Consider the following 70,661-nt stretch of genomic DNA (forward strand, 5'->3'; position numbering starts at 1 on the left):
GACACCTTGAGTATAGAATTTCTTTCGGGCAAAGGCCCTTTGGGTACACTGTGGGAGAAAAGATGCTTGTGTTCCTCCTGCAACTAAAGCAGAGTTCTTCGGGTAAAACTGCGTGTTTCGGGAGAGGAAATGCTTAGAGTCGTTACTAGAGCCTGCCTTGGTTGAGGCAGTTCGCTCCACGCGGGACACCCTGCATACAGAACAAGTACATTCGGGGAAGTGCCCATTGTGTGCACTGATGGAGAAATGCTGCTTGTGTTACAACAGGAATTCAAGCAGATTTCTTTGGGTAAAACTGCCGTGTTTTGGGAGGGGAAATGCTTAGAGGCCTCACTAGAGCCTGGCTTGGTTTAGGCATTTCACTCCACGCGGGATACCTTGAGTATAGAACTTCTTCTGGGAAAGGGCATTGTGTACACTGTGGGAGAAATGCTGCTTGTGTTCCACCTGCAACTAAAGCAGAGTTCTTCCGTTAAACTGCATATTTTGGGAGAGGAAATGCTTACAGTACTCAGTACAGCCTGCCTTAGTTGAGGCAGTTTGGTCCACGAGGAAACACTGCATATAGAAGTTCATTCGTGGAAGAGCCCAAAGAGTACACAGTGGCAGAAATGCTGCTTGTGTTCCACCTGCAACTAAAGCAGATTTCTTTGGGTAAAACTGCCGTGTTTTGGGAGAGGAAATGTTTAGAGGCCTCACTAGAGCCTGCCTTGGTTTAGCCATTTCACTCCATGCGGGTCACCTTGAGCATAGTAGTTCTTTCGGGCAAAGGCCCTTTGGGTACACTGTGGGAGAAAAGCTGCTTGTGTTCCACTGGCAACTAAAGTATACTTCTTCGGGTAAAACTGCGTGTTTTGGGAGATGAAATGCTTACAGTGCTTACTAGAGCCTGCCTTGCTTGAGGCAGTTCGCTGCACGTGGGTCACCCTGCATATAGAAGTTCATTCAGGGAAGGGCCCTTTGTGTACAGTGTGGGAGAAATGCAGCTTGTGTTCCACCTGCAATTAAGGCAGAGTTCTTTGGGTAAAAGTGCCGCGTTTTCAGAGAGGAAAGCCTTAGGGACCACAGTAGAGCCTGCCATTGTTGAGGCTGTTCGCTGCACGCGGGACACCCTGCGTATACAACAAGTTCATTCGGGAAATGCCCATTGTGTGCACTGATTGAGAAATGCTGCTTGTGATACACCTGGTACTAAAGCAGAGTTCTTTGGGTAAAACTGCCGTGTTTTGGGAGAGGAAATGCTTACAGGCCTCACTAGAGCCTGCCTTGGTTCAGGCATTTCACTCCACGCGGGACACCTTGAGCATAGAAGTTCTTACGGGCAAAGGCCCTTTGGGTACACTGTGGGAGAAAAGCTGCTTGTGTTCCACCGGCAACTAAAGCAGAGTTCTTCGGGTAAAACTGCGTGTTTTGGGAGAGGAAATGCTTACAGTCCTTACTAGAGCCTGCCTTGCTTGAGGCAGTTCGCTGCACGCTGGACACCCTGCATATAGAATTTCATTCGGGGAAAGGCCCTTTGTGTACAGTGTGGGAGAAATGCAGCTTGTGTTCCACCTGCATTTAAGGAAGATTTCTTTGGGTAAAAGTGCCGCGTTTTCAGAGAGGAAAGCTTTAGAAACCACAGTAGAGCCTGCCATGTTTGAGGCTGTTCGCGCCACATGGGACACCCTGCATATAGAACAAGTTCATTCGGGGAAGTGCCCATTGTGTGCACTGATGGAGAAATGCTGCTTGTCGTACACCTGGAACTAAAGCAGAGTTCTTCGGGTAAAACTGACAGGTTTTCGGGGAGGATATGCTTAAAGACTGCAGTAGGGCCTGCCATGGTTGACGCTGTTCGCTCCACGCGGGACACCCTGCGTATAGAACAAGTTCATTCGGGGAAGTGCCCATTGTGTGCACTGATGGAGAAATGCTGCTTGTGTTACACCTGGAACTAAAGCAGATTTCTTCGGGTAAATCTGCCGTGTTTTCGGGGAGGAAATGCTTAGAGGCCTCACTAGAGCCTGCCTTGGTTTAGGCATTTCACTCCACGTGAGACACCTTGAGTATAGAATTTCTTTCGGGCAAAGGCCCTTTGGGTACACTGTGGGAGAAAAGATGCTTGTGTTCCTCCTGCAACTAAAGCAGAGTTCTTCGGGTAAAACTGCGTGTTTTGGGAGAGGAAACGCTTAGAGGCATAAGTAGAGCCTGCCTTGGTTGAGGTAGTTCACTCCATGCGGGACAACCTGCGTATGGAAATTCATTCGGGTTAAGGCCCATTGTGTACACTCTGGGAGAAAAACTGCTTGTGTTCCACCTGCAACTAAAGCAGAGTTCTTCCGTTAAAACTGCGTGTTTCGGGAGAGGAAATGCTTAGAGTCCTTACTAGAGCCTGCCTTGGTTGAGGCAGTTCGCTCCACGCGGGACACCCTGCATACAGAACAAGTACATTCGGGGAAGTGCCCATTGTGTGCACTGATGGAGAAATGCTGCTTGTGTTACAACAGGAATTAAAGCAGATTTCTTTGGGTAAAACTGCCGTGTTTTGGGAGGGCAAATGCTTAGAGGCCTCACTAGAGCCTGGCTTGGTTTAGGCATTTCACTCCACGCGGGATACCTTGAGTATAGAACTTCTTCTGGGAAAGGGCATTGTGTACACTGTGGGAGAAATGCTGCTTGTGTTCCACCTGCAACTAAAGCAGAGTTCTTCCGTTCAAACTGCATATTTTGGGAGAGGAAATGCTTACAGTACTCAGTACAGCCTGCCTTGGTTGAGGCAGTTCGCTCCACGAGGGAAACCCTGCATATAGAAGTTCATTCGTGGAAGAGCCCAAAGAGTACACAGTGGCAGAAATGCTGCTTGTGTTCCACCTGGAACTAAAGCAGAGTTCTTTGGGTAAAACTGCCGTGTTTTGGGAGAGGAAATGCTTAGAGCCCTCTCTAGAGCCTGCCTTGGTTTAGGCATTTCACTGCATGCAGGCCACCTTGAGCATAGAAGTTCTTTCGGGCAAAGGCCCTTTGGGTACACTGTGAGAGAAAAGCTGCTTGTGTTCCACCGGCAACTAAAGCAGAGTTCTTCGGGCAAAACTGCGTGTTTTGGGAGAGGAAACTCTTAGAGGCATAAGCAGAGCCTGCCTTGATTGAGGTAGTTCACTCCACGCGGGACACCCTGCATATAGAGTTTCATTTGGGGAAAGGAGCATTGTGTACACCCTGGGATAAAAGGTGCTTGTGTTCCAACTGCAACTAAAGCAGAGTTCTTCCGTTAAAACTGCGTGTTTTGGGAGAGGAAATGCTTACAGTCCTCACTACAGCCTGCCTTGGTTGAGGCAGTTCTCTCCACGTGGGAAACCCTGCATATAGAAGTTCATTCGTGGAAGAGCCCAAAGAGTACACAGTGGCAGAAATGCTGCTTGTGTTCCACCTGCAACTAAAGCAGAGTTCTTTGGGTAAAACTGCCGTGTTTTGGGAGAGGAAATGTTTAGAGGCCTCACTAGAGCCTGCCTTTGTTTAGGCATTTCACTCCATGCGGGTCACCTTGAGCATTGTAGTTCTTTCGGGCAAAGGCCCTTTGGGTACACTGTGGGAGAAAAGCTGCTTGTGTTCCACCGGCAACTAAAGCAGACTTCTTCGGGTAAAACTGCGTGTTTTGGGAGAGGAAATGCTTACAGTGCTTACTAGAGCCTGCCTTGCTTGAGGCAGTTCGCTGCACGTGGGACACCCTGCATATAGAAGTACATTCAGGGAAGGGCCCTTTGTGTACAGTGTGGGAGAAATGCAGCTTGTGTTCCACCTGCAATTAAGGCAGAGTTCTTTGGGTAAAAGTGCCGTGTTTTCAGAGAGGAAAGCCTTAGGGACCACAGTAGAGCCTGCCATGGTTGAGGCTGTTCGCTGCACGCGGGACACCCTGCGTATACAACAAGATCATTCGGGAAATGCCCATTGTGTGCACTGATTGAGAAATGCTGCTTGTGATACACCTGGTACTAAAGCAGAGTTCTTTGGGTAAAACTGCCGTGTTTTGGGAGAGGAAATGCTTACAGGCCTCACTAGAGCCTGCCTTGGTTCAGGCATTTCACTCCACGCGGGACACCTTGAGCATAGAAGTTCTTACGGGCAAAGGCCCTTTGGGTACACTGTGGGAGAAAAGCTGCTTGTGTTCCACCGGCAACTAAAGCAGAGTTCTTCGGGTAAAACTGCGTGTTTTGGGAGAGGAAATGCTTACAGTCCTTACTAGAGCCTGCCTTGCTTGAGGCAGTTCGCTGCACGCTGGACACCCTGCATATAGAAGTTCATTCGGGGAAAGGCCCTTTGTGTACAGTGTGGGAGAAATGCAGCTTGTGTTCCACCTGCATTTAAGGCAGATTTCTTTGGGTAAAAGTGCCGCGTTTTCAGAGAGGAAAGCTTTAGAAACCACAGTAGAGCCTGCCATGTTTGAGGCTGTTCGCGCCACACGGGACACCCTGCATATAGAACAAGTTCATTCGGGGAAGTGCCCATTGTGTGCACTGATGGAGAAATGCTGCTTGCCGTACACCTGGAACTAAAGCAGAGTTCTTCGGGTAAAACTGACAGGTTTTCGGGGAGGATATGCTTAAAGACTGCAGTAGGGCCTGCCATGGTTGACGCTGTTCGCTCCACGCGGGACACCCTGCATATAGAACAAGTTCATTCGGGGAAGTGCCCATTGTGTGCACTGATGGAGAAATGCTGCTTGTGTTACACCTGGAACTAAAGCAGAGTTCTTCGGGTAAATCTGCCGTGTTTTCGGGGAGGAAATGCTTAGAGGCCTCACTAGAGCCTGCCTTGGTTTAGGCATTTCACTCCACGTGAGACACCTTGAGTATAGAATTTCTTTCGGGCAAAGGCCCTTTGGGTACACTGTGGGAGAAAAGATGCTTGTGTTCCTCCTGCAACTAAAGCAGAGTTCTTCGGGTAAAACTGCGTGTTTTGGGAGAGGAAACGCTTAGAGGCATAAGTAGAGCCTGCCTTGGTTGAGGTAGTTCACTCCATGCGGGACAACCTGCGTATGGAAATTCATTCGGGTTAAGGCCCATTGTGTACACTCTGGGAGAAAAACTGCTTGTGTTCCACCTGCAACTAAAGCAGAGTTCTTCCGTTAAAACTGCGTGTTTCGGGAGAGGAAATGCTTAGAGTCCTTACTAGAGCCTGCCTTGGTTGAGGCAGTTCGCTCCACGCGGGACACCCTGCATACAGAACAAGTACATTCGGGGAAGTGCCCATTGTGTGCACTGATGGAGAAATGCTGCTTGTGTTACAACAGGAATTAAAGCAGATTTCTTTGGGTAAAACTGCCGTGTTTTGGGAGGGCAAATGCTTAGAGGCCTCACTAGAGCCTGGCTTGGTTTAGGCATTTAACTCCACGCGGGATACCTTGAGTATAGAACTTCTTCTGGGAAAGGGCATTGTGTACACTGTGGGAGAAATGCTGCTTGTGTTCCACCTGCAACTAAAGCAGAGTTCTTCCGTTAAAACTGCATATTTTGGGAGAGGAAATGCTTACAGTACTCAGTACAGCCTGCCTTGGTTGAGGCAGTTCGCTCCACGAGGGAAACCCTGCATATAGAAGTTCATTCGTGGAAGAGCCCAAAGAGTACACAGTGGCAGAAATGCTGCTTGTGTTCCACCTGGAACTAAAGCAGAGTTCTTTGGGTAAAACTGCCGTGTTTTGGGAGAGGAAATGCTTAGAGCCCTCTCTAGAGCCTGCCTTGGTTTAGGCATTTCACTGCATGCGGGCCACCTTGAGCATAGAAGTTCTTTCGGGCAAAGGACCTTTGGGTACACTGTGAGAGAAAAGCTGCTTGTGTTCCACCGGCAACTAAAGCAGAGTTCTTCGGGCAAAACTGCGTGTTTTGGGAGAGGAAACTCTTAGAGGCATAAGCAGAGCCTGCCTTGATTGAGGTAGTTCACTCCACGCGGGACACCCTGCGTATAGAGTTTCATTTGGGGAAAGGAGCATTGTGTACACCCTGGGATAAAAGGTGCTTATGTTCCAACTGCAACTAAAGCAGAGTTCTTCCGTTAAAACTGCGTGTTTTGGGAGAGGAAATGCTTACAGTCCTCACTACAGCCTGCCTTGGTTGAGGCAGTTCTCTCCACGTGGGAAACCCTGCATATAGATGTTCATTCGTGGAAGAGCCCAAAGAGTACACAGTGGCAGAAATGCAGCTTGTGTTCCACCTGGAACTAAAGCAGAGTTCTTTGGGTAAAACTGCCGTGTTTTGGGAGAGGAAATGTTTAGAGGCCTCACTAGAGCCTGCCTTGGTTTAGCCATTTCACTCCATGCGGGTCACCTTGAGCATAGTAGTTCTTTCGGGCAAAGGCCCTTTGGGTACACTGTGGGAGAAAAGCTGCTTGTGTTCCACCGGCAACTAAAGTATACTTCTTCGGGTAAAACTGCGTGTTTTGGGAGATGAAATGCTTACAGTGCTTACTAGAGCCTGCCTTGCTTGAGGCAGTTCGCTGCACGTGGGACACCCTGCATATAGAAGTACATTCAGGGAAGGGCCCTTTGTGTACAGTGTGGGAGAAATGCAGCTTGTGTTCCACCTGCAATTAAGGCAGAGTTCTTTGGGTAAAAGTGCCGTGTTTTCAGAGAGGAAAGCCTTAGGGACCACAGTAGAGCCTGCCATGGTTGAGGCTGTTCGCTGCACGCGGGACACCCTGCGTATACAACAAGATCATTCGGGAAATGCCCATTGTGTGCACTGATTGAGAAATGCTGCTTGTGATACACCTGGTACTAAAGCAGAGTTCTTTGGGTAAAACTGCCGTGTTTTGGGAGAGGAAATGCTTACAGGCCTCACTAGAGCCTGCCTTGGTTCAGGCATTTCACTCCACGCGGGACACCTTGAGCATAGAAGTTCTTACGGGCAAAGGCCCTTTGGGTACACTGTGGGAGAAAAGCTGCTTGTGTTCCACCGGCAACTAAAGCAGAGTTCTTCGGGTAAAACTGCGTGTTTTGGGAGAGGAAATGCTTACAGTCCTTACTAGAGCCTGCCTTGCTTGAGGCAGTTCGCTGCACGCTGGACACCCTGCATATAGAAGTTCATTCGGGGAAAGGCCCTTTGTGTACAGTGTGGGAGAAATGCAGCTTGTGTTCCACCTGCATTTAAGGCAGATTTCTTTGGGTAAAAGTGCCACGTTTTCAGAGAGGAAAGCTTTAGAAACCACAGTAGAGCCTGCCATGTTTGAGGCTGTTCGCGCCACACGGGACACCCTGCATATAGAACAAGTTCATTCGGGGAAGTGCCCATTGTGTGCACTGATGGAGAAATGCTGCTTGTCGTACACCTGGAACTAAAGCAGAGTTCTTCGGGTAAAACTGACAGGTTTTCGGGGAGGATATGCTTAAAGACTGCAGTAGGGCCTGCCATGGTTGACGCTGTTCGCTCCACGCGGGACACCCTGCGTATAGAACAGGTTCATTCGGGGAAGTGCCCATTGTGTGCACTGATGGAGAAATGCTGCTTGTGTTACACCTGGAACTAAAGCAGAGTTCTTCGGGTAAATCTGCCGTGTTTTCGGGGAGGAAATGCTTAGAGGCCTCACTAGAGCCTGCCTTGGTTTAGGCATTTCACTCCACGTGAGACACCTTGAGTATAGAATTTCTTTCGGGCAAAGGCCCTTTGGGTACACTGTGGGAGAAAAGATGCTTGTGTTCCTCCTGCAACTAAAGCAGAGTTCTTCGGGTAAAACTGCGTGTTTTGGGAGAGGAAACGCTTAGAGGCATAAGTAGAGCCTGCCTTGGTTGAGGTAGTTCACTCCATGCGGGACAACCTGCGTATGGAAATTCATTCGGGTTAAGGCCCATTGTGTACACTCTGGGAGAAAAACTGCTTGTGTTCCACCTGCAACTAAAGCAGAGTTCTTCCGTTAAAACTGCGTGTTTCGGGAGAGGAAATGCTTAGAGTCCTTACTAGAGCCTGCCTTGGTTGAGGCAGTTCGCTCCACGCGGGACACCCTGCATACAGAACAAGTACATTCGGGGAAGTGCCCATTGTGTGCACTGATGGAGAAATGCTGCTTGTGTTACAACAGGAATTAAAGCAGATTTCTTTGGGTAAAACTGCCGTGTTTTGGGAGGGGAAATGCTTAGAGGCCTCACTAGAGCCTGGCTTGGTTTAGGCATTTAACTCCACGCGGGATACCTTGAGTATAGAACTTCTTCTGGGAAAGGGCATTGTGTACACTGTGGGAGAAATGCTGCTTGTGTTCCACCTGCAACTAAAGCAGAGTTCTTCCGTTAAAACTGCATATTTTGGGAGAGGAAATGCTTACAGTACTCAGTACAGCCTGCCTTGGTTGAGGCAGTTCGCTCCACGAGGGAAACCCTGCATATAGAAATTCATTCGTGGAAGAGCCCAAAGAGTACACAGTGGCAGAAATGCTGCTTGTGTTCCACCTGGAACTAAAGCAGAGTTCTTTGGGTAAAACTGCCGTGTTTTGGGAGAGGAAATGCTTAGAGCCCTCTCTAGAGCCTGCCTTGGTTTAGGCATTTCACTGCATGCGGGCCACCTTGAGCATAGAAGTTCTTTCGGGCAAAGGACCTTTGGGTACACTGTGAGAGAAAAGCTGCTTGTGTTCCACCGGCAACTAAAGCAGAGTTCTTCGGGCAAAACTGCGTGTTTTGGGAGAGGAAACTCTTAGAGGCATAAGCAGAGCCTGCCTTGATTGAGGTAGTTCACTCCACGCGGGACACCCTGCGTATAGAGTTTCATTTGGGGAAAGGAGCATTGTGTACACCCTGGGATAAAAGGTGCTTATGTTCCAACTGCAACTAAAGCAGAGTTCTTCCGTTAAAACTGCGTGTTTTGGGAGAGGAAATGCTTACAGTCCTCACTACAGCCTGCCTTGGTTGAGGCAGTTCTCTCCACGTGGGAAACCCTGCATATAGATGTTCATTCGTGGAAGAGCCCAAAGAGTACACAGTGGCAGAAATGCAGCTTGTGTTCCACCTGGAACTAAAGCAGAGTTCTTTGGGTAAAACTGCCGTGTTTTGGGAGAGGAAATGTTTAGAGGCCTCACTAGAGCCTGCCTTGGTTTAGCCATTTCACTCCATGCGGGTCACCTTGAGCATAGTAGTTCTTTCGGGCAAAGGCCCTTTGGGTACACTGTGGGAGAAAAGCTGCTTGTGTTCCACCGGCAACTAAAGTATACTTCTTCGGGTAAAACTGCGTGTTTTGGGAGATGAAATGCTTACAGTGCTTACTAGAGCCTGCCTTGCTTGAGGCAGTTCGCTGCACGTGGGACACCCTGCATATAGAAGTACATTCAGGGAAGGGCCCTTTGTGTACAGTGTGGGAGAAATGCAGCTTGTGTTCCACCTGCAATTAAGGCAGAGTTCTTTGGGTAAAAGTGCCGTGTTTTCAGAGAGGAAAGCCTTAGGGACCACAGTAGAGCCTGCCATGGTTGAGGCTGTTCGCTGCACGCGGGACACACTGCGTATACAACAAGATCATTCGGGAAATGCCCATTGTGTGCACTGATTGAGAAATGCTGCTTGTGATACACCTGGTACTAAAGCAGAGTTCTTTGGGTAAAACTGCCGTGTTTTGGGAGAGGAAATGCTTACAGGCCTCACTAGAGCCTGCCTTGGTTCAGGCATTTCACTCCACGCGGGACACCTTGAGCATAGAAGTTCTTACGGGCAAAGGCCCTTTGGGTACACTGTGGGAGAAAAGCTGCTTGTGTTCCACCGGCAACTAAAGCAGAGTTCTTCGGGTAAAACTGCGTGTTTTGGGAGAGGAAATGCTTACAGTCCTTACTAGAGCCTGCCTTGCTTGAGGCAGTTCGCTGCACGCTGGACACCCTGCATATAGAAGTTCATTCGGGGAAAGGCCCTTTGTGTACAGTGTGGGAGAAATGCAGCTTGTGTTCCACCTGCATTTAAGGCAGATTTCTTTGGGTAAAAGTGCCACGTTTTCAGAGAGGAAAGCTTTAGAAACCACAGTAGAGCCTGCCATGTTTGAGGCTGTTCGCGCCACACGGGACACCCTGCATATAGAACAAGTTCATTCGGGGAAGTGCCCATTGTGTGCACTGATGGAGAAATGCTGCTTGTCGTACACCTGGAACTAAAGCAGAGTTCTTCGGGTAAAACTGACAGGTTTTCGGGGAGGATATGCTTAAAGACTGCAGTAGGGCCTGCCATGGTTGACGCTGTTCGCTCCACGCGGGACACCCTGCGTATAGAACAGGTTCATTCGGGGAAGTGCCCATTGTGTGCACTGATGGAGAAATGCTGCTTGTGTTACACCTGGAACTAAAGCAGAGTTCTTCGGGTAAATCTGCCGTGTTTTCAGGGAGGAAATGCTTAGAGGCCTCACTAGAGCCTGCCTTGGTTTAGGCATTTCACTCCACGTGAGACACCTTGAGTATAGAATTTCTTTCGGGCAAAGGCCCTTTGGGTACACTGTGGGAGAAAAGATGCTTGTGTTCCTCCTGCAACTAAAGCAGAGTTCTTCGGGTAAAACTGCGTGTTTTGGGAGAGGAAACGCTTAGAGGCATAAGTAGAGCCTGCCTTGGTTGAGGTAGTTCACTCCATGCGGGACAACCTGCGTATGGAAATTCATTCGGGTTAAGGCCCATTGTGTACACTCTGGGAGAAAAACTGCTTGTGTTCCACCTGCAACTAAAGCAGAGTTCTTCCGTTAAAACTGCGTGTTTCGGGAGAGGAAATGCTTAGAGTCCTTACTAGAGCCTGCCTTGGTTGAGGCAGTTCGCTCCACGCGGGACACCCTGTATACAGAACAAGTACATTCGGGGAAGTGCCCATTGTGTGCACTGATGGAGAAATGCTGCTTGTGTTACAACAGGAATTAAAGCAGATTTCTTTGGGTAAAACTGCCGTGTTTTGGGAGGGGAAATGCTTAGAGGCCTCACTAGAGCCTGGCTTGGTTTAGGCATTTAACTCCACGCGGGATACCTTGAGTATAGAACTTCTTCTGGGAAAGGGCATTGTGTACACTGTGGGAGAAATGCTGCTTGTGTTCCACCTGCAACTAAAGCAGAGTTCTTCCGTTAAAACTGCATATTTTGGGAGAGGAAATGCTTACAGTACTCAGTACAGCCTGCCTTGGTTGAGGCAGTTCGCTCCACGAGGGAAACCCTGCATATAGAAGTTCATTCGTGGAAGAGCCCAAAGAGTACACAGTGGCAGAAATGCTGCTTGTGTTCCACCTGGAACTAAAGCAGAGTTCTTTGGGTAAAACTGCCGTGTTTTGGGAGAGGAAATGCTTAGAGCCCTCTCTAGAGCCTGCCTTGGTTTAGGCATTTCACTGCATGCGGGCCACCTTGAGCATAGAAGTTCTTTCGGGCAAAGGACCTTTGGGTACACTGTGAGAGAAAAGCTGCTTGTGTTCCACCGGCAACTAAAGCAGAGTTCTTCGGGCAAAACTGCGTGTTTTGGGAGAGGAAACTCTTAGAGGCATAAGCAGAGCCTGCCTTGATTGAGGTAGTTCACTCCACGCGGGACACCCTGCGTATAGAGTTTCATTTGGGGAAAGGAGCATTGTGTACACCCTGGGATAAAAGGTGCTTATGTTCCAACTGCAACTAAAGCAGAGTTCTTCCGTTAAAACTGCGTGTTTTGGGAGAGGAAATGCTTACAGTCCTCACTACAGCCTGCCTTGGTTGAGGCAGTTCTCTCCACGTGGGAAACCCTGCATATAGATGTTCATTCGTGGAAGAGCCCAAAGAGTACACAGTGGCAGAAATGCAGCTTGTGTTCCACCTGGAACTAAAGCAGAGTTCTTTGGGTAAAACTGCCGTGTTTTGGGAGAGGAAATGTTTAGAGGCCTCACTAGAGCCTGCCTTGGTTTAGCCATTTCACTCCATGCGGGTCACCTTGAGCATAGTAGTTCTTTCGGGCAAAGGCCCTTTGGGTACACTGTGGGAGAAAAGCTGCTTGTGTTCCACCAGCAACTAAAGTATACTTCTTCGGGTAAAACTGCGTGTTTTGGGAGATGAAATGCTTACAGTGCTTACTAGAGCCTGCCTTGCTTGAGGCAGTTCGCTGCACGTGGGTCACCCTGCATATAGAAGTTCATTCAGGGAAGGGCCCTTTGTGTACAGTGTGGGAGAAATGCAGCTTGTGTTCCACCTGCAATTAAGGCAGAGTTCTTTGGGTAAAAGTGCCGCGTTTTCAGAGAGGAAAGCCTTAGGGACCACAGTAGAGCCTGCCATTGTTGAGGCTGTTCGCTGCACGCGGGACACCCTGCGTATACAACAAGTTCATTCGGGAAATGCCCATTGTGTGCACTGATTGAGAAATGCTGCTTGTGATACACCTGGTACTAAAGCAGAGTTCTTTGGGTAAAACTGCCGTGTTTTGGGAGAGGAAATGCTTACAGGCCTCACTAGAGCCTGCCTTGGTTCAGGCATTTCACTCCACGCGGGACACCTTGAGCATAGAAGTTCTTACGGGCAAAGGCCCTTTGGGTACACTGTGGGAGAAAAGCTGCTTGTGTTCCACCGGCAACTAAAGCAGAGTTCTTCGGGTAAAACTGCGTGTTTTGGGAGAGGAAATGCTTACAGTCCTTACTAGAGCCTGCCTGGCTTGAGGCAGTTCGCTGCACGCTGGACACCCTGCATATAGAAGTTCATTCGGGGAAAGGCCCTTTGTGTACAGTGTGGGAGAAATGCAGCTTGTGTTCCAACTGCATTTAAGGCAGAGTTCTTTGGGTAAAAGTGCCACGTTTTCAGAAAGGAAAGCCTTAGAAACCACAGTAGAGCCTGCCATGTTTGAGGCTGTTCGCGCCACACGGGACAACCTGCATATAGAACAAGTTCATTCGGGGAAGTGCCCATTGTGTGCACTGATGGAGAAATGCTGCTTGTGTTACACCTGGAACTAAAGCAGAGTTCTTCGGGTAAATCTGCCGTGTTTTCGGGGAGGAAATGCTTAGAGGCCTCACTAGAGCCTGCCTTGGTTTAGGCATTTCACTCCACGTGAGACACCTTGAGTATAGAATTTCTTTCGGGCAAAGGCCCTTTGGGTACACTGTGGGAGAAAAGATGCTTGTGTTCCTCCTGCAACTAAAGCAGAGTTCTTCGGGTAAAACTGCGTGTTTTGGGAGAGGAAACGCTTAGAGGCATAAGTAGAGCCTGCCTTGGTTGAGGTAGTTCACTCCATGCGGGACAACCTGCGTATGGAAATTCATTCGGGTTAAGGCCCATTGTGTACACTCTGGGAGAAAAACTGCTTGTGTTCCACCTGCAACTAAAGCAGAGTTCTTCCGTTAAAACTGCGTGTTTCGGGAGAGGAAATGCTTAGAGTCCTTACTAGAGCCTGCCTTGGTTGAGGCAGTTCGCTCCACGCGGGACACCCTGCATACAGAACAAGTACATTCGGGGAAGTGCCCATTGTGTGCACTGATGGAGAAATGCTGCTTGTGTTACAACAGGAATTAAAGCAGATTTCTTTGGGTAAAACTGCCGTGTTTTGGGAGGGCAAATGCTTAGAGGCCTCACTAGAGCCTGGCTTGGTTTAGGCATTTAACTCCACGCGGGATACCTTGAGTATAGAACTTCTTCTGGGAAAGGGCATTGTGTACACTGTGGGAGAAATGCTGCTTGTGTTCCACCTGCAACTAAAGCAGAGTTCTTCCGTTAAAACTGCATATTTTGGGAGAGGAAATGCTTACAGTACTCAGTACAGCCTGCCTTGGTTGAGGCAGTTCGCTCCACGAGGGAAACCCTGCATATAGAAGTTCATTCGTGGAAGAGCCCAAAGAGTACACAGTGGCAGAAATGCTGCTTGTGTTCCACCTGGAACTAAAGCAGAGTTCTTTGGGTAAAACTGCCGTGTTTTGGGAGAGGAAATGCTTAGAGCCCTCTCTAGAGCCTGCCTTGGTTTAGGCATTTCACTGCATGCGGGCCACCTTGAGCATAGAAGTTCTTTCGGGCAAAGGACCTTTGGGTACACTGTGAGAGAAAAGCTGCTTGTGTTCCACCGGCAACTAAAGCAGAGTTCTTCGGGCAAAACTGCGTGTTTTGGGAGAGGAAACTCTTAGAGGCATAAGCAGAGCCTGCCTTGATTGAGGTAGTTCACTCCACGCGGGACACCCTGCGTATAGAGTTTCATTTGGGGAAAGGAGCATTGTGTACACCCTGGGATAAAAGGTGCTTATGTTCCAACTGCAACTAAAGCAGAGTTCTTCCATTAAAACTGCGTGTTTTGGGAGAGGAAATGCTTACAGTCCTCACTACAGCCTGCCTTGGTTGAGGCAGTTCTCTCCACGTGGGAAACCCTGCATATAGATGTTCATTCGTGGAAGAGCCCAAAGAGTACACAGTGGCAGAAATGCAGCTTGTGTTCCACCTGGAACTAAAGCAGAGTTCTTTGGGTAAAACTGCCGTGTTTTGGGAGAGGAAATGTTTAGAGGCCTCACTAGAGCCTGCCTTGGTTTAGCCATTTCACTCCATGCGGGTCACCTTGAGCATAGTAGTTCTTTCGGGCAAAGGCCCTTTGGGTACACTGTGGGAGAAAAGCTGCTTGTGTTCCACCGGCAACTAAAGTATACTTCTTCGGGTAAAACTGCGTGTTTTGGGAGATGAAATGCTTACAGTGCTTACTAGAGCCTGCCTTGCTTGAGGCAGTTCGCTGCACGTGGGACACCCTGCATATAGAAGTACATTCAGGGAAGGGCCCTTTGTGTACAGTGTGGGAGAAATGCAGCTTGTGTTCCACCTGCAATTAAGGCAGAGTTCTTTGGGTAAAAGTGCCGTGTTTTCAGAGAGGAAAGCCTTAGGGACCACAGTAGAGCCTGCCATGGTTGAGGCTGTTCGCTGCACGCGGGACACCCTGCGTATACAACAAGATCATTCGGGAAATGCCCATTGTGTGCACTGATTGAGAAATGCTGCTTGTGATACACCTGGTACTAAAGCAGAGTTCTTTGGGTAAAACTGCCGTGTTTTGGGAGAGGAAATGCTTACAGGCCTCACTAGAGCCTGCCTTGGTTCAGGCATTTCACTCCACGCGGGACACCTTGAGCATAGAAGTTCTTACGGGCAAAGGCCCTTTGGGTACACTGTGGGAGAAAAGCTGCTTGTGTTCCACCGGCAACTAAAGCAGAGTTCTTCGGGTAAAACTGCGTGTTTTGGGAGAGGAAATGCTTACAGTCCTTACTAGAGCCTGCCTTGCTTGAGGCAGTTCGCTGCACGCTGGACACCCTGCATATAGAAGTTCATTCGGGGAAAGGCCCTTTGTGTACAGTGTGGGAGAAATGCAGCTTGTGTTCCACCTGCATTTAAGGCAGATTTCTTTGGGTAAAAGTGCCACGTTTTCAGAGAGGAAAGCTTTAGAAACCACAGTAGAGCCTGCCATGTTTGAGGCTGTTCGCGCCACACGGGACACCCTGCATATAGAACAAGTTCATTCGGGGAAGTGCCCATTGTGTGCACTGATGGAGAAATGCTGCTTGTCGTACACCTGGAACTAAAGCAGAGTTCTTCGGGTAAAACTGACAGGTTTTCGGGGAGGATATGCTTAAAGACTGCAGTAGGGCCTGCCATGGTTGACGCTGTTCGCTCCACGCGGGACACCCTGCGTATAGAACAGGTTCATTCGGGGAAGTGCCCATTGTGTGCACTGATGGAGAAATGCTGCTTGTGTTACACCTGGAACTAAAGCAGAGTTCTTCGGGTAAATCTGCCGTGTTTTCAGGGAGGAAATGCTTAGAGGCCTCACTAGAGCCTGCCTTGGTTTAGGCATTTCACTCCACGTGAGACACCTTGAGTATAGAATTTTTTTCGGGCAAAGGCCCTTTGGGTACACTGTGGGAGAAAAGATGCTTGTGTTCCTCCTGCAACTAAAGCAGAGTTCTTCGGGTAAAACTGCGTGTTTTGGGAGAGGAAACGCTTAGAGGCATAAGTAGAGCCTGCCTTGGTTGAGGTAGTTCACTGCATGCGGGACAACCTGCGTATGGAAATTCATTCGGGTTAAGGCCCATTGTGTACACTCTGGGAGAAAAACTGCTTGTGTTCCACCTGCAACTAAAGCAGAGTTCTTCCGTTAAAACTGCGTGTTTCGGGAGAGGAAATGCTTAGAGTCCTTACTAGAGCCTGCCTTGGTTGAGGCAGTTCGCTCCACGCGGGACACCCTGTATACAGAACAAGTACATTCGGGGAAGTGCCCATTGTGTGCACTGATGGAGAAATGCTGCTTGTGTTACAACAGGAATTAAAGCAGATTTCTTTGGGTAAAACTGCCGTGTTTTGGGAGGGGAAATGCTTAGAGGCCTCACTAGAGCCTGGCTTGGTTTAGGCATTTAACTCCACGCGGGATACCTTGAGTATAGAACTTCTTCTGGGAAAGGGCATTGTGTACACTGTGGGAGAAATGCTGCTTGTGTTCCACCTGCAACTAAAGCAGAGTTCTTCCGTTAAAACTGCATATTTTGGGAGAGGAAATGCTTACAGTACTCAGTACAGCCTGCCTTGGTTGAGGCAGTTCGCTCCACGAGGGAAACCCTGCATATAGAAGTTCATTCGTGGAAGAGCCCAAAGAGTACACAGTGGCAGAAATGCTGCTTGTGTTCCACCTGGAACTAAAGCAGAGTTCTTTGGGTAAAACTGCCGTGTTTTGGGAGAGGAAATGCTTAGAGCCCTCTCTAGAGCCTGCCTTGGTTTAGGCATTTCACTGCATGCGGGCCACCTTGAGCATAGAAGTTCTTTCGGGCAAAGGACCTTTGGGTACACTGTGAGAGAAAAGCTGCTTGTGTTCCACCGGCAACTAAAGCAGAGTTCTTCGGGCAAAACTGCGTGTTTTGGGAGAGGAAACTCTTAGAGGCATAAGCAGAGCCTGCCTTGATTGAGGTAGTTCACTCCACGCGGGACACCCTGCGTATAGAGTTTCATTTGGGGAAAGGAGCATTGTGTACACCCTGGGATAAAAGGTGCTTATGTTCCAACTGCAACTAAAGCAGAGTTCTTCCGTTAAAACTGCGTGTTTTGGGAGAGGAAATGCTTACAGTCCTCACTACAGCCTGCCTTGGTTGAGGCAGTTCTCTCCACGTGGGAAACCCTGCATATAGATGTTCATTCGTGGAAGAGCCCAAAGAGTACACAGTGGCAGAAATGCAGCTTGTGTTCCACCTGGAACTAAAGCAGAGTTCTTTGGGTAAAACTGCCGTGTTTTGGGAGAGGAAATGTTTAGAGGCCTCACTAGAGCCTGCCTTGGTTTAGCCATTTCACTCCATGCGGGTCACCTTGAGCATAGTAGTTCTTTCGGGCAAAGGACCTTTGGGTACACTGTGGGAGAAAAGCTGCTTGTGTTCCACCAGCAACTAAAGTATACTTCTTCGGGTAAAACTGCGTGTTTTGGGAGATGAAATGCTTACAGTGCTTACTAGAGCCTGCCTTGCTTGAGGCAGTTCGCTGCACGTGGGTCACCCTGCATATAGAAGTTCATTCAGGGAAGGGCCCTTTGTGTACAGTGTGGGAGAAATGCAGCTTGTGTTCCACCTGCAATTAAGGCAGAGTTCTTTGGGTAAAAGTGCCGCGTTTTCAGAGAGGAAAGCCTTAGGGACCACAGTAGAGCCTGCCATTGTTGAGGCTGTTCGCTGCACGCGGGACACCCTGCGTATACAACAAGTTCATTCGGGAAATGCCCATTGTGTGCACTGATTGAGAAATGCTGCTTGTGATACACCTGGTACTAAAGCAGAGTTCTTTGGGTAAAACTGCCGTGTTTTGGGAGAGGAAATGCTTACAGGCCTCACTAGAGCCTGCCTTGGTTCAGGCATTTCACTCCACGCGGGACACCTTGATCATAGAAGTTCTTACGGGCAAATGCCCTTTGGGTACACTGTGGGAGAAAAGCTGCTTGTGTTCCACCGGCAACTATAGCAGAGTTCTTCGGGTAAAACTGCGTGTTTTGGGAGAGGAAATGCTTACAGTCCTTACTAGAGCCTGCCTGGCTTGAGGCAGTTCGCTGCACGCTGGACACCCTGCATATAGAAGTTCATTCGGGGAAAGGCCCTTTGTGTACAGTGTGGGAGAAATGCAGCTTGTGTTCCAACTGCATTTAAGGCAGAGTTCTTTGGGTAAAAGTGCCGCGTTTTCAGAAAGGAAAGCCTTAGAAACCACAGTAGAGCCTGCCATGTTTGAGGCTGTTCGCGCCACACGGGACAACCTGCATATAGAACAAGTTCATTCGGGGAAGTGCCCATTGTGTGCACTGATGGAGAAATGCTGCTTGTGTTACACCTGGAACTAAAGCAGAGTTCTTCGGGTAAATCTGCCGTGTTTTCGGGGAGGAAATGCTTAGAGGCCTCACTAGAGCCTGCCTTGGTTTAGGCATTTCACTCCACGTGAGACACCTTGAGTATAGAATTTCTTTCGGGCAAAGGCCCTTTGGGTACACTGTGGGAAAAAAGATGCTTGTGTTCCTCCTGCAACTAAAGCAGAGTTCTTCGGGTAAAACTGCGTGTTTTGGGAGAGGAAACGCTTAGAGGCATAAGTAGAGCCTGCCTTGGTTGAGGTAGTTCACTCCATGCGGGACAACCTGCGTATGGAAATTCATTAGGGTTAAGGCCCATTGTGTACACTCTGGGAGAAAAACTGCTTGTGTTCCACCTGCAACTAAAGCAGAGTTCTTCCGTTAAAACTGCGTGTTTCGGGAGAGGAAATGCTTAGAGTCCTTACTAGAGCCTGCCTTGGTTGAGGCAGTTCGCTCCACGCGGGACACCCTGCATACAGAACAAGTACATTCGGGGAAGTGCCCATTGTGTGCACTGATGGAGAAATGCTGCTTGTGTTACAACAGGAATTAAAGCAGATTTCTTTGGGTAAAACTGCCGTGTTTTGGGAGGGGAAATGCTTAGAGGCCTCACTAGAGCCTGGCTTGGTTTAGGCATTTAACTCCACGCGGGATACCTTGAGTATAGAACTTCTTCTGGGAAAGGGCATTGTGTACACTGTGGGAGAAATGCTGCTTGTGTTCCACCTGCAACTAAAGCAGAGTTCTTCCGTTAAAACTGCATATTTTGGGAGAGGAAATGCTTACAGTACTCAGTACAGCCTGCCTTGGTTGAGGCAGTTCGCTCCACGAGGGAAACCCTGCATATAGAAGTTCATTCGTGGGAGAGCCCAAAGAGTACACAGTGGCAGAAATGCTGCTTGTGTTCCACCTGGAACTAAAGCAGAGTTCTTTGGGTAAAACTGCCGTGATTTGGGAGAGGAAATGCTTAGAGCCCTCTCTAGAGCCTGCCTTGGTTTAGGCATTTCACTGCATGCAGGCCACCTTGAGCATAGAAGTTCTTTCGGGCAAAGGACCTTTGGGTACACTGTGAGAGAAAAGCTGCTTGTGTTCCACCGGCAACTAAAGCAGAGTTCTTCGGGCAAAACTGCATGTTTTGGGAGAGGAAACTCTTAGAGGCATAAGCAGAGCCTGCCTTGATTGAGGTAGTTCACTCCACGCGGGACACCCTGCATATAGAGTTTCATTTGGGGAAAGGAGCATTGTGTACACCCTGGGATAAAAGGTGCTTGTGTTCCAACTGCAACTAAAGCAGAGTTCTTCCGTTAAAACTGCGTGTTTTAGGAGAGGAAATGCTTACAGTCCTCACTACAGCCTGCCTTGGTTGAGGCAGTTCTCTCCACGTGGGAAACCCTGCATATAGAAGTTCATTCGTGGAAGAGCCCAAAGAGTACACAGTGGCAGAAATGCTGCTTGTGTTCCACCTTCAACTAAAGCAGAGTTCTTTGGGTAAAACTGCCCTGTTTTGGGAGAGGAAATGTTTAGAGGCCTCACTAGAGCCTGCCTTTGTTTAGGCATTTCACTCCATGCGGGTCACCTTGAGCATTGTAGTTCTTTCGGGCAAAGGCCCTTTGGGTACACTGTGGGAGAAAAGCTGCTTGTGTTCCACCGGCAACTAAAGCAGACTTCTTCGGGTAAAACTGCGTGTTTTGGGAGAGGAAATGCTTACAGTGCTTACTAGAGCCTGCCTTGCTTGAGGCAGTTCGCTGCACGCGGGACACCCTGCATATAGAAGTACATTCAGGGAAGGGCCCTTTGTGTACAGTGTGGGAGAAATGCAGCTTTTGTTCCACCTGCAATTAAGGCAGAGTTCTTTGGGTAAAAGTGCCGTGTTTTCAGAGACGAAAGCCTTAGGGACCACAGTAGAGCCTGCCATGGTTGAGGCTGTTCGCTGCACGCGGGACACCCTGCGTATACAACAAGATCATTCGGGAAATGCCCATTGTGTGCACTGATTGAGAAATGCTGCTTGTGATACACCTGGTACTAAAGCAGAGTTCTTTGGGTAAAACTGCCGTGTTTTGGGAGAGGAAATGCTTACAGGCCTCACTAGAGCCTGCCTTGGTTCAGGCATTTCACTCCACGCGGGACACGTTGAGCATAGAAGTTCTTACGGGCAAAGGCCCTTTGGGTACACTGTGGGAGAAAAGCTGCTTGTGTTCCACCGGCAACTAAAGCAGAGTTCTTCGGGTAAAACTGCGTGTTTTGGGAGAGGAAATGCTTACAGTCCTTACTAGAGCCTGCCTGGCTTGAGGCAGTTCGCTGCACGCTGGACACCCTGCATATAGAAGTTCATTCGGGGAAAGGCCCTTTGTGTACAGTGTGGGAGAAATGCAGCTTGTGTTCCACCTGCATTTAAGGCAGATTTCTTTGGGTAAAAGTGCCGCGTTTTCAGAGAGGAAAGCTTTAGAAACCACAGTAGAGCCTGCCATGTTTGAGGCTGTTCGCGCCACACGGGACACCCTGCATATAGAACAAGTTCATTCGGGGAAGTGCCCATTGTGTGCACTGATGGAGAAATGCTGCTTGTCGTACACCTGGAACTAAAGCAGAGTTCTTCGGGTAAAACTGACAGGTTTTCGGGGAGGATATGCTTAAAGACTGCAGTAGGGCCTGCCATGGTTGACGCTGTTCGCTCCACGAGGGACACCCTGCGTATAGAACAGGTTCATTCGGGGAAGTGCCCATTGTGTGCACTGATGGAGAAATGCTGCTTGTGTTACACCTGGAACTAAAGCAGAGTTCTTCGGGTAAATCTGCCGTGTTTTCAGGGAGGAAATGCTTAGAGGCCTCACTAGAGCCTGCCTTGGTTTAGGCATTTCACTCCACGTGAGACACCTTGAGTATAGAATTTCTTTCGGGCAAAGGCCCTTTGGGTACACTGTGGGAGAAAAGATGCTTGTGTTCCTCCTGCAACTAAAGCAGAGTTCTTCGGGTAAAACTGCGTGTTTTGGGAGAGGAAACGCTTAGAGGCATAAGTAGAGCCTGCCTTGGTTGAGGTAGTTCACTCCATGCGGGACAACCTGCGTATGGAAATTCATTCGGGTTAAGGCCCATTGTGTACACTCTGGGAGAAAAACTGCTTGTGTTCCACCTGCAACTAAAGCAGAGTTCTTCCGTTAAAACTGCGTGTTTCGGGAGAGGAAATGCTTAGAGTCCTTACTAGAGCCTGCCTTGTTGAGGCAGTTCGCTCCACGCGGGACACCCTGCATACAGAACAAGTACATTCGGGGAAGTGCCCATTGTGTGCACTGATGGAGAAATGCTGCTTGTGTTACAACAGGAATTAAAGCAGATTTCTTTGGGTAAAACTGCCGTGTTTTGGGAGGGGAAATGCTTAGAGGCCTCACTAGAGCCTGGCTTGGTTTAGGCATTTAACTCCACGCGGGATACCTTGAGTATAGAACTTCTTCTGGGAAAGGGCATTGTGTACACTGTGGGAGAAATGCTGCTTGTGTTCCACCTGCAACTAAAGCAGAGTTCTTCCGTTAAAACTGCATATTTTGGGAGAGGAAATGCTTACAGTACTCAGTACAGCCTGCCTTGGTTGAGGCAGTTCGCTCCACGAGGGAAACCCTGCATATAGAAGTTCATTCGTGGGAGAGCCCAAAGAGTACACAGTGGCAGAAATGCTGCTTGTGTTCCACCTGGAACTAAAGCAGAGTTCTTTGGGTAAAACTGCCGTGATTTGGGAGAGGAAATGCTTAGAGCCCTCTCTAGAGCCTGCCTTGGTTTAGGCATTTCACTGCATGCAGGCCACCTTGAGCATAGAAGTTCTTTCGGGCAAAGGACCTTTGGGTACACTGTGAGAGAAAAGCTGCTTGTGTTCCACCGGCAACTAAAGCAGAGTTCTTCGGGCAAAACTGCATGTTTTGGGAGAGGAAACTCTTAGAGGCATAAGCAGAGCCTGCCTTGATTGAGGTAGTTCACTCCACGCGGGACACCCTGCATATAGAGTTTCATTTGGGGAAAGGAGCATTGTGTACACCCTGGGATAAAAGGTGCTTGTGTTCCAACTGCAACTAAAGCAGAGTTCTTCCGTTAAAACTGCGTGTTTTGGGAGAGGAAATGCTTACAGTCCTCACTACAGCCTGCCTTGGTTGAGGCAGTTCTCTCCACGTGGGAAACCCTGCATATAGATGTTCATTCGTGGAAGAGCCCAAAGAGTACACAGTGGCAGAAATGCTGCTTGTGTTCCACCTGGAACTAAAGCAGAGTTCTTTGGGTAAAACTGCCGTGTTTTGGGAGAGGAAATGTTTAGAGGCCTCACTAGAGCCTGCCTTGGTTCAGGCATTTCACTCCATGCGGGTCACCTTCAGCATAGTATTTCTTTCGGGCAAAGGCCCTTTGGGTACACTGTGGGAGAAAAGCTGCTTGTGTTCCACCGGCAACTAAAGCAGACTTCTTCGGGTAAAACTGCGTGTTTTGGGAGAGGAAATGCTTACAGTGCTTACTAGAGCCTGCCTTGCTTGAGGCAGTTCACTGCACGTGGGACACCCTGCATATAGAAGTTCATTCAGGGAAGGGCCCTTTGTGTACAGTGTGGGAGAAATGAAGCTTGTGTTCCACCTGCATTTAAGGCAGAGTTCTTTGGGTAAAAGTGCCGCGTTTTCAGAGAGGAAAGCCTTAGGGACCACAGTAGAGCCTGCCATGGTTGAGGCTGTTCGCTGCACGCGGGACACCCTGCGTATATAACAAGATCATTCGGGAAATGCCCATTGTGTGCACTGATTGAGAAATGCTGCTTGTGATACACCTGGTACTAAAGCAGAGTTCTTTGGGTAAAACTGCCGTGTTTTGGGAGAGGAAATGCTTACAGGCCTCACTAGAGCCTGCCTTGGTTCAGGCATTTCACTCCACGCGGGACACCTTGAGCATAGAAGTTCTTACGGGCAAAGGCCCTTTGGGTACACTGTGGGAGAAAAGCTGCTTGTGTTCCACCGGCAACTAAAGCAGAGTTCTTCGGGTAAAACTGCGTGTTTTGGGAGATGAAATGCTTACAGTGCTTACTAGAGCCTGCCTTGCTTGAGGCAGTTCGCTGCACGTGGGTCACCCTGCATATAGAAGTTCATTCGGGGAAAGGCCCTTTGTGTACAGTGTGGGAGAAATGCAGCTTGTGTTCCACCTGCATTTAAGGCAGAGTTCTTTGGGTAAAAGTGCCGCGTTTTCAGAAAGGAAAGCCTTAGAAACCACAGTAGAGCCTGCCATGTTTGAGGCTGTTCGCGCCACACGGGACAACCTGTATATAGAACAAGTTCATTCGGGGAAGTGCCCATTGTGTGCACTGATGGAGAAATGCTGCTTGTGTTACACCTGGAACTAAAGCAGAGTTCTTCGGGTAAATCTGCCGTGTTTTCGGGGAGGAAATGCTTAGAGGCCTCACTAGAGCCTGCCTTGGTTTAGGCATTTCACTCCACGTGAGACACCTTGAGTATAGAATTTCTTTCGGGCAAAGGCCCTTTGGGTACACTGTGGGAGAAAAGATGCTTGTGTTCCTCCTGCAACTAAAGCAGAGTTCTTCGGGTAAAACTGCGTGTTTTGGGAGAGGAAACGCTTAGAGGCATAAGTAGAGCCTGCCTTGGTTGAGGTAGTTCACTCCTTGCGGGACAACCTGCGTATGGAAATTCATTCGGGTTAAGGCCCATTGTGTACACTCTGGGAGAAAAACTGCTTGTGTTCCACCTGCAACTAAAGCAGAGTTCTTCCGTTAAAACTGCGTGTTTCGGGAGAGGAAATGCTTAGAGTCCTTACTAGAGCCTGCCTTGGTTGAGGCAGTTCGCTCCACGCGGGACACCCTGCATACAGAACAAGTACATTCGGGGAAGTGCCCATTGTGTGCACTGATGGAGAAATGCTGCTTGTGTTACAACAGGAATTAAAGCAGATTTCTTTGGGTAAAACTGCCGTGTTTTGGGAGGGGAAATGCTTAGAGGCCTCACTAGAGCCTGGCTTGGTTTAGGCATTTAACTCCACGCGGGATACCTTGAGTATAGAACTTCTTCTGGGAAAGGGCATTGTGTACACTGTGGGAGAAATGCTGCTTGTGTTCCACCTGCAACTAAAGCAGAGTTCTTCCGTTAAAACTGCATATTTTGGGAGAGGAAATGCTTACAGTACTCAGTACAGCCTGCCTTGGTTGAGGCAGTTCGCTCCACGAGGGAAACCCTGCATATAGAAGTTCATTCGTGGAAGAGCCCAAAGAGTACACAGTGGCAGAAATGCTGCTTGTGTTCCACCTGGAACTAAAGCAGAGTTCTTTGGGTAAAACTGCCGTGTTTTGGGAGAGGAAATGCTTAGAGCCCTCTCTAGAGCCTGCCTTGGTTTAGGCATTTCACTGCATGCGGGCCACCTTGAGCATAGAAGTTCTTTCGGGCAAAGGACCTTTGGGTACACTGTGAGAGAAAAGCTGCTTGTGTTCCACCGGCAACTAAAGCAGATTTCTTCGGGCAAAACTGCGTGTTTTGGGAGAGGAAACTCTTAGAGGCATAAGTAGAGCCTGCCTTGATTGAGGTAGTTCACTCCACGCGGGACACCCTGCGTATAGAGTTTCATTTGGGGAAAGGAGCATTGTGTACACCCTGGGATAAAAGGTGCTTATGTTCCAACTGCAACTAAAGCAGAGTTCTTCCGTTAAAACTGCGTGTTTTGGGAGAGGAAATGCTTACAGTCCTCACTACAGCCTGCCTTGGTTGAGGCAGTTCTCTCCACGTGGGAAACCCTGCATATAGATGTTCATTCGTGGAAGAGCCCAAAGAGTACACAGTGGCAGAAATGCTGCTTGTGTTCCACCTGGAACTAAAGCAGAGTTCTTTGGGTAAAACTGCCGTGTTTTGGGAGAGGAAATGTTTAGAGGCCTCACTAGAGCCTGCCTTGGTTTAGCCATTTCATTCCATGCGGGTCACCTTGAGCATAGTAGTTCTTTCGGGCAAAGGCCCTTTGGGTACACTGTGGGAGAAAAGCTGCTTGTGTTCCACTGGCAACTAAAGTATACTTCTTCGGGTAAAACTGCGTGTTTTGGGAGATGAAATGCTTACAGTGCTTACTAGAGCCTGCCTTGCTTGAGGCAGTTCGCTGCACGTGGGTCACCCTGCATATAGAAGTTCATTCAGGGAAGGGCCCTTTGTGTACAGTGTGGGAGAAATGCAGCTTGTGTTCCACCTGCAATTAAGGCAGAGTTCTTTGGGTAAAAGTGCCGCGTTTTCAGAGAGGAAAGCCTTAGGGACCACAGTAGAGCCTGCCATTGTTGAGGCTGTTCGCTGCACGCGGGACACCCTGCGTATACAACAAGTTCATTCGGGAAATGCCCATTGTGTGCACTGATTGAGAAATGCTGCTTGTGATACACCTGGTACTAAAGCAGAGTTCTTTGGGTAAAACTGCCGTGTTTTGGGAGAGGAAATGCTTACAGGCCTCACTAGAGCCTGCCTTGGTTCAGGCATTTCACTCCACGCGGGACACCTTGAGCATAGAAGTTCTTACGGGCAAAGGCCCTTTGGGTACACTGTGGGAGAAAAGCTGCTTGTGTTCCACCGGCAACTAAAGCAGAGTTCTTCGGGTAAAACTGCGTGTTTTGGGAGAGGAAATGCTTACAGTCCTTACTAGAGCCTGCCTGGCTTGAGGCAGTTCGCTGCACGCTGGACACCCTGCATATAGAAGTTCATTCGGGGAAAGGCCCTTTGTGTACAGTGTGGGAGAAATGCAGCTTGTGTTCCAACTGCATTTAAGGCAGAGTTCTTTGGGTAAAAGTGCCACGTTTTCAGAAAGGAAAGCCTTAGAAACCACAGTAGAGCCTGCCATGTTTGAGGCTGTTCGCGCCACACGGGACAACCTGCATATAGAACAAGTTCATTCGGGGAAGTGCCCATTGTGTGCACTGATGGAGAAATGCTGCTTGTGTTACACCTGGAACTAAAGCAGAGTTCTTCGGGTAAATCTGCCGTGTTTTCGGGGAGGAAATGCTTAGAGGCCTCACTAGAGCCTGCCTTGGTTTAGGCATTTCACTCCACGTGAGACACCTTGAGTATAGAATTTCTTTCGGGCAAAGGCCCTTTGGGTACACTGTGGGAGAAAAGATGCTTGTGTTCCTCCTGCAACTAAAGCAGAGTTCTTCGGGTAAAACTGCGTGTTTTGGGAGAGGAAACGCTTAGAGGCATAAGTAGAGCCTGCCTTGGTTGAGGTAGTTCACTCCATGCGGGACAACCTGCGTATGGAAATTCATTCGGGTTAAGGCCCATTGTGTACACTCTGGGAGAAAAACTGCTTGTGTTCCACCTGCAACTAAAGCAGAGTTCTTCCGTTAAAACTGCGTGTTTCGGGAGAGGAAATGCTTAGAGTCCTTACTAGAGCCTGCCTTGGTTGAGGCAGTTCGCTCCACGCGGGACACCCTGCATACAGAACAAGTACATTCGGGGAAGTGCCCATTGTGTGCACTGATGGAGAAATGCTGCTTGTGTTACAACAGGAATTAAAGCAGATTTCTTTGGGTAAAACTGCCGTGTTTTGGGAGGGGAAATGCTTAGAGGCCTCACTAGAGCCTGGCTTGGTTTAGGCATTTCACTCCACGCGGGATACCTTGAGTATAGAACTTCTTCTGGGAAAGGGCATTGTGTACACTGTGGGAGAAATGCTGCTTGTGTTCCACCTGCAACTAAAGCAGAGTTCTTCCGTTAAAACTGCATATTTTGGGAGAGGTAATGCTTACAGTACTCAGTACAGCCTGACTTGGTTGAGGCAGTTCGCTCCACGAGGGATACCCTGCATATAGAAGTTCATTCGTGGAAGAGCCCAAAGAGTACACAGTGGCAGAAATGCTGCTTGTGTTCCACCTGGAACTAAAGCAGAGTTCTTTGGGTAAAACTGCCGTGTTTTGGGAGAGGAAATGCTTAGAGCCCTCTCTAGAGCCTGCCTTGGTTTAGGCATTTCACTGCATGCAGGCCACCTTGAGCATAGAAGTTCTTTCGGGCAAAGGCCCTTTGGGTACACTGTGAGAGAAAAGCTGCTTGTGTTCCACCGGCAACTAAAGCAGAGTTCTTCGGGCAAAACTGCGTGTTTTGGGAGACGAAACTCTTAGAGGCATAAGCAGAGCCTGCCTTGATTGAGGTAGTTCACTCCACGCGGGACACCCTGCATATAGAGTTTCATTTGGGGAAAGGAGCATTGTGTACACCCTGGGATAAAAGGTGCTTGTGTTCCAACTGCAACTAAAGCAGAGTTCTTCCGTTAAAACTGCGTGTTTTGGGAGAGGAAATGCTTACAGTCCTCACTACAGCCTGCCTTGGTTGAGGCAGTTCTCTCCACGTGGGAAACCCTGCATATAGAAGTTCATTCGTGGAAGAGCCCAAAGAGTACACAGTGGCAGAAATGCTGCTTGTGTTCCACCTGCAACTAAAGCAGAGTTCTTTGGGTAAAACTGCCGTGTTTTGGGAGAGGAAATGTTTAGAGGCCTCACTAGAGCCTGCCTTTGTTTAGGCATTTCACTCCATGCGGGTCACCTTGAGCATTGTAGTTCTTTCGGGCAAAGGCCCTTTGGGTACACTGTGGGAGAAAAGCTGCTTGTGTTCCACCGGCAACTAAAGCAGACTTCTTCGGGTAAAACTGCGTGTTTTGGGAGAGGAAATGCTTACAGTGCTTACTAGAGCCTGCCTTGCTTGAGGCAGTTCGCTGCACGTGGGACACCCTGCATATAGAAGTACATTCAGGGAAGGGCCCTTTGTGTACAGTGTGGGAGAAATGCAGCTTGTGTTCCACCTGCAATTAAGGCAGAGTTCTTTGGGTAAAAGTGCCGTGTTTTCAGAGAGGAAAGCCTTAGGGACCACAGTAGAGCCTGCCATGGTTGAGGCTGTTCGCTGCACGCGGGACACCCTGCGTATACAACAAGATCATTCGGGAAATGCCCATTGTGTGCACTGATTGAGAAATGCTGCTTGTGATACACCTGGTACTAAAGCAGAGTTCTTTGGGTAAAACTGCCGTGTTTTGGGAGAGGAAATGCTTACAGGCCTCACTAGAGCCTGCCTTGGTTCAGGCATTTCACTCCACGCGGGACACCTTGAGCATAGAAGTTCTTACGGGCAAAGGCCCTTTGGGTACACTGTGGGAGAAAAGCTGCTTGTGTTCCACCGGCAACTAAAGCAGAGTTCTTCGGGTAAAACTGCGTGTTTTGGGAGAGGAAATGCTTACAGTCCTTACTAGAGCCTGCCTTGCTTGAGGCAGTTCGCTGCACGCTGGACACCCTGCATATAGAAGTTCATTCGGGGAAAGGCCCTTTGTGTACAGTGTGGGAGAAATGCAGCTTGTGTTCCACCTGCATTTAAGGCAGATTTCTTTGGGTAAAAGTGCCGCGTTTTCAGAGAGGAAAGCTTTAGAAACCACAGTAGAGCCTGCCATGTTTGAGGCTGTTCGCGCCACACGGGACACCCTGCATATAGAACAAGTTCATTCGGGGAAGTGCCCATTGTGTGCACTGATGGAGAAATGCTGCTTGTCGTACACCTGGAACTAAAGCAGAGTTCTTCGGGTAAAACTGACAGGTTTTCGGGGAGGATATGCTTAAAGACTGCAGTAGGGCCTGCCATGGTTGACGCTGTTCGCTCCACGCGGGACACCCTGCGTATAGAACAAGTTCATTCGGGGAAGTGCCCATTGTGTGCACTGATGGAGAAATGCTGCTTGTGTTACACCTGGAACTAAAGCAGAGTTCTTCGGGTAAATCTGCCGTGTTTTCGGGGAGGAAATGCTTAGAGGCCTCACTAGAGCCTGCCTTGGTTTAGGCATTTCACTCCACGTGAGACACCTTGAGTATAGAATTTCTTTCGGGCAAAGGCCCTTTGGGTACACTGTGGGAGAAAAGATGCTTGTGTTCCTCCTGCAACTAAAGCAGAGTTCTTCGGGTAAAACTGCGTGTTTTGGGAGAGGAAACGCTTAGAGGCATAAGTAGAGCCTGCCTTGGTTGAGGTAGTTCACTGCATGCGGGACAACCTGCGTATGGAAATTCATTCGGGTTAAGGCCCATTGTGTACACTCTGGGAGAAAAACTGCTTGTGTTCCACCTGCAACTAAAGCAGAGTTCTTCTGTTAAAACTGCGTGTTTCGGGAGAGGAAATGCTTAGAGTCCTTACTAGAGCCTGCCTTGGTTGAGGCAGTTCGCTCCACGCGGGACACCCTGCATACAGAACAAGTACATTCGGGGAAGTGCCCATTGTGTGCACTGATGGAGAAATGCTGCTTGTGTTACAACAGGAATTAAAGCAGATTTCTTTGCGTAAAACTGCCGTGTTTTGGGAGGGGAAATGCTTAGAGGCCTCACTAGAGCCTGGCTTGGTTTAGGCATTTCACTCCACGCGGGATACCTTGAGTATAGAACTTCTTCTGGGAAAGGGCATTGTGTACACTGTGGGAGAAATGCTGCTTGTGTTCCACCTGCAACTAAAGCAGAGTTCTTCCGTTAAAACTGCATATTTTGGGAGAGGTAATGCTTACAGTACTCAGTACAGCCTGCCTTGGTTGAGGCAGTTCGCTCCACGAGGGAAACCCTGCATATAGAAGTTCATTCGTGGAAGAGCCCAAAGAGTACACAGTGGCAGAAATGCTGCTTGTGTTCCACCTGGAACTAAAGCAGAGTTCTTTGGGTAAAACTGCCGTGTTTTGGGAGAGGAAATGCTTAGAGCCCTCTCTAGAGCCTGCCTTGGTTTAGGCATTTCACTGCATGCAGGCCACCTTGAGCATAGAAGTTCTTTCGGGCAAAGGCCCTTTGGGTACACTGTGAGAGAAAAGCTGCTTGTGTTCCACCGGCAACTAAAGCAGAGTTCTTCGGGCAAAACTGCGTTTTTGGGAGAGGAAACTCTTAGAGGCATAAGCAGAGCCTGCCTTGATTGAGGTAGTTCACTCCACGCGGGACACCCTGCATATAGAGTTTCATTTGGGAAAAGGAGCATTGTGTACACCCTGGGATAAAAGGTGCTTGTGTTCCAACTGCAACTAAAGCAGAGTTCTTCCGTTAAAACTGCGTGTTTTGGGAGAGGAAATGCTTACAGTCCTCACTACAGCCTGCCTTGGTTGAGGCAGTTCTCTCCACGTGGGAAACCCTGCATATAGAAGTTCATTCGTGGAAGAGCCCAAAGAGTACACAGTGGCAGAAATGCTGCTTGTGTTCCACCTGCAACTAAAGCAGAGTTCTTTGGGTAAAACTGCCGTGTTTTGGGAGAGGAAATGTTTAGAGGCCTCACTAGAGCCTGCCTTTGTTTAGGCATTTCACTCCATGCGGGTCACCTTGAGCATTGTAGTTCTTTCGGGCAAAGGCCCTTTGGGTACACTGTGGGAGAAAAGCTGCTTGTGTTCCACCGGCAACTAAAGCAGACTTCTTCGGGTAAAACTGCGTGTTTTGGGAGAGGAAATGCTTACAGTGCTTACTAGAGCCTGCCTTGCTTGAGGCAGTTCGCTGCACGTGGGACACCCTGCATATAGAAGTACATTCAGGGAAGGGCCCTTTGTGTACAGTGTGGGAGAAATGCAGCTTGTGTTCCACCTGCAATTAAGGCAGAGTTCTTTGGGTAAAAGTGCCGTGTTTTCAGAGACGAAAGCCTTAGGGACCACAGTAGAGCCTGCCATGGTTGAGGCTGTTCGCTGCACGCGGGACACCCTGCGTATACAACAAGTTCATTCGGGAAATGCCCATTGTGTGCACTGATTGAGAAATGCTGCTTGTGATACACCTGGTACTAAAGCAGAGTTCTTTGGGTAAAACTGCCGTGTTTTGGGAGAGGAAATGCTTACAGGCCTCACTAGAGCCTGCCTTGGTTCAGGCATTTCACTCCACGCGGGACACCTTGAGCATAGAAGTTCTTACGGGCAAAGGCCCTTTGGGTACACTGTGGGAGAAAAGCTGCTTGTGTTCCACCGGCAACTAAAGCAGAGTTCTTCGGGTAAAACTGCGTGTTTTGGGAGAGGAAATGCTTACAGTCCTTACTAGAGCCTGCCTTGCTTGAGGCAGTTCGCTGCACGCTGGACACCCTGCATATAGAAGTTCATTCGGGGAAAGGCCCTTTGTGTACAGTGTGGGAGAAATGCAGCTTGTGTTCCACCTGCATTTAAGGCAGATTTCTTTGGGTAAAAGTGCCGCGTTTTCAGAGAGGAAAGCTTTAGAAACCACAGTAGAGCCTGCCATGTTTGAGGCTGTTCGCGCCACACGGGACACCCTGCATATAGAACAAGTTCATTCGGGGAAGTGCCCATTGTGTGCACTGATGGAGAAATGCTGCTTGTCGTACACCTGGAACTAAAGCAGAGTTCTTCGGGTAAAACTGACAGGTTTTCGGGGAGGATATGCTTAAAGACTGCAGTAGGGCCTGCCATGGTTGACGCTGTTCGCTCCACGCGGGACACCCTGCGTATAGAACAAGTTCATTCGGGGAAGTGCCCATTGTGTGCACTGATGGAGAAATGCTGCTTGTGTTACACCTGGAACTAAAGCAGAGTTCTTCGGGTAAATCTGCCGTGTTTTCGGGGAGGAAATGCTTAGAGGCCTCACTAGAGCCTGCCTTGGTTTAGGCATTTCACTCCACGTGAGACACCTTGAGTATAGAATTTCTTTCGGGCAAAGGCCCTTTGGGTACACTGTGGGAGAAAAGATGCTTGTGTTCCTCCTGCAACTAAAGCAGAGTTCTTCGGGTAAAACTGCGTGTTTTGGGAGAGGAAACGCTTAGAGGCATAAGTAGAGCCTGCCTTGGTTGAGGTAGTTCACTGCATGCGGGACAACCTGCGTATGGAAATTCATTCGGGTTAAGGCCCATTGTGTACACTCTGGGAGAAAAACTGCTTGTGTTCCACCTGCAACTAAAGCAGAGTTCTTCTGTTAAAACTGCGTGTTTCGGGAGAGGAAATGCTTAGAGTCCTTACTAGAGCCTGCCTTGGTTGAGGCAGTTCGCTCCACGCGGGACACCCTGCATACAGAACAAGTACATTCGGGGAAGTGCCCATTGTGTGCACTGATGGAGAAATGCTGCTTGTGTTACAACAGGAATTAAAGCAGATTTCTTTGCGTAAAACTGCCGTGTTTTGGGAGGGGAAATGCTTAGAGGCCTCACTAGAGCCTGGCTTGGTTTAGGCATTTCACTCCACGCGGGATACCTTGAGTATAGAACTTCTTCTGGGAAAGGGCATTGTGTACACTGTGGGAGAAATGCTGCTTGTGTTCCACCTGCAACTAAAGCAGAGTTCTTCCGTTAAAACTGCATATTTTGGGAGAGGTAATGCTTACAGTACTCAGTACAGCCTGCCTTGGTTGAGGCAGTTCGCTCCACGAGGGAAACCCTGCATATAGAAGTTCATTCGTGGAAGAGCCCAAAGAGTACACAGTGGCAGAAATGCTGCTTGTGTTCCACCTGGAACTAAAGCAGAGTTCTTTGGGTAAAACTGCCGTGTTTTGGGAGAGGAAATGCTTAGAGCCCTCTCTAGAGCCTGCCTTGGTTTAGGCATTTCACTGCATGCAGGCCACCTTGAGCATAGAAGTTCTTTCGGGCAAAGGCCCTTTGGGTACACTGTGAGAGAAAAGCTGCTTGTGTTCCACCGGCAACTAAAGCAGAGTTCTTCGGGCAAAACTGCGTTTTTGGGAGAGGAAACTCTTAGAGGCATAAGCAGAGCCTGCCTTGATTGAGGTAGTTCACTCCACGCGGGACACCCTGCATATAGAGTTTCATTTGGGAAAAGGAGCATTGTGTACACCCTGGGATAAAAGGTGCTTGTGTTCCAACTGCAACTAAAGCAGAGTTCTTCCGTTAAAACTGCGTGTTTTGGGAGAGGAAATGCTTACAGTCCTCACTACAGCCTGCCTTGGTTGAGGCAGTTCTCTCCACGTGGGAAACCCTGCATATAGAAGTTCATTCGTGGAAGAGCCCAAAGAGTACACAGTGGCAGAAATGCTGCTTGTGTTCCACCTGCAACTAAAGCAGAGTTCTTTGGGTAAAACTGCCGTGTTTTGGGAGAGGAAATGTTTAGAGGCCTCACTAGAGCCTGCCTTTGTTTAGGCATTTCACTCCATGCGGGTCACCTTGAGCATTGTAGTTCTTTCGGGCAAAGGCCCTTTGGGTACACTGTGGGAGAAAAGCTGCTTGTGTTCCACCGGCAACTAAAGCAGACTTCTTCGGGTAAAACTGCGTGTTTTGGGAGAGGAAATGCTTACAGTGCTTACTAGAGCCTGCCTTGCTTGAGGCAGTTCGCTGCACGTGGGACACCCTGCATATAGAAGTACATTCAGGGAAGGGCCCTTTGTGTACAGTGTGGGAGAAATGCAGCTTGTGTTCCACCTGCAATTAAGGCAGAGTTCTTTGGGTAAAAGTGCCGTGTTTTCAGAGACGAAAGCCTTAGGGACCACAGTAGAGCCTGCCATGGTTGAGGCTGTTCGCTGCACGCGGGACACCCTGCGTATACAACAAGTTCATTCGGGAAATGCCCATTGTGTGCACTGATTGAGAAATGCTGCTTGTGATACACCTGGTACTAAAGCAGAGTTCTTTGGGTAAAACTGCCGTGTTTTGGGAGAGGAAATGCTTACAGGCCTCACTAGAGCCTGCCTTGGTTCAGGCATTTCACTCCACGCGGGACACCTTGAGCATAGAAGTTCTTACGGGCAAAGGCCCTTTGGGTACACTGTGGGAGAAAAGCTGCTTGTGTTCCACCGGCAACTAAAGCAGAGTTCTTCGGGTAAAACTGCGTGTTTTGGGAGAGGAAATGCTTACAGTCCTTACTAGAGCCTGCCTTGCTTGAGGCAGTTCGCTGCACGCTGGACACCCTGCATATAGAAGTTCATTCGGGGAAAGGCCCTTTGTGTACAGTGTGGGAGAAATGCAGCTTGTGTTCCACCTGCATTTAAGGCAGATTTCTTTGGGTAAAAGTGCCGCGTTTTCAGAGAGGAAAGCTTTAGAAACCACAGTAGAGCCTGCCATGTTTGAGGCTGTTCGCGCCACACGGGACACCCTGCATATAGAACAAGTTCATTCGGGGAAGTGCCCATTGTGTGCACTGATGGAGAAATGCTGCTTGTCGTACACCTGGAACTAAAGCAGAGTTCTTCGGGTAAAACTGACAGGTTTTCGGGGAGGATATGCTTAAAGACTGCAGTAGGGCCTGCCATGGTTGACGCTGTTCGCTCCACGCGGGACACCCTGCGTATAGAACAAGTTCATTCGGGGAAGTGCCCATTGTGTGCACTGATGGAGAAATGCTGCTTGTGTTACACCTGGAACTAAAGCAGAGTTCTTCGGGTAAATCTGCCGTGTTTTCGGGGAGGAAATGCTTAGAGGCCTCACTAGAGCCTGCCTTGGTTTAGGCATTTCACTCCACGTGAGACACCTTGAGTATAGAATTTCTTTCGGGCAAAGGCCCTTTGGGTACACTGTGGGAGAAAAGATGCTTGTGTTCCTCCTGCAACTAAAGCAGAGTTCTTCGGGTAAAACTGCGTGTTTTGGGAGAGGAAACGCTTAGAGGCATAAGTAGAGCCTGCCTTGGTTGAGGTAGTTCACTGCATGCGGGACAACCTGCGTATGGAAATTCATTCGGGTTAAGGCCCATTGTGTACACTCTGGGAGAAAAACTGCTTGTGTTCCACCTGCAACTAAAGCAGAGTTCTTCCGTTAAAACTGCGTGTTTCGGGAGAGGAAATGCTTAGAGTCCTTACTAGAGCCTGCCTTGGTTGAGGCAGTTCGCTCCACGCGGGACACCCTGCATACAGAACAAGTACATTCGGGGAAGTGCCCATTGTGTGCACTGATGGAGAAATGCTGCTTGTGTTACAACAGGAATTAAAGCAGATTTCTTTGCGTAAAACTGCCGTGTTTTGGGAGGGGAAATGCTTAGAGGCCTCACTAGAGCCTGGCTTGGTTTAGGCATTTCACTCCACGCGGGATACCTTGAGTATAGAACTTCTTCTGGGAAAGGGCATTGTGTACACTGTGGGAGAAATGCTGCTTGTGTTCCACCTGCAACTAAAGCAGAGTTCTTCCGTTAAAACTGCATATTTTGGGAGAGGAAATGCTTACAGTACTCAGTACAGCCTGCCTTGGTTGAGGCAGTTCGCTCCACGAGGGAAACCCTGCATATAGAAGTTCATTCGTGGAAGAGCCCAAAGAGTACACAGTGGCAGAAATGCTGCTTGTGTTCCACCTGGAACTAAAGCAGAGTTCTTTGGGTAAAACTGCCGTGTTTTGGGAGAGGAAATGCTTAGAGCCCTCTCTAGAGCCTGCCTTGGTTTAGGCATTTCACTGCATGCAGGCCACCTTGAGCATAGAAGTTCTTTCGGGCAAAGGCCCTTTGGGTACACTGTGAGAGAAAAGCTGCTTGTGTTCCACCGGCAACTAAAGCAGAGTTCTTCGGGCAAAACTGCGTGTTTTGGGAGAGGAAACTCTTAGAGGCATAAGCAGAGCCTGCCTTGATTGAGGTAGTTCACTCCACGCGGGACACCCTGCATATAGAGTTTCATTTGGGAAAAGGAGCATTGTGTACACCCTGGGATAAAAGGTGCTTGTGTTCCAACTGCAACTAAAGCAGAGTTCTTCCGTTAAAACTGCGTGTTTTGGGAGAGGAAATGCTTACAGTCCTCACTACAGCCTGCCTTGGTTGAGGCAGTTCTCTCCACGTGGGAAACCCTGCATATAGAAGTTCATTCGTGGAAGAGCCCAAAGAGTACACAGTGGCAGAAATGCTGCTTGTGTTCCACCTGCAACTAAAGCAGAGTTCTTTGGGTAAAACTGCCGTGTTTTGGGAGAGGAAATGTTTAGAGGCCTCACTAGAGCCTGCCTTTGTTTAGGCATTTCACTCCATGCGGGTCACCTTGAGCATTGTAGTTCTTTCGGGCAAAGGCCCTTTGGGTACACTGTGGGAGAAAAGCTGCTTGTGTTCCACCGGCAACTAAAGCAGACTTCTTCGGGTAAAACTGCGTGTTTTGGGAGAGGAAATGCTTACAGTGCTTACTAGAGCCTGCCTTGCTTGAGGCAGTTCGCTGCACGTGGGACACCCTGCATATAGAAGTACATTCAGGGAAGGGCCCTTTGTGTACAGTGTGGGAGAAATGCAGCTTGTGTTCCACCTGCAATTAAGGCAGAGTTCTTTGGGTAAAAGTGCCGTGTTTTCAGAGACGAAAGCCTTAGGGACCACAGTAGAGCCTGCCATGGTTGAGGCTGTTCGCTGCACGCGGGACACCCTGCGTATACAACAAGATCATTCGGGAAATGCCCATTGTGTGCACTGATTGAGAAATGCTGCTTGTGATACACCTGGTACTAAAGCAGAGTTCTTTGGGTAAAACTGCCGTGTTTTGGGAGAGGAAATGCTTACAGGCCTCACTAGAGCCTGCCTTGGTTCAGGCATTTCACTCCACGCGGGACACCTTGAGCATAGAAGTTCTTACGGGCAAAGGCCCTTTGGGTACACTGTGGGAGAAAAGCTGCTTGTGTTCCACCGGCAACTAAAGCAGAGTTCTTCGGGTAAAACTGCGTGTTTTGGGAGAGGAAATGCTTACAGTCCTTACTAGAGCCTGCCTTGCTTGAGGCAGTTCGCTGCACGCTGGACACCCTGCATATAGAAGTTCATTCGGGGAAAGGCCCTTTGTGTACAGTGTGGGAGAAATGCAGCTTGTGTTCCACCTGCATTTAAGGCAGATTTCTTTGGGTAAAAGTGCCGCGTTTTCAGAGAGGAAAGCTTTAGAAACCACAGTAGAGCCTGCCATGTTTGAGGCTGTTCGCGCCACACGGGACACCCTGCATATAGAACAAGTTCATTCGGGGAAGTGCCCATTGTGTGCACTGATGGAGAAATGCTGCTTGTCGTACACCTGGAACTAAAGCAGAGTTCTTCGGGTAAAACTGACAGGTTTTCGGGGAGGATATGCTTAAAGACTGCAGTAGGGCCTGCCATGGTTGACGCTGTTCGCTCCACGCGGGACACCCTGCGTATAGAACAAGTTCATTCGGGGAAGTGCCCATTGTGTGCACTGATGGAGAAATGCTGCTTGTGTTACACCTGGAACTAAAGCAGAGTTCTTCGGGTAAATCTGCCGTGTTTTCGGGGAGGAAATGCTTAGAGGCCTCACTAGAGCCTGCCTTGGTTTAGGCATTTCACTCCACGTGAGACACCTTGAGTATAGAATTTCTTTCGGGCAAAGGCCCTTTGGGTACACTGTGGGAGAAAAGATGCTTGTGTTCCTCCTGCAACTAAAGCAGAGTTCTTCGGGTAAAACTGCGTGTTTTGGGAGAGGAAACGCTTAGAGGCATAAGTAGAGCCTGCCTTGGTTGAGGTAGTTCACTCCATGCGGGACAACCTGCGTATGGAAATTCATTCGGGTTAAGGCCCATTGTGTACACTCTGGGAGAAAAACTGCTTGTGTTCCACCTGCAACTAAAGCAGAGTTCTTCCGTTAAAACTGCGTGTTTCGGGAGAGGAAATGCTTAGAGTCCTTACTAGAGCCTGCCTTGGTTGAGGCAGTTCGCTCCACGCGGGACACCCTGCATACAGAACAAGTACATTCGGGGAAGTGCCCATTGTGTGCACTGATGGAGAAATGCTGCTTGTGTTACAACAGGAATTAAAGCAGATTTCTTTGGGTAAAACTGCCGTGTTTTGGGAGGGGAAATGCTTAGAGGCCTCACTAGAGCCTGGCTTGGTTTAGGCATTTAACTCCACGCGGGATACCTTGAGTATAGAACTTCTTCTGGGAAAGGGCATTGTGTACACTGTGGGAGAAATGCTGCTTGTGTTCCACCTGCAACTAAAGCAGAGTTCTTCCGTTAAAACTGCATATTTTGGGAGAGGAAATGCTTACAGTACTCAGTACAGCCTGCCTTGGTTGAGGCAGTTCGCTCCACGAGGGAAACCCTGCATATAGAAGTTCATTCGTGGGAGAGCCCAAAGAGTACACAGTGGCAGAAATGCTGCTTGTGTTCCACCTGGAACTAAAGCAGAGTTCTTTGGGTAAAACTGCCGTGATTTGGGAGAGGAAATGCTTAGAGCCCTCTCTAGAGCCTGCCTTGGTTTAGGCATTTCACTGCATGCAGGCCACCTTGAGCATAGAAGTTCTTTCGGGCAAAGGACCTTTGGGTACACTGTGAGAGAAAAGCTGCTTGTGTTCCACCGGCAACTAAAGCAGAGTTCTTCGGGCAAAACTGCGTTTTTGGGAGAGGAAACTCTTAGAGGCATAAGCAGAGCCTGCCTTGATTGAGGTAGTTCACTCCACGCGGGACACCCTGCATATAGAGTTTCATTTGGGAAAAGGAGCATTGTGTACACCCTGGGATAAAAGGTGCTTGTGTTCCAACTGCAACTAAAGCAGAGTTCTTCCGTTAAAACTGCGTGTTTTGGGAGAGGAAATGCTTACAGTCCTCACTACAGCCTGCCTTGGTTGAGGCAGTTCTCTCCACGTGGGAAACCCTGCATATAGAAGTTCATTCGTGGAAGAGCCCAAAGAGTACACAGTGGCAGAAATGCTGCTTGTGTTCCACCTGCAACTAAAGCAGAGTTCTTTGGGTAAAACTGCCGTGTTTTGGGAGAGGAAATGTTTAGAGGCCTCACTAGAGCCTGCCTTTGTTTAGGCATTTCACTCCATGCGGGTCACCTTGAGCATTGTAGTTCTTTCGGGCAAAGGCCCTTTGGGTACACTGTGGGAGAAAAGCTGCTTGTGTTCCACCGGCAACTAAAGCAGACTTCTTCGGGTAAAACTGCGTGTTTTGGGAGAGGAAATGCTTACAGTGCTTACTAGAGCCTGCCTTGCTTGAGGCAGTTCGCTGCACGTGGGACACCCTGCATATAGAAGTACATTCAGGGAAGGGCCCTTTGTGTACAGTGTGGGAGAAATGCAGCTTGTGTTCCACCTGCAATTAAGGCAGAGTTCTTTGGGTAAAAGTGCCGTGTTTTCAGAGACGAAAGCCTTAGGGACCACAGTAGAGCCTGCCATGGTTGAGGCTGTTCGCTGCACGCGGGACACCCTGCGTATACAACAAGTTCATTCGGGAAATGCCCATTGTGTGCACTGATTGAGAAATGCTGCTTGTGATACACCTGGTACTAAAGCAGAGTTCTTTGGGTAAAACTGCCGTGTTTTGGGAGAGGAAATGCTTACAGGCCTCACTAGAGCCTGCCTTGGTTCAGGCATTTCACTCCACGCGGGACACCTTGAGCATAGAAGTTCTTACGGGCAAAGGCCCTTTGGGTACACTGTGGGAGAAAAGCTGCTTGTGTTCCACCGGCAACTAAAGCAGAGTTCTTCGGGTAAAACTGCGTGTTTTGGGAGAGGAAATGCTTACAGTCCTTACTAGAGCCTGCCTTGCTTGAGGCAGTTCGCTGCACGCTGGACACCCTGCATATAGAAGTTCATTCGGGGAAAGGCCCTTTGTGTACAGTGTGGGAGAAATGCAGCTTGTGTTCCACCTGCATTTAAGGCAGATTTCTTTGGGTAAAAGTGCCGCGTTTTCAGAGAGGAAAGCTTTAGAAACCACAGTAGAGCCTGCCATGTTTGAGGCTGTTCGCGCCACACGGGACACCCTGCATATAGAACAAGTTCATTCGGGGAAGTGCCCATTGTGTGCACTGATGGAGAAATGCTGCTTGTCGTACACCTGGAACTAAAGCAGAGTTCTTCGGGTAAAACTGACAGGTTTTCGGGGAGGATATGCTTAAAGACTGCAGTAGGGCCTGCCATGGTTGACGCTGTTCGCTCCACGCGGGACACCCTGCGTATAGAACAAGTTCATTCGGGGAAGTGCCCATTGTGTGCACTGATGGAGAAATGCTGCTTGTGTTACACCTGGAACTAAAGCAGAGTTCTTCGGGTAAATCTGCCGTGTTTTCGGGGAGGAAATGCTTAGAGGCCTCACTAGAGCCTGCCTTGGTTTAGGCATTTCACTCCACGTGAGACACCTTGAGTATAGAATTTCTTTCGGGCAAAGGCCCTTTGGGTACACTGTGGGAGAAAAGATGCTTGTGTTCCTCCTGCAACTAAAGCAGAGTTCTTCGGGTAAAACTGCGTGTTTTGGGAGAGGAAACGCTTAGAGGCATAAGTAGAGCCTGCCTTGGTTGAGGTAGTTCACTGCATGCGGGACAACCTGCGTATGGAAATTCATTCGGGTTAAGGCCCATTGTGTACACTCTGGGAGAAAAACTGCTTGTGTTCCACCTGCAACTAAAGCAGAGTTCTTCCGTTAAAACTGCGTGTTTCGGGAGAGGAAATGCTTAGAGTCCTTACTAGAGCCTGCCTTGGTTGAGGCAGTTCGCTCCACGCGGGACACCCTGCATACAGAACAAGTACATTCGGGGAAGTGCCCATTGTGTGCACTGATGGAGAAATGCTGCTTGTGTTACAACAGGAATTAAAGCAGATTTCTTTGCGTAAAACTGCCGTGTTTTGGGAGGGGAAATGCTTAGAGGCCTCACTAGAGCCTGGCTTGGTTTAGGCATTTCACTCCACGCGGGATACCTTGAGTATAGAACTTCTTCTGGGAAAGGGCATTGTGTACACTGTGGGAGAAATGCTGCTTGTGTTCCACCTGCAACTAAAGCAGAGTTCTTCCGTTAAAACTGCATATTTTGGGAGAGGAAATGCTTACAGTACTCAGTACAGCCTGCCTTGGTTGAGGCAGTTCGCTCCACGAGGGAAACCCTGCATATAGAAGTTCATTCGTGGAAGAGCCCAAAGAGTACACAGTGGCAGAAATGCTGCTTGTGTTCCACCTGGAACTAAAGCAGAGTTCTTTGGGTAAAACTGCCGTGTTTTGGGAGAGGAAATGCTTAGAGCCCTCTCTAGAGCCTGCCTTGGTTTAGGCATTTCACTGCATGCAGGCCACCTTGAGCATAGAAGTTCTTTCGGGCAAAGGACCTTTGGGTACACTGTGAGAGAAAAGCTGCTTGTGTTCCACCGGCAACTAAAGCAGAGTTCTTCGGGCAAAACTGCGTGTTTTGGGAGAGGAAACTCTTAGAGGCATAAGCAGAGCCTGCCTTGATTGAGGTAGTTCACTCCACGCGGGACACCCTGCATATAGAGTTTCATTTGGGAAAAGGAGCATTGTGTACACCCTGGGATAAAAGGTGCTTGTGTTCCAACTGCAACTAAAGCAGAGTTCTTCCGTTAAAACTGCGTGTTTTGGGAGAGGAAATGCTTACAGTCCTCACTACAGCCTGCCTTGGTTGAGGCAGTTCTCTCCACGTGGGAAACCCTGCATATAGAAGTTCATTCGTGGAAGAGCCCAAAGAGTACACAGTGGCAGAAATGCTGCTTGTGTTCCACCTGCAACTAAAGCAGAGTTCTTTGGGTAAAACTGCCGTGTTTTGGGAGAGGAAATGTTTAGAGGCCTCACTAGAGCCTGCCTTTGTTTAGGCATTTCACTCCATGCGGGTCACCTTGAGCATTGTAGTTCTTTCGGGCAAAGGCCCTTTGGGTACACTGTGGGAGAAAAGCTGCTTGTGTTCCACCGGCAACTAAAGCAGACTTCTTCGGGTAAAACTGCGTGTTTTGGGAGAGGAAATGCTTACAGTGCTTACTAGAGCCTGCCTTGCTTGAGGCAGTTCGCTGCACGTGGGACACCCTGCATATAGAAGTACATTCAGGGAAGGGCCCTTTGTGTACAGTGTGGGAGAAATGCAGCTTGTGTTCCACCTGCAATTAAGGCAGAGTTCTTTGGGTAAAAGTGCCGTGTTTTCAGAGACGAAAGCCTTAGGGACCACAGTAGAGCCTGCCATGGTTGAGGCTGTTCGCTGCACGCGGGACACCCTGCGTATACAACAAGATCATTCGGGAAATGCCCATTGTGTGCACTGATTGAGAAATGCTGCTTGTGATACACCTGGTACTAAAGCAGAGTTCTTTGGGTAAAACTGCCGTGTTTTGGGAGAGGAAATGCTTACAGGCCTCACTAGAGCCTGCCTTGGTTCAGGCATTTCACTCCACGCGGGACACCTTGAGCATAGAAGTTCTTACGGGCAAAGGCCCTTTGGGTACACTGTGGGAGAAAAGCTGCTTGTGTTCCACCGGCAACTAAAGCAGAGTTCTTCGGGTAAAACTGCGTGTTTTGGGAGAGGAAATGCTTACAGTCCTTACTAGAGCCTGCCTTGCTTGAGGCAGTTCGCTGCACGCTGGACACCCTGCATATAGAAGTTCATTCGGGGAAAGGCCCTTTGTGTACAGTGTGGGAGAAATGCAGCTTGTGTTCCACCTGCATTTAAGGCAGATTTCTTTGGGTAAAAGTGCCGCGTTTTCAGAGAGGAAAGCTTTAGAAACCACAGTAGAGCCTGCCATGTTTGAGGCTGTTCGCGCCACACGGGACACCCTGCATATAGAACAAGTTCATTCGGGGAAGTGCCCATTGTGTGCACTGATGGAGAAATGCTGCTTGTCGTACACCTGGAACTAAAGCAGAGTTCTTCGGGTAAAACTGACAGGTTTTCGGGGAGGATATGCTTAAAGACTGCAGTAGGGCCTGCCATGGTTGACGCTGTTCGCTCCACGCGGGACACCCTGCGTATAGAACAAGTTCATTCGGGGAAGTGCCCATTGTGTGCACTGATGGAGAAATGCTGCTTGTGTTACACCTGGAACTAAAGCAGAGTTCTTCGGGTAAATCTGCCGTGTTTTCGGGGAGGAAATGCTTAGAGGCCTCACTAGAGCCTGCCTTGGTTTAGGCATTTCACTCCACGTGAGACACCTTGAGTATAGAATTTCTTTCGGGCAAAGGCCCTTTGGGTACACTGTGGGAGAAAAGATGCTTGTGTTCCTCCTGCAACTAAAGCAGAGTTCTTCGGGTAAAACTGCGTGTTTTGGGAGAGGAAACGCTTAGAGGCATAAGTAGAGCCTGCCTTGGTTGAGGTAGTTCACTCCATGCGGGACAACCTGCGTATGGAAATTCATTCGGGTTAAGGCCCATTGTGTACACTCTGGGAGAAAAACTGCTTGTGTTCCACCTGCAACTAAAGCAGAGTTCTTCCGTTAAAACTGCGTGTTTCGGGAGAGGAAATGCTTAGAGTCCTTACTAGAGCCTGCCTTGGTTGAGGCAGTTCGCTCCACGCGGGACACCCTGCATACAGAACAAGTACATTCGGGGAAGTGCCCATTGTGTGCACTGATGGAGAAATGCTGCTTGTGTTACAACAGGAATTAAAGCAGATTTCTTTGGGTAAAACTGCCGTGTTTTGGGAGGGGAAATGCTTAGAGGCCTCACTAGAGCCTGGCTTGGTTTAGGCATTTAACTCCACGCGGGATACCTTGAGTATAGAACTTCTTCTGGGAAAGGGCATTGTGTACACTGTGGGAGAAATGCTGCTTGTGTTCCACCTGCAACTAAAGCAGAGTTCTTCCGTTAAAACTGCATATTTTGGGAGAGGAAATGCTTACAGTACTCAGTACAGCCTGCCTTGGTTGAGGCAGTTCGCTCCACGAGGGAAACCCTGCATATAGAAGTTCATTCGTGGGAGAGCCCAAAGAGTACACAGTGGCAGAAATGCTGCTTGTGTTCCACCTGGAACTAAAGCAGAGTTCTTTGGGTAAAACTGCCGTGATTTGGGAGAGGAAATGCTTAGAGCCCTCTCTAGAGCCTGCCTTGGTTTAGGCATTTCACTGCATGCAGGCCACCTTGAGCATAGAAGTTCTTTCGGGCAAAGGCCCTTTGGGTACACTGTGAGAGAAAAGCTGCTTGTGTTCCACCGGCAACTAAAGCAGGGTTCTTCGGGCAAAACTGCGTGTTTTGGGAGAGGAAACTCTTAGAGGCATAAGCAGAGCCTGCCTTGATTGAGGTAGTTCACTCCACGCGGGACACCCTGCATATAGAGTTTCATTTGGGGAAAGGAGCATTGTGTACACCCTGGGATAAAAGGTGCTTGTGTTCCAACTGCAACTAAAGCAGAGTTCTTCCGTTAAAACTGCGTGTTTTGGGAGAGGAAATGCTTACAGTCCTCACTACAGCCTGCCTTGGTTGAGGCAGTTCTCTCCACGTGGGAAACCCTGCATATAGAAGTTCATTCGTGGAAGAGCCCAAAGAGTACACAGTGGCAGAAATGCTGCTTGTGTTCCACCTGCAACTAAAGCAGAGTTCTTTGGGTAAAACTGCCGTGTTTTGGGAGAGGAAATGTTTAGAGGCCTCACTAGAGCCTGCCTTTGTTTAGGCATTTCACTCCATGCGGGTCACCTTGAGCATTGTAGTTCTTTCGGGCAAAGGCCCTTTGGGTACACTGTGGGAGAAAAGCTGCTTGTGTTCCACCGGCAACTAAAGCAGACTTCTTCGGGTAAAACTGCGTGTTTTGGGAGAGGAAATGCTTACAGTGCTTACTAGAGCCTGCCTTGCTTGAGGCAGTTCGCTGCACGTGGGACACCCTGCATATAGAAGTACATTCAGGGAAGGGCCCTTTGTGTACAGTGTGGGAGAAATGCAGCTTGTGTTCCACCTGCAATTAAGGCAGAGTTCTTTGGGTAAAAGTGCCGTGTTTTCAGAGACGAAAGCCTTAGGGACCACAGTAGAGCCTGCCATGGTTGAGGCTGTTCGCTGCACGCGGGACACCCTGCGTATACAACAAGATCATTCGGGAAATGCCCATTGTGTGCACTGATTGAGAAATGCTGCTTGTGATACACCTGGTACTAAAGCAGAGTTCTTTGGGTAAAACTGCCGTGTTTTGGGAGAGGAAATGCTTACAGGCCTCACTAGAGCCTGCCTTGGTTCAGGCATTTCACTCCACGCGGGACACCTTGAGCATAGAAGTTCTTACGGGCAAAGGCCCTTTGGGTACACTGTGGGAGAAAAGCTGCTTGTGTTCCACCGGCAACTAAAGCAGAGTTCTTCGGGTAAAACTGCGTGTTTTGGGAGAGGAAATGCTTACAGTCCTTACTAGAGCCTGCCTTGCTTGAGGCAGTTCGCTGCACGCTGGACACCCTGCATATAGAAGTTCATTCGGGGAAAGGCCCTTTGTGTACAGTGTGGGAGAAATGCAGCTTGTGTTCCACCTGCATTTAAGGCAGATTTCTTTGGGTAAAAGTGCCGCGTTTTCAGAGAGGAAAGCTTTAGAAACCACAGTAGAGCCTGCCATGTTTGAGGCTGTTCGCGCCACACGGGACACCCTGCATATAGAACAAGTTCATTCGGGGAAGTGCCCATTGTGTGCACTGATGGAGAAATGCTGCTTGTCGTACACCTGGAACTAAAGCAGAGTTCTTCGGGTAAAACTGACAGGTTTTCGGGGAGGATATGCTTAAAGACTGCAGTAGGGCCTGCCATGGTTGACGCTGTTCGCTCCACGCGGGACACCCTGCGTATAGAACAAGTTCATTCGGGGAAGTGCCCATTGTGTGCACTGATGGAGAAATGCTGCTTGTGTTACACCTGGAACTAAAGCAGAGTTCTTCGGGTAAATCTGCCGTGTTTTCGGGGAGGAAATGCTTAGAGGCCTCACTAGAGCCTGCCTTGGTTTAGGCATTTCACTCCACGTGAGACACCTTGAGTATAGAATTTCTTTCGGGCAAAGGCCCTTTGGGTACACTGTGGGAGAAAAGATGCTTGTGTTCCTCCTGCAACTAAAGCAGAGTTCTTCGGGTAAAACTGCGTGTTTTGGGAGAGGAAACGCTTAGAGGCATAAGTAGAGCCTGCCTTGGTTGAGGTAGTTCACTCCATGCGGGACAACCTGCGTATGGAAATTCATTCGGGTTAAGGCCCATTGTGTACACTCTGGGAGAAAAACTGCTTGTGTTCCACCTGCAACTAAAGCAGAGTTCTTCCGTTAAAACTGCGTGTTTCGGGAGAGGAAATGCTTAGAGTCCTTACTAGAGCCTGCCTTGGTTGAGGCAGTTCGCTCCACGCGGGACACCCTGCATACAGAACAAGTACATTCGGGGAAGTGCCCATTGTGTGCACTGATGGAGAAATGCTGCTTGTGTTACAACAGGAATTAAAGCAGATTTCTTTGGGTAAAACTGCCGTGTTTTGGGAGGGGAAATGCTTAGAGGCCTCACTAGAGCCTGGCTTGGTTTAGGCATTTCACTCCACGCGGGATACCTTGAGTATAGAACTTCTTCTGGGAAAGGGCATTGTGTACACTGTGGGAGAAATGCTGCTTGTGTTCCACCTGCAACTAAAGCAGAGTTCTTCCGTTAAAACTGCATATTTTGGGAGAGGAAATGCTTACAGTACTCAGTACAGCCTGCCTTGGTTGAGGCAGTTCGCTCCACGAGGGAAACCCTGCATATAGAAGTTCATTCGTGGGAGAGCCCAAAGAGTACACAGTGGCAGAAATGCTGCTTGTGTTCCACCTGGAACTAAAGCAGAGTTCTTTGGGTAAAACTGCCGTGATTTGGGAGAGGAAATGCTTAGAGCCCTCTCTAGAGCCTGCCTTGGTTTAGGCATTTCACTGCATGCAGGCCACCTTGAGCATAGAAGTTCTTTCGGGCAAAGGCCCTTTGGGTACACTGTGAGAGAAAAGCTGCTTGTGTTCCACCGGCAACTAAAGCAGGGTTCTTCGGGCAAAACTGCGTGTTTTGGGAGAGGAAACTCTTAGAGGCATAAGCAGAGCCTGCCTTGATTGAGGTAGTTCACTCCACGCGGGACACCCTGCATATAGAGTTTCATTTGGGGAAAGGAGCATTGTGTACACCCTGGGATAAAAGGTGCTTGTGTTCCAACTGCAACTAAAGCAGAGTTCTTCCGTTAAAACTGCGTGTTTTGGGAGAGGAAATGCTTACAGTCCTCACTACAGCCTGCCTTGGTTGAGGCAGTTCTCTCCACGTGGGAAACCCTGCATATAGAAGTTCATTCGTGGAAGAGCCCAAAGAGTACACAGTGGCAGAAATGCTGCTTGTGTTCCACCTGCAACTAAAGCAGAGTTCTTTGGGTAAAACTGCCGTGTTTTGGGAGAGGAAATGTTTAGAGGCCTCACTAGAGCCTGCCTTTGTTTAGGCATTTCACTCCATGCGGGTCACCTTGAGCATTGTAGTTCTTTCGGGCAAAGGCCCTTTGGGTACACTGTGGGAGAAAAGCTGCTTGTGTTCCACCGGCAACTAAAGCAGACTTCTTCGGGTAAAACTGCGTGTTTTGGGAGAGGAAATGCTTACAGTGCTTACTAGAGCCTGCCTTGCTTGAGGCAGTTCGCTGCACGTGGGACACCCTGCATATAGAAGTACATTCAGGGAAGGGCCCTTTGTGTACAGTGTGGGAGAAATGCAGCTTGTGTTCCACCTGCAATTAAGGCAGAGTTCTTTGGGTAAAAGTGCCGTGTTTTCAGAGAGGAAAGCCTTCGGGACCACAGTAGAGCCTGCCATGGTTGAGGCTGTTCGCTGCACGCGGGACACCCTGCGTATACAACAAGATCATTCGGGAAATGCCCATTGTGTGCACTGATTGAGAAATGCTGCTTGTGATACACCTGGTACTAAAGCAGAGTTCTTTGGGTAAAACTGCCGTGTTTTGGGAGAGGAAATGCTTACAGGCCTCACTAGAGCCTGCCTTGGTTCAGGCATTTCACTCCACGCGGGACACCTTGAGCATAGAAGTTCTTACGGGCAAAGGCCCTTTGGGTACACTGTGGGAGAAAAGCTGCTTGTGTTCCACCGGCAACTAAAGCAGAGTTCTTCGGGTAAAACTGCGTGTTTTGGGAGAGGAAATGCTTACAGTCCTTACTAGAGCCTGCCTTGCTTGAGGCAGTTCGCTGCACGCTGGACACCCTGCATATAGAAGTTCATTCGGGGAAAGGCCCTTTGTGTACAGTGTGGGAGAAATGCAGCTTGTGTTCCACCTGCATTTAAGGCAGATTTCTTTGGGTAAAAGTGCCGCGTTTTCAGAGAGGAAAGCTTTAGAAACCACAGTAGAGCCTGCCATGTTTGAGGCTGTTCACGCCACACGGGACACCCTGCATATAGAACAAGTTCATTCGGGGAAGTGCCCATTGTGTGCACTGATGGGGAAATGCAGCTTGTCGTACACCTGGAACTAAAGCAGAGTTCTTCGGGTAAAACTGACAGGTTTTCGGGGAGGATATGCTTAAAGACTGCAGTAGGGCCTGCCATGGTTGACGCTGTTCGCTCCACGCGGGACACCCTGCGTATAGAACAAGTTCATTCGGGGAAGTGCCCATTGTGTGCACTGATGGAGAAATGCTGCTTGTGTTACACCTGGAACTAAAGCAGAGTTCTTCGGGTAAATCTGCCGTGTTTTCGGGGAGGAAATGCTTAGAGGCCTCACTAGAGCCTGCCTTGGTTTAGGCATTTCACTCCACGTGAGACACCTTGAGTATAGAATTTCTTTCGGGCAAAGGCCCTTTGGGTACACTGTGGGAGAAAAGATGCTTGTGTTCCTCCTGCAACTAAAGCAGAGTTCTTCGGGTAAAACTGCGTGTTTTGGGAGAGGAAACGCTTAGAGGCATAAGTAGAGCCTGCCTTGGTTGAGGTAGTTCACTCCATGCGGGACAACCTGCGTATGGAAATTCATTCGGGTTAAGGCCCATTGTGTACACTCTGGGAGAAAAACTGCTTGTGTTCCACCTGCAACTAAAGCAGAGTTCTTCCGTTAAAACTGCGTGTTTCGGGAGAGGAAATGCTTAGAGTCCTTACTAGAGCCTGCCTTGGTTGAGGCAGTTCGCTCCACGCGGGACACCCTGCATACAGAACAAGTACATTCGGGGAAGTGCCCATTGTGTGCACTGATGGAGAAATGCTGCTTGTGTTACAACAGGAATTAAAGCAGATTTCTTTGGGTAAAACTGCCGTGTTTTGGGAGGGGAAATGCTTAGAGGCCTCACTAGAGCCTGGCTTGGTTTAGGCATTTCACTCCACGCGGGATACCTTGAGTATAGAACTTCTTCTGGGAAAGGGCATTGTGTACACTGTGGGAGAAATGCTGCTTGTGTTCCACCTGCAACTAAAGCAGAGTTCTTCCGTTAAAACTGCATATTTTGGGAGAGGTAATGCTTACAGTACTCAGTACAGCCTGCCTTGGTTGAGGCAGTTCGCTCCACGAGGGAAACCCTGCATATAGAAGTTCATTCGTGGAAGAGCCCAAAGAGTACACAGTGGCAGAAATGCTGCTTGTGTTCCACCTGGAACTAAAGCAGAGTTCTTTGGGTAAAACTGCCGTGTTTTGGGAGAGGAAATGCTTAGAGCCCTCTCTAGAGCCTGCCTTGGTTTATGCATTTCACTGCATGCAGGCCACCTTGAGCATAGAAGTTCTTTCGGGCAAAGGCCCTTTGGGTACACTGTGAGAGAAAAGCTGCTTGTGTTCCACCGGCAACTAAAGCAGAGTTCTTCGGGCAAAACTGCGTGTTTTGGGAGAGGAAACTCTTAGAGGCATAAGCAGAGCCTGCCTTGATTGAGGTAGTTCACTCCACGCGGGACACCCTGCATATAGAGTTTCATTTGGGGAAAGGAGCATTGTGTACACCCTGGGATAAAAGGTGCTTGTGTTCCAACTGCAACTAAAGCAGAGTTCTTCCGTTAAAACTGCGTGTTTTGGGAGAGGAAATGCTTACAGTCCTCACTACAGCCTGCCTTGGTTGAGGCAGTTCTCTCCACGTGGGAAACCCTGCATATAGAAGTTCATTCGTGGAAGAGCCCAAAGAGTACACAGTGGCAGAAATGCTGCTTGTGTTCCACCTGCAACTAAAGCAGAGTTCTTTGGGTAAAACTGCCGTGTTTTGGGAGAAGAAATGTTTAGAGGCCTCACTAGAGCCTGCCTTTCTTTAGGCATTTCACTCCATGCGGGTCACCTTGAGCATTGTAGTTCTTTCGGGCAAAGGCCCTTTGGGTACACTGTGGGAGAAAAGCTGCTTGTGTTCCACCGGCAACTAAAGCAGACTTCTTCGGGTAAAACTGCGTGTTTTGGGAGAGGAAATGCTTACAGTGCTTACTAGAGCCTGCCTTGCTTGAGGCAGTTCGCTGCACGTGGGACACCCTGCATATAGAAGTACATTCAGGGAAGGGCCCTTTGTGTACAGTGTGGGAGAAATGCAGCTTGTGTTCCACCTGCAATTAAGGCAGAGTTCTTTGGGTAAAAGTGCCGTGTTTTCAGAGACGAAAGCCTTAGGGACCACAGTAGAGCCTGCCATGGTTGAGGCTGTTCGCTGCACGCGGGACACCCTGCGTATACAACAAGATCATTCGGGAAATGCCCATTGTGTGCACTGATTGAGAAATGCTGCTTGTGATACACCTGGTACTAAAGCAGAGTTCTTTGGGTAAAACTGCCATGTTTTGGGAGAGGAAATGCTTACAGGCCTCACTAGAGCCTGCCTTGGTTCAGGCATTTCACTCCACGCGGGACACCTTGAGCATAGAAGTTCTTACGGGCAAAGGCCCTTTGGGTACACTGTGGGAGAAAAGCTGCTTGTGTTCCACCGGCAACTAAAGCAGAGTTCTTCGGGTAAAACTGCGTGTTTTGGGAGAGGAAATGCTTACAGTCCTTACTAGAGCCTGCCTTGCTTGAGGCAGTGCGCTGCACGCTGGACACCCTGCATATAGAAGTTCATTCGGGGAAAGGCCCTTTGTGTACAGTGTGGGAGAAATGCAGCTTGTGTTCCACCTGCATTTAAGGCAGATTTCTTTGGGTAAAAGTGCCGCGTTTTCAGAGAGGAAAGCTTTAGAAACCACAGTAGAGCCTGCCATGTTTGAGGCTGTTCGCGCCACACGGGACACCCTGCATATAGAACAAGTTCATTCGGGGAAGTGCCCATTGTGTGCACTGATGGAGAAATGCTGCTTGTCGTACACCTGGAACTAAAGCAGAGTTCTTCGGGTAAAACTGACAGGTTTTCGGGGAGGATATGCTTAAAGACTGCAGTAGGGCCTGCCATGGTTGACGCTGTTCGCTCCACGCGGGACACCCTGCGTATAGAACAAGTTCATTCGGGGAAGTGCCCATTGTGTGCACTGATGGAGAAATGCTGCTTGTGTTACACCTGGAACTAAAGCAGAGTTCTTCGGGTAAATCTGCCGTGTTTTCGGGGAGGAAATGCTTAGAGGCCTCACTAGAGCCTGCCTTGGTTTAGGCATTTCACTCCACGTGAGACACCTTGAGTATAGAATTTCTTTCGGGCAAAGGCCCTTTGGGTACACTGTGGGAGAAAAGATGCTTGTGTTCCTCCTGCAACTAAAGCAGAGTTCTTCGGGTAAAACTGCGTGTTTTGGGAGAGGAAACGCTTAGAGGCATAAGTAGAGCCTGCCTTGGTTGAGGTAGTTCACTCCATGCGGGACAACCTGCGTATGGAAATTCATTCGGGTTAAGGCCCATTGTGTACACTCTGGGAGAAAAACTGCTTGTGTTCCACCTGCAACTAAAGCAGAGTTCTTCCGTTAAAACTGCATGTTTCGGGAGAGGAAATGCTTAGAGTCCTTACTAGAGCCTGCCTTGGTTGAGGCAGTTCGCTCCACGCGGGACACCCTGCATACAGAACAAGTACATTCGGGGAAGTGCCCATTGTGTGCACTGATGGAGAAATGCTGCTTGTGTTACAACAGGAATTAAAGCAGATTTCTTTGGGTAAAACTGCCGTGTTTTGGGAGGGGAAATGCTTAGAGGCCTCACTAGAGCCTGGCTTGGTTTAGGCATTTCACTCCACGCGGGATACCTTGAGTATAGAACTTCTTCTGGGAAAGGGCATTGTGTACACTGTGGGAGAAATGCTGCTTGTGTTCCACCTGCAACTAAAGCAGAGTTCTTCCGTTAAAACTGCATATTTTGGGAGAGGTAATGCTTACAGTACTCAGTACAGCCTGCCTTGGTTGAGGCAGTTCGCTCCACGAGGGAAACCCTGCATATAGAAGTTCATTCGTGGAAGAGCCCAAAGAGTACACAGTGGCAGAAATGCTGCTTGTGTTCCACCTGGAACTAAAGCAGAGTTCTTTGGGTAAAACTGCCGTGTTTTGGGAGAGGAAATGCTTAGAGCCCTCTCTAGAGCCTGCCTTGGTTTAGGCATTTCACTGCATGCAGGCCACCTTGAGCATAGAAGTTCTTTTGGGCAAAGGCCCTTTGGGTACACTGTGAGAGAAAAGCTGCTTGTGTTCCACCGGCAACTAAAGCAGGGTTCTTCGGGCAAAACTGCGTGTTTTGGGAGAGGAAACTCTTAGAGGCATAAGCAGAGCCTGCCTTGATTGAGGTAGTTCACTCCACGCGGGACACCCTGCATATAGAGTTTCATTTGGGGAAAGGAGCATTGTGTACACCCTGGGATAAAAGGTGCTTGTGTTCCAACTGCAACTAAAGCAGAGTTCTTCCGTTAAAACTGCGTGTTTTGGGAGAGGAAATGCTTACAGTCCTCACTACAGCCTGCCTTGGTTGAGGCAGTTCTCTCCACGTGGGAAACCCTGCATATAGAAGTTCATTCGTGGAAGAGCCCAAAGAGTACACAGTGGCAGAAATGCTGCTTGTGTTCCACCTGCAACTAAAGCAGAGTTCTTTGGGTAAAACTGCCGTGTTTTGGGAGAGGAAATGTTTAGAGGCCTCACTAGAGCCTGCCTTTGTTTAGGCATTTCACTCCATGCGGGTCACCTTGAGCATTGTAGTTCTTTCGGGCAAAGGCCCTTTGGGTACACTGTGGGAGAAAAGCTGCTTGTGTTCCACCGGCAACTAAAGCAGACTTCTTCGGGTAAAACTGCGTGTTTTGGGAGAGGAAATGCTTACAGTGCTTACTAGAGCCTGCCTTGCTTGAGGCAGTTCGCTGCACGTGGGACACCCTGCATATAGAAGTACATTCAGGGAAGGGCCCTTTGTGTACAGTGTGGGAGAAATGCAGCTTGTGTTCCACCTGCAATTAAGGCAGAGTTCTTTGGGTAAAAGTGCCGTGTTTTCAGAGAGGAAAGCCTTAGGGACCACAGTAGAGCCTGCCATGGTTGAGGCTGTTCGCTGCACGCGGGACACCCTGCGTATACAACAAGATCATTCGGGAAATGCCCATTGTGTGCACTGATTGAGAAATGCTGCTTGTGATACACCTGGTACTAAAGCAGAGTTCTTTGGGTAAAACTGCCGTGTTTTGGGAGAGGAAATGCTTACAGGCCTCACTAGAGCCTGCCTTGGTTCAGGCATTTCACTCCACGCGGGACACCTTGAGCATAGAAGTTCTTACGGGCAAAGGCCCTTTGGGTACACTGTGGGAGAAAAGCTGCTTGTGTTCCACCGGCAACTAAAGCAGAGTTCTTCGGGTAAAACTGCGTGTTTTGGGAGAGGAAATGCTTACAGTCCTTACTAGAGCCTGCCTTGCTTGAGGCAGTTCGCTGCACGATGGACACCCTGCATATAGAAGTTCATTCGGGGAAAGGCCCTTTGTGTACAGTGTGGGAGAAATGCAGCTTGTGTTCCACCTGCATTTAAGGCAGATTTCTTTGGGTAAAAGTGCCGCGTTTTCAGAGAGGAAAGCTTTAGAAACCACAGTAGAGCCTGCCATGTTTGAGGCTGTTCGCGCCACACGGGACACCCTGCATATAGAACAAGTTCATTCGGGGAAGTGCCCATTGTGTGCACTGATGGAGAAATGCTGCTTGTCGTACACCTGGAACTAAAGCAGAGTTCTTCGGGTAAAACTGACAGGTTTTCGGGGAGGATATGCTTAAAGACTGCAGTAGGGCCTGCCATGGTTGACGCTGTTCGCTCCACGCGGGACACCCTGCGTATAGAACAGGTTCATTCGGGGAAGTGCCCATTGTGTGCACTGATGGAGAAATGCTGCTTGTGTTACACCTGGAACTAAAGCAGAGTTCTTCGGGTAAATCTGCCGTGTTTTCGGGGAGGAAATGCTTAGAGGCCTCACTAGAGCCTGCCTTGGTTTAGGCATTTCACTCCACGTGAGACACCTTGAGTATAGAATTTCTTTCGGGCAAAGGCCCTTTGGGTACACTGTGGGAGAAAAGATGCTTGTGTTCCTCCTGCAACTAAAGCAGAGTTCTTCGGGTAAAACTGCGTGTTTTGGGAGAGGAAACGCTTAGAGGCATAAGTAGAGCCTGCCTTGGTTGAGGTAGTTCACTCCATGCGGGACAACCTGCGTATGGAAATTCATTCGGGTTAAGGCCCATTGTGTACACTCTGGGAGAAAAACTGCTTGTGTTCCACCTGCAACTAAAGCAGAGTTCTTCCGTTAAAACTGCGTGTTTCGGGAGAGGAAATGCTTAGAGTCCTTACTAGAGCCTGCCTTGGTTGAGGCAGTTCGCTCCACGCGGGACACCCTGCATACAGAACAAGTACATTCGGGGAAGTGCCCATTGTGTGCACTGATGGAGAAATGCTGCTTGTGTTACAACAGGAATTAAAGCAGATTTCTTTGGGTAAAACTGCCGTGTTTTGGGAGGGGAAATGCTTAGAGGCCTCACTAGAGCCTGGCTTGGTTTAGGCATTTAACTCCACGCCGGATACCTTGAGTATAGAACTTCTTCTGGGAAAGGGCATTGTGTACACTGTGGGAGAAATGCTGCTTGTGTTCCACCTGCAACTAAAGCAGAGTTCTTCCGTTAAAACTGCATATTTTGGGAGAGGAAATGCTTACAGTACTCAGTACAGCCTGCCTTGGTTGAGGCAGTTCGCTCCACGAGGGAAACCCTGCATATAGAAGTTCATTCGTGGAAGAGCCCAAAGAGTACACAGTGGCAGAAATGCTGCTTATGTTCCACCTGGAACTAAAGCAGAGTTCTTTGGGTAAAACTGCCGTGTTTTGGGAGAGGAAATGCTTAGAGCCCTCTCTAGAGCCTGCCTTGGTTTAGGCATTTCACTGCATGCAGGCCACCTTGAGCATAGAAGTTCTTTCGGGCAAAGGCCCTTTGGGTACACTGTGAGAGGAAAGCTGCTTGTGTTCCACCGGCAACTAAAGCAGAGTTCTTCGGGCAAACCTGCGTGTTTTGGGAGAGGAAACTCTTAGAGGCATAAGCAGAGCCTGCCTTGATTGAGGTAGTTCACTCCACGCGGGACACCCTGCATATAGAGTTTCATTTGGGGAAAGGAGCATTGTGTACACCCTGGGATAAAAGGTGCTTATGTTCCAACTGCAACTAAAGCAAAGTTCTTCCGTTAAAACTGCGTGTTTTGGGAGAGGAAATCCTTACAGTCCTCACTACAGCCTGCCTTGGTTGAGGCAGTTCTCTCCACGTGGGAAACCCTGCATATAGATGTTCATTCGTGGAAGAGCCCAAAGAGTACACAGTGGCAGAAATGCTGCTTGTGTTCCACCTGGAACTAAAGCAGAGTTCTTTGGGTAAAACTGCCGTGTTTTGGGAGAGGAAATGTTTAGAGGCCTCACTAGAGCCTGCCTTGGTTCAGGCATTTCACTCCATGCGGGTCACTTTGAGCATAGTATTTCTTTCGGGCAAAGGCCCTTTGGGTACACTGTGGGAGAAAAGCTGCTTGTGTTCCACCGGCAACTAAAGCAGACTTCTTCGGGTAAAACTGCGTGTTTTGGGAGAGGAAATGCTTACAGTGCTTACTAGAGCCTGCCTTGCTTGAGGCAGTTCGCTGCACGTGGGTCACCCTGCATATAGAAGTTCATTCAGGGAAGGGCCCTTTGTGTACAGTGTGGGAGAAATGCAGCTTGTGTTCCACCTGCATTTAAGGCAGAGTTCTTTGGGTAAAAGTGCCGCGTTTTCAGAGAGGAAAGCCTTAGGGACCACAGTAGAGCCTGCCATGGTTGAGGCTGTTCGCTGCACGCGGGACACCCTGCGTATACAACAAGATCATTCGGGAAATGCCCATTGTGTGCACTGATTGAGAAATGCTGCTTGTGATACACCTGGTACTAAAGCAGAGTTCTGTGGGTAAAACTGCCGTGTTTTGGGAGAGGAAATGCTTACAGGCCTCACTAGAGCCTGCTTTGGTTCAGGCATTTCACTCCACGCGGGACACCTTGAGCATAGAAGTTCTTACGGGCAAAGGCCCTTTGGGTACACTGTGGGAGAAAAGCTGCTTGTGTTCCACCGGCAACTAAAGCAGAGTTCTTCGGGTAAAACTGCGTGTTTTGGGAGAGGAAATGCTTACAGTCCTTACTAGAGCCTGCCTGGCTTGAGGCAGTTCGCTGCACGCTGGACACCCTGCATATAGAAGTTCATTCGGGGAAAGGCCCTTTGTGTACAGTGTGGGAGAAATGCAGCTTGTGTTCCACCTGCATTTAAGGCAGATTTCTTTGGGTAAAAGTGCCGCGTTTTCAGAGAGGAAAGCTTTAGAAACCACAGTAGAGCCTGCCATGTTTGAGGCTGTTCGCGCCACACGGGACACCCTGCATATAGAACAAGTTCATTCGGGGAAGTGCCCATTGTGTGCACTGATGGAGAAATGCTGCTTGTCGTACACCTGGAACTAAAGCAGAGTTCTTCGGGTAAAACTGACAGGTTTTCGGGGAGGATATGCTTAAAGACTGCAGTAGGGCCTGCCATGGTTGACGCTGTTCGCTCCACGCGGGACACCCTGCGTATAGAACAAGTTCATTCGGGGAAGTGCCCATTGTGTGCACTGATGGAGAAATGCTGCTTGTGTTACACCTGGAACTAAAGCAGAGTTCTTCGGGTAAATCTGCCGTGTTTTCGGGGAGGAAATGCTTAGAGGCCTCACTAGAGCCTGCCTTGGTTTAGGCATTTCACTCCACGTGAGACACCTTGAGTATAGAATTTCTTTCGGGCAAAGGCCCTTTGGGTACACTGTGGGAGAAAAGATGCTTGTGTTCCTCCTGCAACTAAAGCAGAGTTCTTCGGGTAAAACTGCGTGTTTTGGGAGAGGAAACGCTTAGAGGCATAAGTAGAGCCTGCCTTGGTTGAGGTAGTTCACTCCATGCGGGACAACCTGCGTATGGAAATTCATTCGGGTTAAGGCCCATTGTGTACACTCTGGGAGAAAAACTGCTTGTGTTCCACCTGCAACTAAAGCAGAGTTCTTCCGTTAAAACTGCGTGTTTCGGGAGAGGAAATGCTTAGAGTCCTTACTAGAGCCTGCCTTGGTTGAGGCAGTTCGCTCCACGCGGGACACCCTGCATACAGAACAAGTACATTCGGGGAAGTGCCCATTGTGTGCACTGATGGAGAAATGCTGCTTGTGTTACAACAGGAATTAAAGCAGATTTCTTTGGGTAAAACTGCCGTGTTTTGGGAGGGGAAATGCTTAGAGGCCTCACTAGAGCCTGGCTTGGTTTAGGCATTTCACTCCACGCGGGATACCTTGAGTATAGAACTTCTTCTGGGAAAGGGCATTGTGTACACTGTGGGAGAAATGCTGCTTGTGTTCCACCTGCAACTAAAGCAGAGTTCTTCCGTTAAAACTGCATATTTTGGGAGAGGAAATGCTTACAGTACTCAGTACAGCCTGCCTTGGTTGAGGCAGTTCGCTCCACGAGGGAAACCCTGCATATAGAAGTTCATTCGTGGAAGAGCCCAAAGAGTACACAGTGGCAGAAATGCTGCTTGTGTTCCACCTGGAACTAAAGCAGAGTTCTTTGGGTAAAACTGCCGTGTTTTGGGAGAGGAAATGCTTAGAGCCCTCTCTAGAGCCTGCCTTGGTTTAGGCATTTCACTGCATGCGGGCCACCTTGAGCATGGAAGTTCTTTCGGGCAAAGGACCTTTGGTTACACTGTGAGAGAAAAGCTGCTTGTGTTCCACCGGCAACTAAAGCAGATTTCTTCGGGCAAAACTGCGTGTTTTGGGAGAGGAAACTCTTAGAGGCATAAGTAGAGCCTGCCTTGATTGAGGTAGTTCACTCCACGCGGGACACCCTGCGTATAGAGTTTCATTTGGGGAAAGGAGCATTGTGTACACCCTGGGATAAAAGGTGCTTATGTTCCAACTGCAACTAAAGCAGAGTTCTTCCGTTAAAACTGCGTGTTTTGGGAGAGGAAATGCTTACAGTCCTCACTACAGCCTGCCTTGGTTGAGGCAGTTCTCTCCACGTGGGAAACCCTGCATATAGATGTTCATTCGTGGAAGAGCCCAAAGAGTACACAGTGGCAGAAATGCTGCTTGTGTTCCACCTGGAACTAAAGCAGAGTTCTTTGGGTAAAACTGCCGTGTTTTGGGAGAGGAAATGCTTACAGGCCTCACTAGAGCCTGCCTTGGTTCAGGCATTTCACTCCACGCGGGACACCTTGAGCATAGAAGTTCTTACGGGCAAAGGCCCTTTGGGTACACTGTGGGAGAAAAGCTGCTTGTGTTCCACCGGCAACTAAAGCAGAGTTCTTCGGGTAAAACTGCGTGTTTTGGGAGAGGAAATGCTTACAGTCCTTACTAGAGCCTGCCTGGCTTGAGGCAGTTCGCTGCACGCTGGACACCCTGCATATAGAAGTTCATTCGGGGAAAGGCCCTTTGTGTACAGTGTGGGAGAAATGCAGCTTGTGTTCCAACTGCATTTAAGGCAGAGTTCTTTGGGTAAAAGTGCCACGTTTTCAGAAAGGAAAGCCTTAGAAACCACAGTAGAGCCTGCCATGTTTGAGGCTGTTCGCGCCACACGGGACAACCTGCATATAGAACAAGTTCATTCGGGGAAGTGCCCATTGTGTGCACTGATGGAGAAATGCTGCTTGTGTTACAACAGGAATTAAAGCAGATTTCTTTGGGTAAAACTGCCGTGTTTTGGGAGGGGAAATGCTTAGAGGCCTCACTAGAGCCTGGCTTGGTTTAGGCATTTAACTCCACGCGGGATACCTTGAGTATAGAACTTCTTCTGGGAAAGGGCATTGTGTACACTGTGGGAGAAATGCTGCTTGTGTTCCACCTGCAACTAAAGCAGAGTTCTTCCGTTAAAACTGCATATTTTGGGAGAGGAAATGCTTACAGTACTCAGTACAGCCTGCCTTGGTTGAGGCAGTTCGCTCCACGAGGGAAACCCTGCATATAGAAGTTCATTCGTGGAAGAGCCCAAAGAGTACACAGTGGCAGAAATGCTGCTTGTGTTCCACCTGGAACTAAAGCAGAGTTCTTTGGGTAAAACTGCCGTGTTTTGGGAGAGGAAATGCTTAGAGCCCTCTCTAGAGCCTGCCTTGGTTTAGGCATTTCACTGCATGCGGGCCACCTTGAGCATGGAAGTTCTTTCGGGCAAAGGACCTTTGGTTACACTGTGAGAGAAAAGCTGCTTGTGTTCCCCCGGCAACTGAAGTAGATTTCTTCGGGCAAAACTGCGTGTTTTGGGAGAGGAAACTCTTAGAGGCATAAGTAGAGCCTGCCTTGATTGAGGTAGTTCACTCCACGCGGGACACCCTGCGTATAGAGTTTCATTTGGGGAAAGGAGCATTGTGTACACCCTGGGATAAAAGGTGCTTATGTTCCAACTGCAACTAAAGCAGAGTTCTTCCGTTAAAACTGCGTGTTTTGGGAGAGGAAATGCTTACAGTCCTCACTACAGCCTGCCTTGGTTGAGGCAGTTCTCTCCACGTGGGAAACCCTGCATATAGATGTTCATTCGTGGAAGAGCCCAAAGAGTACACAGTGGCAGAAATGCTGCTTGTGTTCCACCTGGAACTAAAGCAGAGTTCTTTGGGTAAAACTGCCGTGTTTTGGGAGAGGAAATGTTTAGAGGCCTCACTAGAGCCTGCCTTGGTTTAGCCATTTCACTCCATGCGGGTCACCTTGAGCATAGTAGTTCTTGCGGGCAAAGGCCCTTTGGGTACACTGTGGGAGAAAAGCTGCTTGTGTTCCACTGGCAACTAAAGTAGACTTCTTCGGGTAAAACTGCGTGTTTTGGGAGATGAAATGCTTACAGTGCTTACTAGAGCCTGCCTTGCTTGAGGCAGTTCGCTGCACGTGGGTCACCCTGCATATAGAAGTTCATTCAGGGAAGGGCCCTTTGTGTACAGTGTGGGAGAAATGCAGCTTGTGTTCCACCTGCATTTAAGGCAGAGTTCTTTGGGTAAAAGTGCCGCGTTTTCAGAGAGGAAAGCCTTAGGGACCACAGTAGAGCCTGCCATGTTTGAGGCTGTTCGCTGCACGCGGGACACCCTGCGTATACAACAAGTTCATTCGGGAAATGCCCATTGTGTGCACTGATTGAGAAATGCTGCTTGTGATACACCTGGTACTAAAGCAGAGTTCTTTGGGTAAAACTGCCGTGTTTTGGGAGAGGAAATGCTTACAGGACTCACTAGAGCCTGGCTTGGTTCAGGCATTTCACTCCACGTGGGACACCTTGAGCATAGAAGTTCTTACGGGCAAAGGCCCTTTGGGTACACTGTGGGAGAAAAGCTGCTTGTGTTCCACCGGCAACTAAAGCAGAGTTCTTCGGGTAAAACTGCGTGTTTTGGGAGAGGAAATGCTTACAGTCCTTACTAGAGCCTGCCTTACTTGAGGCAGTTCGCTGCACGCTGGACACCCTGCATATAGAAGTTCATTCGGGGAAAGGCCCTTTGTGTACAGTGTGGGAGAAATGCAGCTTGTGTTCCACCTGCATTTAAGGCAGAGTTCTTTGGGTAAAAGTACCGCGTTTTCAGAAAGGAAAGCGTTAGAAACCACAGTAGAGCCTGCCATGTTTGAGGCTGTTCACGCCACACGGGACAACCTGCATATAGAACAAGTTCATTCGGGGAAGTGCCCATTGTGTGCACTGATGGAGAAATGCTGCTTGTGTTACACCTGGAACTAAAGCAGAGTTCTTCGGGTAAATCTGCCGTGTTTTCGGGGAGGAAATGCTTAGAGGCCTCACTAGAGCCTGCCTTGGTTTAGGCATTTCACTCCACGTGAGACACCTTGAGTATAGAATTTCTTTCGGGCAAAGGCCCTTTGGGTACACTGTGGGAGAAAAGATGCTTGTGTTCCTCCTGCAACTAAAGCAGAGTTCTTCGGGTAAAACTGCGTGTTTTGGGAGAGGAAACGCTTAGAGGCATAAGTAGAGCCTGCCTTGGTTGAGGTAGTTCACTCCATGCGGGACAACCTGCGTATGGAAATTCATTCGGGTTAAGGCCCATTGTGTACACTCTGGGAGAAAAACTGCTTGTGTTCCACCTGCAACTAAAGCAGAGTTCTTCCGTTAAAACTGCGTGTTTCGGGAGAGGAAATGCTTAGAGTCCTTACTAGAGCCTGCCTTGGTTGAGGCAGTTCGCTCCACGCGGGACACCCTGCATACAGAACAAGTACATTCGGGGAAGTGCCCATTGTGTGCACTGATGGAGAAATGCTGCTTGTGTTACAACAGGAATTAAAGCAGATTTCTTTGGGTAAAACTGCCGTGTTTTGGGAGGGGAAATGCTTAGAGGCCTCACTAGAGCCTGGCTTGGTTTAGGCATTTAACTCCACGCGGGATACCTTGAGTATAGAACTTCTTCTGGGAAAGGGCATTGTGTACACTGTGGGAGAAATGCTGCTTGTGTTCCACCTGCAACTAAAGCAGAGTTCTTCCGTTAAAACTGCATATTTTGGGAGAGGAAACGCTTACAGTACTCAGTAGAGCCTGCCTTGGTTGAGGCAGTTCGCTCCACGAGGGAAACCCTGCATATAGAAGTTCATTCGTGGAAGAGCCCAAAGAGTACACAGTGGCAGAAATGCTGCTTGTGTTCCACCTGGAACTAAAGCAGAGTTCTTTGGGTAAAACTGCCGTGTTTTGGGAGAGGAAATGCTTAGAGCCCTCTCTAGAGCCTGCCTTGGTTTAGGCATTTCACTGCATGCGGGCCACCTTGAGCATGGAAGTTCTTTCGGGCAAAGGACCTTTGGTTACACTGTGAGAGAAAAGCTGCTTGTGTTCCACCGGCAACTAAAGCAGATTTCTTCGGGCAAAACTGCGTGTTTTGGGAGAGGAAACTCTTAGAGGCATAAGTAGAGCCTGCCTTGATTGAGGTAGTTCACTCCACGCGGGACACCCTGCGTATAGAGTTTCATTTGGGGAAAGGAGCATTGTGTACACCCTGGGATAAAAGGTGCTTATGTTCCAACTGCAACTAAAGCAGAGTTCTTCCGTTAAAACTGCGTGTTTTGGGAGAGGAAATGCTTACAGTCCTCACTACAGCCTGCCTTGGTTGAGGCAGTTCTCTCCACGTGGGAAACCCTGCATATAGATGTTCATTCGTGGAAGAGCCCAAAGAGTACACAGTGGCAGAAATGCTGCTTGTGTTCCACCTGGAACTAAAGCAGAGTTCTTTGGGTAAAACTGCCGTGTTTTGGGAGAGGAAATGTTTAGAGGCCTCACTAGAGCCTGCCTTGGTTTAGCCATTTCACTCCATGCGGGTCACCTTGAGCATAGTAGTTCTTGCGGGCAAAGGCCCTTTGGGTACACTGTGGGAGAAAAGCTGCTTGTGTTCCACTGGCAACTAAAGTAGACTTCTTCGGGTAAAACTGCGTGTTTTGGGAGATGAAATGCTTACAGTGCTTACTAGAGCCTGCCTTGCTTGAGGCAGTTCGCTGCACGTGGGTCACCCTGCATATAGAAGTTCATTCAGGGAAGGGCCCTTTGTGTACAGTGTGGGAGAAATGCAACTTGTGTTCCACCTGCATTTAAGGCAGAGTTCTTTGGGTAAAAGTGCCGCGTTTTCAGAGAGGAAAGCCTTAGGGACCACAGTAGAGCCTGCCATGGTTGAGGCTGTTCGCTGCACGCGGGACACCCTGCGTATACAACAAGTTCATTCGGGAAATGCCCATTGTGTGCACTGATTGAGAAATGCTGCTTGTGATACACCTGGTACTAAAGCAGAGTTCTTTGGGTAAAACTGCCGTGTTTTGGGGGAGTAAATGCTTACAGGCCTCACTAGAGCCTGCCTTGGTTCAGGCATTTCACTCCACGCGGGACACCTTGAGCATAGAAGTTCTTACGGGCAAAGGCCCTTTGGGTACACTGTGGGAGAAAAGCTGCTTGTGTTCCACCGGCAACTAAAGCAGAGTTCTTCGGGTAAAACTGCGTGTTTTGGGAGAGGAAATGCTTACAGTCCTTACTAGAGCCTGCCTTGCTTGAGGCAGTTCGCTGCACGCTGGACACCCTCCATATAGAAGTTCATTCGGGGAAAGGCCCTTTGTGTACAGTGTGGGAGAAATGCAGCTTGTGTTCCACCTGCATTTAAGGCAGAGTTCTTTGGGTAAAAGTGCCGCGTTTTCAGAAAGGAAAGCCTTAGAAACCACAGTAGAGCCTGCCATGTTTGAGGCTGTTCGCGCCACACGGGACAACCTGCATATAGAACAAGTTCATTCGGGGAAGTGCCCATTGTGTGCACTGATGGAGAAATGCTGCTTGTGTTACACCTGGAACTAAAGCAGAGTTCTTCGGGTAAATCTGCCGTGTTTTCGGGGAGGAAATGCTTAGAGGCCTCACTAGAGCCTGCCTTGGTTTAGGCATTTCACTCCACGTGAGACACCTTGAGTATAGAATTTCTTTCGGGCAAAGGCCCTTTGGGTACACTGTGGGAGAAAAGATGCTTGTGTTCCTCCTGCAACTAAAGCAGAGTTCTTCGGGTAAAACTGCGTGTTTTGGGAGAGGAAACGCTTAGAGGCATAAGTAGAGCCTGCCTTGGTTGAGGTAGTTCACTCCATGCGGGACAACCTGCGTATGGAAATTCATTCGGGTTAAGGCCCATTGTGTACACTCTGGGAGAAAAACTGCTTGTGTTCCACCTGCAACTAAAGCAGAGTTCTTCCGTTAAAACTGCGTGTTTCGGGAGAGGAAATGCTTAGAGTCCTTACTAGAGCCTGCCTTGGTTGAGGCAGTTCGCTCCACGCGGGACACCCTGCATACAGAACAAGTACATTCGGGGAAGTGCCCATTGTGTGCACTGATGGAGAAATGCTGCTTGTGTTACAACAGGAATTAAAGCAGATTTCTTTGGGTAAAACTGCCGTGTTTTGGGAGGGGAAATGCTTAGAGGCCTCACTAGAGCCTGGCTTGGTTTAGGCATTTAACTCCACGCGGGATACCTTGAGTATAGAACTTCTTCTGGGAAAGGGCATTGTGTACACTGTGGGAGAAATGCTGCTTGTGTTCCACCTGCAACTAAAGCAGAGTTCTTCCGTTAAAACTGCATATTTTGGGAGAGGAAATGCTTACAGTACTCAGTACAGCCTGCCTTGGTTGAGGCAGTTCGCTCCACGAGGGAAACCCTGCATATAGAAGTTCATTCGTGGAAGAGCCCAAAGAGTACACAGTGGCAGAAATGCTGCTTGTGTTCCACCTGGAACTAAAGCAGAGTTCTTTGGGTAAAACTGCCGTGTTTTGGGAGAGGAAATGCTTAGAGCCCTCTCTAGAGCCTGCCTTGGTTTAGGCATTTCACTGCATGCGGGCCACCTTGAGCATGGAAGTTCTTTCGGGCAAAGGACCTTTGGTTACACTGTGAGAGAAAAGCTGCTTGTGTTCCACCGGCAACTAAAGCAGATTTCTTCGGGCAAAACTGCGTGTTTTGGGAGAGGAAACTCTTAGAGGCATAAGTAGAGCCTGCCTTGATTGAGGTAGTTCACTCCACGCGGGACACCCTGCGTATAGAGTTTCATTTGGGGAAAGGAGCATTGTGTACACCCTGGGATAAAAGGTGCTTATGTTCCAACTGCAACTAAAGCAGAGTTCTTCCGTTAAAACTGCGTGTTTTGGGAGAGGAAATGCTTACAGTCCTCACTACAGCCTGCCTTGGTTGAGGCAGTTCTCTCCACGTGGGAAACCCTGCATATAGAAGTTCATTCGTGGAAGAGCCCAAAGAGTACACAGTGGCAGAAATGCTGCTTGTGTTCCACCTGCAACTAAAGCAGAGTTCTTTGGGTAAAACTGCCGTGTTTTGGGAGAGGAAATGTTTAGAGGCCTCACTAGAGCCTGCCTTGGTTCAGGCATTTCACTCCATGCGGGTCACCTTGAGCATAGTATTTCTTTCGGGCAAAGGCCCTTTGGGTACACTGTGGGAGAAAAGCTGCTTGTGTTCCACCGGCAACTAAAGCAGACTTCTTCGGGTAAAACTGCGTGTTTTGGGAGAGGAAATGCTTACAATGCTTACTAGAGCCTGCCTTGCTTGAGGCAGTTCGCTGCACGTGGGACACCCTGCATATAGAAGTACATTCAGGGAAGGGCCCTTTGTGTACAGTGTGGGAGAAATGCAGCTTGTGTTCCACCTGCAATTAAGGCTGAGTTCTTTGGGTAAAAGTGCCGTGTTTTCAGAGAGGAAAGCCTTAGGGACCACAGTAGAGCCTGCCATGGTTGAGGCTGTTCGCTGCACGCGGGACACCCTGCGTATACAACAAGATCATTCGGGAAATGCCCATTGTGTGCACTGATTGAGAAATGCTGCTTGTGATACAGCTGGTACTAAAGCAGAGTTCTGTGGGTAAAACTGCCGTGTTTTGGGAGAGGAAATGCTTACAGGCCTCACTAGAGCCTGCCTTGGTTCAGGCATTTCACTCCACGCGGGACACCTTGAGCATAGAAGTTCTTACGGGCAAAGGCCCTTTGGGTACACTGTGGGAGAAAAGCTGCTTGTGTTCCACCGGCAACTAAAGCAGAGTTCTTCGGGTAAAACTGCGTGTTTTGGGAGAGGAAATGCTTACAGTCCTTACTAGAGCCTGCCTTGCTTGAGGCAGTTCGCTGCACGCTGGACACCCTGCATATAGAAGTTCATTCGGGGAAAGGCCCTTTGTGTACAGTGTGGGAGAAATGCAGCTTGTGTTCCACCTGCATTTAAGGCAGATTTCTTTGGGTAAAAGTGCCGCGTTTTCAGAGAGGAAAGCTTTAGAAACCACAGTAGAGCCTGCCATGTTTGAGGCTGTTCGCGCCACACGGGACACCCTGCATATAGAACAAGTTCATTCGGGGAAGTGCCCATTGTGTGCACTGATGGAGAAATGCTGCTTGTCGTACACCTGGAACTAAAGCAGAGTTCTTCGGGTAAAACTGACAGGTTTTCGGGGAGGATATGCTTAAAGACTGCAGTAGGGCCTGCCATGGTTGACGCTGTTCGCTCCACGCGGGACACCCTGCGTATAGAACAAGTTCATTCGGGGAAGTGCCCATTGTGTGCACTGATGGAGAAATGCTGCTTGTGTTACACCTGGAACTAAAGCAGAGTTCTTCGGGTAAATCTGCCGTGTTTTCGGGGAGGAAATGCTTAGAGGCCTCACTAGAGCCTGCCTTGGTTTAGGCATTTCACTCCACGTGAGACACCTTGAGTATAGAATTTCTTTCGGGCAAAGGCCCTTTGGGTACACTGTGGGAGAAAAGATGCTTGTGTTCCTCCTGCAACTAAAGCAGAGTTCTTCGGGTAAAACTGCGTGTTTTGGGAGAGGAAACGCTTAGAGGCATAAGTAGAGCCTGCCTTGGTTGAGGTAGTTCACTCCATGCGGGACAACCTGCGTATGGAAATTCATTCGGGTTAAGGCCCATTGTGTACACTCTGGGAGAAAAACTGCTTGTGTTCCACCTGCAACTAAAGCAGAGTTCTTCCGTTAAAACTGCGTGTTTCGGGAGAGGAAATGCTTAGAGTCCTTACTAGAGCCTGCCTTGGTTGAGGCAGTTCGCTCCACGCGGGACACCCTGCATACAGAACAAGTACATTCGGGGAAGTGCCCATTGTGTGCACTGATGGAGAAATGCTGCTTGTGTTACAACAGGAATTAAAGCAGATTTCTTTGGGTAAAACTGCCGTGTTTTGGGAGGGGAAATGCTTAGAGGCCTCACTAGAGCCTGGCTTGGTTTAGGCATTTCACTCCACGCGGGATACCTTGAGTATAGAACTTCTTCTGGGAAAGGGCATTGTGTACACTGTGGGAGAAATGCTGCTTGTGTTCCACCTGCAACTAAAGCAGAGTTCTTCCGTTAAAACTGCATATTTTGGGAGAGGAAATGCTTACAGTACTCAGTACAGCCTGCCTTGGTTGAGGCAGTTCGCTCCACGAGGGAAACCCTGCATATAGAAGTTCATTCGTGGAAGAGCCCAAAGAGTACACAGTGGCAGAAATGCTGCTTGTGTTCCACCTGGAACTAAAGCAGAGTTCTTTGGGTAAAACTGCCGTGTTTTGGGAGAGGAAATGCTTAGAGCCCTCTCTAGAGCCTGCCTTGGTTTAGGCATTTCACTGCATGCGGGCCACCTTGAGCATAGAAGTTCTTTCGGGCAAAGGACCTTTGGGTACACTGTGAGAGAAAAGCTGCTTGTGTTCCACCGGCAACTAAAGCAGATTTCTTCGGGCAAAACTGCGTGTTTTGGGAGAGGAAACTCTTAGAGGCATAAGCAGAGCCTGCCTTGATTGAGGTAGTTCACTCCACGCGGGACACCCTGCGTATAGAGTTTCATTTGGGGAAAGGAGCATTGTGTACACCCTGGGATAAAAGGTGCTTATGTTCCAACTGCAACTAAAGCAGAGTTCTTCCGTTAAAACTGCGTGTTTTGGGAGAGGAAATGCTTACAGTCCTCACTACAGCCTGCCTTGGTTGAGGCAGTTCTCTCCACGTGGGAAACCCTGCATATAGATGTTCATTCGTGGAAGAGCCCAAAGAGTACACAGTGGCAGAAATGCAGCTTGTGTTCCACCTGGAACTAAAGCAGAGTTCTTTGGGTAAAACTGCCGTGTTTTGGGAGAGGAAATATTTAGAGGCCTCACTAGAGCCTGCCTTGGTTTAGCCATTTCACTCCATGAGGGTCACCTTGAGCATAGTAGTTCTTTCGGGCAAAGGCCCTTTGGGTACACTGTGGGAGAAAAGCTGCTTGTGTTCCACCGGCAACTAAAGTATACTTCTTCGGGTAAAACTGCGTGTTTTGGGAGATGAAATGCTTACAGTGCTTACTAGAGCCTGCCTTGCTTGAGGCAGTTCGCTGCACGTGGGTCACCCTGCATAAAAGTTCATTCAGGGAAGGGCCCTTTGTGTACAGTGTGGGAGAAATGCAGCTTGTGTTCCACCTGCAATTAAGGCAGAGTTCTTTGGGTAAAAGTGCCGCGTTTTCAGAGAGGAAAGCCTTAGGGACCACAGTAGAGCCTGCAATTGTTGAGGCTGTTCGCTGCACGCGGGACACCCTGCGTATACAACAAGTTCATTCGGGAAATGCCCATTGTGTGCACTGATTGAGAAATGCTGCTTGTGTTACACCTGGAACTAAAGCAGAGTTCTTCGGGTAAATCTGCCGTGTTTTCGGGGAGGAAATGCTTAGAGGCCTCACTAGAGCCTGCCTTGGTTTAGGCATTTCACTCCACGTGAGACACCTTGAGTATAGAATTTCTTTCGGGCAAAGGCCCTTTGGGTACACTGTGGGAGAAAAGATGCTTGTGTTCCTCCTGCAATTAAGCAGAGTTCTTCGGGTAAAACTGCGTGTTTTGGGAGAGGAAACGCTTAGAGGCATAAGTAGAGCCTGCCTTGGTTGAGGTAGTTCACTCCATGCGGGACAACCTGCGTATGGAATTTCATTCGGGTTAAGGCCCATTGTGTACACTCTGGGAGAAAAACTGCTTGTGTTCCACCTGCAACTAAAGCAGAGTTCTTCCGTTAAAACTGCGTGTTTCGGGAGAGGAAATGCTTAGAGTCCTTACTAGAGCCTGCCTTGGTTGAGGCAGTTCGCTCCACGCGGGACACCCTGCATACAGAACAAGTACATTCGGGGAAGTGCCCATTGTGTGCACTGATGGAGAAATGCTGCTTGTGTTACAACAGGAATTAAAGCAGATTTCTTTGGGTAAAACTGCCGTGTTTTGGGAGGGGAAATGCTTAGAGGCCTCACTAGAGCCTGGCTTGGTTTAGGCATTTAACTCCACGCGGGATACCTTGAGTATAGAACTTCTTCTGGGAAAGGGCATTGTGTACACTGTGGGAGAAATGCTGCTTGTGTTCCACCTGCAACTAAAGCAGAGTTCTTCCGTTAAAACTGCATATTTTGGGAGAGGAAACGCTTACAGTACTCAGTACAGCCTGCCTTGGTTGAGGCAGTTCGCTCCACGAGGGAAACCCTGCATATAGAAGTTCATTCGTGGAAGAGCCCAAAGAGTACACAGTGGCAGAAATGCTGCTTGTGTTCCACCTGGAACTAAAGCAGAGTTCTTTGGGTAAAACTGCCGTGTTTTGGGAGAGGAAATGCTTAGAGCCCTCTCTAGAGCCTGCCTTGGTTTAGGCATTTCACTGCATGCGGGCCACCTTGAGCATGGAAGTTCTTTCGGGCAAAGGACCTTTGGTTACACTGTGAGAGAAAAGCTGCTTGTGTTCCCCCGGCAACTGAAGTAGATTTCTTCGGGCAAAACTGCGTGTTTTGGGAGAGGAAACTCTTAGAGGCATAAGTAGAGCCTGCCTTGATTGAGGTAGTTCACTCCACGCGGGACACCCTGCGTATAGAGTTTCATTTGGGGAAAGGAGCATTGTGTACACCCTGGGATAAAAGGTGCTTATGTTCCAACTGCAACTAAAGCAGAGTTCTTCCGTTAAAACTGCGTGTTTTGGGAGAGGAAATGCTTACAGTCCTCACTACAGCCTGCCTTGGTTGAGGCAGTTCTCTCCACGTGGGAAACCCTGCATATAGATGTTCATTCGTGGAAGAGCCCAAAGAGTACACAGTGGCAGAAATGCTGCTTGTGTTCCACCTGGAACTAAAGCAGAGTTCTTCGGGTAAAACTGTTTGTTTTGGGAGAGGAAATGCTTACAGTGCTTACTAGAGCCTGCCTTGCTTGAGGCAGTTCACTGCACGTGGGACACCCTGCATATAGAAGTTCATTCAGGGAAGGGCCCTTTGTGTACAGTGTGGGAGAAATGCAGCTTGTGTTCCACCTGCATTTAAGGCAGAGTTCTTTGGGTAAAAGTGCCGCGTTTTCAGAGAGGAAAGCCTTAGGGACCACAGTAGAGCCTGCCATGGTTGAGGCTGTTCGCTGCACGCGGGACACCCTGCGTATATAACAAGATCATTCGGGAAATGCCCATTGTGTGCACTGATTGAGAAATGCTGCTTGTGATACACCTGGTACTAAAGCAGAGTTCTTTGGGTAAAACTGCCGTGTTTTGGGAGAGGAAATGCTTACAGGCCTCACTAGAGCCTGCCTTGGTTCAGGCATTTCACTCCACGCGGGACACCTTGAGCATAGAAGTTCTTACGGGCAAAGGCCCTTTGGGTACACTGTGGGAGAAAAGCTGCTTGTGTTCCACCGGCAACTAAAGCAGAGTTCTTCGGGTAAAACTGCGTGTTTTGGGAGAGGAAATGCTTACAGTGCTTACTAGAGCCTGCCTTGCTTGAGGCAGTTCGCTGCACGTGGGACACCCTGCATATAGAAGTTCATTCAGGGAAGGGCCCTTTGTGTACAGTGTGGGAGAAATGCAGCTTGTGTTCCACCTGCATTTAAGGCAGAGTTCTTTGGGTAAAAGTGCCGCGTTTTCAGAAAGGAAAGCCTTAGAAACCACAGTAGAGCCTGCCATGTTTGAGGCTGTTCGCGCCACATGGGACAACCTGCATATAGAACAAGTTCATTCGGGGAAGTGCCCATTGTGTGCACTGATGGAGAAATGCTGCTTGTGTTACACCTGGAACTAAAGCAGAGTTCTTCGGGTAAATCTGCCGTGTTTTCGGGGAGGAAATGCTTAGAGGCCTCACTAGAGCCTGCCT

This window comes from Mesoplodon bidens (genome assembly GCF_964165515.1).
Source record: "Mesoplodon bidens genome assembly, contig: HAP1_SCAFFOLD_200, whole genome shotgun sequence".
NCBI classification, from domain to species: domain Eukaryota; kingdom Metazoa; phylum Chordata; class Mammalia; order Artiodactyla; family Ziphiidae; genus Mesoplodon; species Mesoplodon bidens.